The 72,089-nt window shown below is 32.5% G+C and overlaps 4 protein-coding genes and 2 pseudogenes across 5 annotated transcripts; 2 read left to right on the top strand and 4 right to left on the bottom strand.

Annotated features, from left to right (window-relative positions):
* Window positions 1–2,944: 2,944 nt before the first annotated feature.
* LOC143632674 (uncharacterized) lies at window positions 2,945–3,553 on the top strand. The gene is made up of 2 exons (XM_077101135.1): window positions 2,945–3,126; window positions 3,244–3,553. Exons 1-2 carry the CDS (start codon window positions 2,945–2,947, stop codon window positions 3,551–3,553), a joined length of 492 nt encoding a protein of 163 aa, XP_076957250.1.
* A 4,746-nt stretch (window positions 3,554–8,299) lies between these two features.
* On the bottom strand, window positions 8,300–10,499 carry LOC143632616 (UPF0481 protein At3g47200-like; annotated as a pseudogene).
* A 37,758-nt stretch (window positions 10,500–48,257) lies between these two features.
* On the bottom strand, window positions 48,258–51,725 carry LOC143632613 (uncharacterized). 2 transcript variants are annotated; one of them, XM_077101088.1, is made up of 9 exons: window positions 51,699–51,713; window positions 51,462–51,576; window positions 50,519–50,607; window positions 50,290–50,428; window positions 50,044–50,118; window positions 49,341–49,462; window positions 49,186–49,261; window positions 49,041–49,100; window positions 48,258–48,418 (listed from the first exon to the last, which is right to left on the bottom strand). In XM_077101088.1, exons 2-9 carry the CDS (start codon window positions 51,564–51,566, stop codon window positions 48,278–48,280), a joined length of 807 nt encoding a protein of 268 aa, XP_076957203.1. In that variant the 5' UTR covers window positions 51,567–51,576; window positions 51,699–51,713; the 3' UTR covers window positions 48,258–48,277. The 2 variants fall into 2 exon arrangements, with proteins under 2 accessions (XP_076957203.1, XP_076957202.1); XM_077101087.1 differs by having other exon boundaries at window positions 51,462–51,725.
* Window positions 51,726–56,751: 5,026 nt separating this feature from the next.
* Window positions 56,752–57,921, bottom strand: LOC143632612 (CBS domain-containing protein CBSX3, mitochondrial-like). The gene is made up of 5 exons (XM_077101086.1): window positions 57,645–57,921; window positions 57,491–57,572; window positions 57,331–57,404; window positions 57,177–57,237; window positions 56,752–57,082 (listed from the first exon to the last, which is right to left on the bottom strand). The coding sequence occupies exons 1-5, from the start codon at window positions 57,900–57,902 to the stop codon at window positions 56,940–56,942; spliced, it is 618 nt and encodes a 205-aa protein (XP_076957201.1). The 5' UTR covers window positions 57,903–57,921; the 3' UTR covers window positions 56,752–56,939.
* Window positions 57,922–61,459: 3,538 nt separating this feature from the next.
* Window positions 61,460–67,337, bottom strand: LOC143632673 (mitochondrial import receptor subunit TOM40-1-like). The gene is made up of 11 exons (XM_077101134.1): window positions 67,214–67,337; window positions 66,292–66,372; window positions 66,116–66,220; window positions 65,934–66,028; window positions 62,981–63,031; window positions 62,846–62,911; window positions 62,499–62,600; window positions 62,343–62,414; window positions 62,178–62,261; window positions 61,891–61,986; window positions 61,460–61,516 (listed from the first exon to the last, which is right to left on the bottom strand). Exons 1-11 carry the CDS (start codon window positions 67,335–67,337, stop codon window positions 61,460–61,462), a joined length of 933 nt encoding a protein of 310 aa, XP_076957249.1.
* A 1,804-nt stretch (window positions 67,338–69,141) lies between these two features.
* LOC143632672 (oligoribonuclease-like) lies at window positions 69,142–71,781 on the top strand (annotated as a pseudogene).
* Window positions 71,782–72,089: the final 308 nt, after the last annotated feature.

Here is a 72,089-nt window from a genome sequence, read left to right as displayed (position 1 = left end):
CTAAGGTTTTTGGTAATCGTTTAAATGTTAAAAATGAAAACCATTCAAATTTGAGAGATAATACAGGTTTTCAAAGAAACACATCTCGTTTTTACACTACTAATAACCAAACCAAATGCTATAATTCTTTTGATTCTCTAAATGTACGTCGGTTTGGTTGGCCTCACTATCAGTCTCCAAGGAGGTATCCTGTTAGGACTCGTGGAAATTTTTCTAATGCTAACTTTGGTCAGCCAAGGTGTGTGAGTTCTGTTAAGAAGGTTAATCGACCCAAGACCAAGAGGTCTTGGGTCCCCAAATTTTAATAATCTCTTTTGTTTGTGCAGGAACAGTTGAACAGGGCTTCCAATAATCTTTGGGTTGTGGACAGCGGCTGTTCCCGGCACATGACTGGTAACAAGAATTTGTTACAAGATTTAAAACCTGTTCAAGGAGCGAGAGTCAGTTTTGCCGGTGAGAGTGGAGGCAAAATAACAGGAAGGGGTACGGTAACTAACGGGAAGTTGACGTTAGAAAATGTGAACTTTGTTGAAGAACTGAAGCACAATCTGCTGAGTGTGTCGCAGATTTGTGATAAAGATTATACCGTACACTTCACGGAGAATGATGCGATTGTGTTGAAGCCTGGTTTTCAAATACCAGAGGAGTGGATAGTAATGAAGGCTCCACGTGATAGAAATACGTATATGATGGATCTAAGTTCAACTGAAATGTCAACGGAAGAATCGTGCCTTTTGACGAAAGCAAGCGAATCGGAATCTGAACTGTGGCACAGGAGAATGGGGCACATTCATCTTCGGAAGATGAACCATATTGTCAGACATGGGCTTGTGTTGGGTGTTCTCTTAAAAAGTTTCAATTTTGAAGACAAATGTCTTGCGTGCAAAAAGGGAAAGCAGCACAAGAAGTCCCATCTCACCAAGAAAGTAAATTCAATTGCCAATACACTAGAGCTGCTTCACATGGATCTCTTCGGTCCTGTGAATGTAAGAAGTCTAGGTGGTACAACTTATTGCTTGGTGATCACTGATAACTACTCACGATACTCGTGGGTATACTTCCTGAAATCAAAAGACGAAACGGCTCAAATGGTGAAGAATCTGATTACCAAAGTTGAGAACATTATGGATAAACGAGTGAAGTTCATCAGAAGTGACAATGGTTCCGAGTTTAAAAATTTTGAAATGGAGATCTTCTGTCTGTCAAGAGGGATTGAACACCAATTCAGTGCTCCGTATACTCCGCAACAGAATGGAGTGGCTGAAAGGAAGAATAGAACTTTAATTGAAGGAGCCAGAACTATGCTGGTTGATTCGAAGCTTCCGGTGGTGTTCTGGGCTGAAGCTGTTTCTACAGCTTGCTATGTACTGAATAGAGTTTTAACGGTAAAAAGACTTAATAAAACATGCTACGAGCTTATGCATGGGAGAAAGCCCAATTTGTGTGGACTTGAAGCTTTCGGGTCCCCGTGTTCAATTTTAAAGGCACATTCAAAGTTTGGTGAAGCAGCCGATGAAGGAATCTTAGTCGGCTATGAAGTTGGGACTCCCAACAGGCGTGTCTTTAATACAACGAACGGCAAGGTTGAGGTGGTATGTAACACCGACATTACGAGTTACAGATCACCAAGACCGAGCATCGGACCTCTTGGGATTTTCGACTATGATAGGCTCTTCAAGTCTTTTAACATACCTGATTTGTTTTGTACAGAAGAAGAACGTGTTGCTACGAAGATGATTCTAGATGAGGAGGAAAATTTGGTACATAGACAACTATTTGATGATTGTCAACCTTCCTCATCTAATTCTATCGGTTCCCCTGCTGTCTCTCCTGAAGAAGAGTTTATCAATCCATTTCACTCTCAGCCAGAAACAACCATTGATGAGCTCTCTTCTAATTTAGAAGATAATTTGCATGTCGGTGCTGTTCCGACCACGAGAATTCACATAGATCACCCTTTGGAGAATGTTAATTCTGAAGTACCTAATCTATAAAGTTACCCTTCACTAAGTTTTGCTACGAAGATGACATACAATGACTGTTCTAAGGCCTTTTAATCACATCTACTTTTACGCACCATAAAAAGTTACCCTTCACTAAGTTTTTCCTATTTGGTTTTCTTAGTAAGGTTTTTAACGAGGCAACATAACTGATACAGTAACATTAGTTTATCTTATAGGTCCCGAAGTACCGATTTAACATCATCCTGAAGCATGTTGTTTGTTATGTACAATATGCGATGCACGATTTTTTCCCTTTAGCTATGGTTTTGTCCCACCGGGTTTTCCTAGTAAAGTTTTTTAGCGAGACAACATCATTAAACGTATTAAATTATAAGTTAATATCCTTGAAGGACTCGAGACATTAATTTGTTCCATAAAGAAAGTACAGAGTCCCATGTTATGTTTATGCAGGATATCCATCAGACTTGCACTGAGCTCGGCTATAATTCCAATACGCTTTCACTTATAAAGGTCAATGATCCAACACTTACAAGAGGCAACATAACTAATCCAGCAGTATTAGTTAATATCGGTTCAGAAGAACCGAGCCAACATTATCCAGTAGTGTAATGTTGATAGTGTATAATATAAATGTACGAGGGGGAGAGTGTTATAAACACATACATTTATGACCCAACCCAATGTTTTATGGCTGATGTAATCAGTCCATGTGTCTCTATAAAAAGATCATACTCAAAGGTTTACCATAATAGCAGTTTATGTTGATGGTATCAACATAATAGGATCTTCTGAAGATATAGAGAAATCTGCCTAATTATTAAAGAAATAATTTGAAATGGAAGATCTTTGCTTGACAAAATTATGCCTCGGCATGCAGTTCAAGCATCTGTGCATTGGCACATTCATCCACCAGTCAAACTACATCCAGAAGATGTTAGTTCGTTTCAATATGACTAAAAGATCATCCGTTTAGCGTACCTATGGTTCATCGATCGCTGGATCCACATAAAGATCCATACCGCCCTCAGGAAGAGGGAGAAGAAGTATTTGGTCCAGAAGTACCATACTTAAGCGCAATCGGTGCCCTTATGTATCTTGTAAATAATACGCGACCTGATATTGCATTCGCGATTCACATAAAGCAAGATCTCAAACAGGTTACGTATTTACTTATGGTGGCACCGCAATTTCATGGAAGTCAACTAAGCAAACATTTACATCTTCAAATCATGCGGAACTGATAGCACTATGATGCCGGTCGATAATGCGTATGGTTAAGGTTAATGATTAATCACATACAAAAAGCATGCGGATTAGAACAAATCAAGAAAGAGCCGACGGTTATCTATGAAGACAATGCTGCTTGTATAACTCAAATTAATAAAGGCTACATCAAAGATGACAAAACAAAGCACATCTCACCAAAGTTCTTCTCAACATATGACTTGCAGAAAGAAGGGGAAATTGAAGTTCGTCAGATCAAGTCAAGTGAAAATCTAGCTGACATATTCACAAAATCTTTACCTAGAAGTAATTTCGAGAAGTTATCACAAATGATCGGACTTCGAAGATTGAAAGACGTTAGTTAAATTGAGGGGGGGCACTATACACGCTGTACTCTTTTCCTTGACTAAGTTTTGTCCCATTGGGTTTTCTTAGTAAGGTTTTTAATGAGACAGCATAACTGATCCAGCAGTATCAGTTTATTCATAGGTCCTGAAGTACCTAATTAACATCAACCTGAAGCATGTTGTTAATAGTGTATAATGAACGATAATGTATATCTGAGGGGAAGTGTTATAAAATCATATATACATTATATGTATATGGTAGTTATATTCTTATATATATATAGTTTATTTATTGAACATTAATGATATCTTCATTTAAGAATATACAAAGTCTCTTCATTTTTCTCTCTGGTTCATTATATGATTGAGTTTTTCTTAACTTTGTACTTTAATAACTGTATTTATACACGTGGTGTATAGATAAATAATTCAGGTTCGTGTTCTAATATGTGAGAGTTCCATAACAAACTAAACCATGTCGAAAAGATGGTGCCAAGATAAATAGGATATCGATACTCGAAGTTTTGTGGATGTGACAATGACTTGTTCTAATTAGGACTACCACTGCCTGCGGCCATGCATGATTTAACACTCTAATGCACGAGCCATTAATCTTGGACTAGTTTTAATTCTGATTAGTGGTCTTTAACTAATGTTGGATCAATTTTAATTCTGGTCAATGGTTTTCGGCAAGTATCAGTAATAATAATGTTTTTGTTAGACGTGTTTATTTTCATATTAAGTATTGTGATTATTACACACAAAAATGGGAAGAATGTTTCTACTGTGTTTTGATTGTTACTAAGGTCGATTAGAAGAAGAAGAAGAAGACGACATATATTATTAGAAAATTGTTCTATAGAATTAGAATGGTGATTTCTAACCTATTTAATGAATGATTAACCAGTTTAATTAATGAAAAGTACGCAATGTAACTTTTTTTTTAATTTTATTTAAATAGAGAAAATTACTGTTTGCGTCCCTGAAAAAAGACACAATAAGTCCCCGAAAAAATTTTTAAACTGGTTGAATCCCTATGGTTTCAGAAACGAACCATTTGAGTCCCTGCCGTTACTTAATTTTCAGGGTAAACTTTCATTTTACTGAAACCACAGGGACTCAAATTGTTCGTTTCTTAAACCACATGGACTCAAATTGTTTTTTCTGAAACCACGGGGACTTAACCAGTTCAAAAAAAATTTCGGAGACTCATTGTGTCTCCGCCCTAAAACCACAGAGATGCAAACAGTAATTTTCTCATTTAAATAATTAAAGTTAGTAGGCCAGGAACCATTATTATTATTATTAAATGAAATATACAACGGTGTTACAAAAAGAGATATAAAGTAGCTAAACGAGTCGTATTCATGTTTGATACTTGTGTTAACCGTGTTGTCTTTGATCTGTTTAACACGATAAGACCTGTTTCGTGCGCACAAAATTTAGAGAAGAAAACTAGTCAAATGTTTCCCAGAGATGCAAAATTAGTCAATGGCAGCTATAGTCAGATATTTTTAAAACCCTTGATTCCTGCAAACATGCCATTGTAGCGGGTCGACATTTCCGTATGCCACTTATTTTAGTTACATAATTGAGGTGTTAAATATGTTTCTTGAAATATATTCTTTGAATTCAATATCCAATCGGCTTAGGTCACGTTTGGTTTGGTTCATCGAAACTTAAGTAATTGGATGTTGAAAAAATTGTTAAAAATGAGATTCTTCCTAATTTTGTACTTTAATAATTGAATTCGTACATTTGGTATATAGATAACTATTTTTCAGATTTGTATTTTACTACATGAGAGCTTTGCAACAAACCAAACCCTGTAAAAAAAGGATCTAAGATGAATGTAATATCGATTCTCAGAGTTGTGTGTTTATAGGAATACCAGCTTGCTCTAATTGGTGGTACCACTACTCTACATGAGTTACTATAATGCACAAGGCGTTAGTCTCAGAGCAATTTTAATTTCGGTCAATGGTCTTCAACTACTATCGTTATGTAGTGGTGTTTTTGTTGTACCATATTTAATTGTGTTTATTTCAGATATAGTTTTCTATTATGTTGAGTATATAATATATAAAAATGTGAAGAATTAATATAAAATATTTCTATTATGTTGAGTATATAATGAGCACTAAGGTTCATTATCATGCGCACCAAAACTTACTAAAAAAAGTGAATTGAGGTGGAGGTGAGAGAGAAAGTATTCTTGTGGATGTGCATGTGTAGAGAGAGAATGGTGATGCAAGAAGTTATTGTGGGACTAGCTCACATAATAAAGGTGTAAGCCTTTTAGATTGAAGGATCGTGGGATCAATTTCAAACTATAGAGAAATTTTGGTGTAATCTAAGAGTTGGTAGATATTGATGTAGTATTTGCCATTCATGAAGTCTACTATAAGGAAAAATAAATCATCGTTCCTTTTTAAAAATGCTTGTTACCTGCGAACACCCCATTTTAGCGAGACCGAAATTTCCATACGCCACTTATTTTGATTACAAAATTGAGGTGTTAATTAAATATGCTTCGTTAGTTTTAATCTATTACTCAGCTCGGTTTAAAAAAGAAAACAGCTGAAAATTCAAGTTGGGTCAGTTATTGGACTCATTGGTTGGGCTAAAACCTTGTAAGATTTAGTAGAATCATATATCAAAGTTTAAAACATTAAAAACTTAAATTAAAGTGATTAAAACTAAAATTTTAAACAAAGAACCTATTAACCGGAACCTGGTTACCAGGTAGCGTTGCAGTCGTCGGTCAATCGAAAGAAAAAGGTTTAGGGCATTATCATGTCAGAGTCGGAGTTTAGTCGGAAAACACTACAAGAAAATTGCTCTGATAAGACCGCCTTTACCGACCATATGTGGCCGGCACAGGTTTTACCGACCACATGTGGTCGGTATAGGTTGGTCAGTAGAAAGCGGTCGCTATAGGTCAAATTTGTGGTCGGTATAAAAGCGGTCGGTATATGTATACATTTCCCGACCACAAGTGGTCGCAAAAAGTTTTGTCACGGTTTTTTTTCTCATTTAAAAATAAATGTAAAATAAAAATGTAATGTTCCCGCTAACTTAAATTAAAAAATAATTAAAATTAAACCAACCTATACTGACCATATGTGGTCGGTATAGGGTTACCCAAACTACATCATTCCATTTCGTAGCTAATAAAATTAAAAAAAAAAAAGAAAAATTATCAACCCTATCCCGACCACATGTGGTCAGTATAGGTGTCGTGATAACATTTTCACCCCGCTAAAGATTAAAAAAAAATTAAAAATAAAAGACATTTACTTTTTCCCGACCACATGTGGTCGGGATAAATTTTCACAAGGTGTCAAAATTCCCGCTAAATCTATCCCGACCACATGTGGTCGGTAAAGGGTTGGTCAGAAGTGAAATCTGGTCAAACCCTTTCCCGACCACATGTGGTCAATACAAGTGTTATATAGCGACCACAATTGTGGTCGGTATAGGGGCGGTCGTGTCAGAACAGTTTTCTTGTGGTGGCCGATATTAATTAGGCATCTCACGAGATGTATTTTGGCCTCTAACAAGATTGTTTGGCCAAGTGACAAAATCTAGTTGTTTAAAAATCTCGCCGAGTAATAAATTAAAAGTCACGTTTTAGGGTGGACGTGATTGGAATTGTTTGGTTAAATGGGCAGTTTTTCTACATTGACCGATCAAATGGATTTTTTTGTCATTTTAAACCTAGGCCTTAACTAGACTCTTAAGGACACTGACAGAAAAGATTAGATATTATGTATGTGCTAACACTTATCTTGTGCAGGAAAATCTTAGCTACTTCAAAGACAATATTAATTCCATGACACCATAGTAGTCACACAGTGAGGAATCTGGGCATGAAATGTATAAGCAAGCAGTCCAAATGTAAACCCAAAATTTCAAAGATATGTTTTAAATAGACAATCTATAAAACTTATTTATTCATATCCTAATACAATTACAAATGCCTGAAAAGGCAATTATTATAAGCACAAATCCAAACATAATTCAAGTACAACATTACATAAGTAGATATATGTTACATTATAAGCACCCAACCATATGAATACCGAGATGCAAATTACTGCCCACATGACACCTGAAAATATACAACAAGAACAACTTGTTACCGTAATGTTAAGTACACAACCATATAATAATAACTGGAAAAAAATATATTTAAAAACTACTACAAAGACGTCTTAGAAATTAAATATCAAGTCCATTGTAACTTTTTAAGCTTACAGTGAGGTATCATAGCCTTATGGTCCTTCAGTTTTGATCTTTCCTGCATGCACCATTTGGTTAGCATAAGGCAGTGGTTGGAACTAGGAACATGCAGAGACTTGTTTCTCCGCACCCTCACTGTATGCTTATGATCAATAACTTTATAGGTTCCAACAGTTATCACCAAGTACCCAATGTACTGACACAATCCGATATACTACAATATACGGATGTGGGTTGAGTCAGCATAAAACATCTTTTTGTTCGATTTTAATTTCCCTCTAATCGATTTCACATTCTTGACATAATTTAGTTTATGGACTTATTTAGTTAACCCAGCCCAAATTTTATCATTTAACTCAATTTATGTTTCATCAGCAACCAATCAAACTTAACACGTTTTAAATTATATTAGTTATGATTCTAATTTTTATGAATGATAATAACTCTCAAGTACATCAAGTCTAAAAGTGACAGAAGAAAAGAATAAGATAAAAACTTACAATAAAATATGTCTGTGCTTCATGCAGGATTAATGGTAAAGATGGTCTGAATCACTGTTAGAACAAACAGGATTATTCCAGCAACTAGAGCAATCATACTCCATGGGCTACTGAAGTAATTCCGCTTCATCTTGGCTATATTTTTCGGCCAGTAACCTTCATAGTACTTATGCAATATTTCCCACTGATCTGCATAAAAGAACCCATCAAGTGTAGCTTCTCTGCATATGTTGTTGATGATGTTAGCAACTTCTACATTTGAACCCATAGAATTAACAATGACTCTCGAGTCTACCAATTTGGCAACATCTTCTTGAGAATCCACAAGTGTATCCATGGCAAAGGCATATGATGAAACATAAAAATCATTTGTACCCGATAGCTCGTATGCAATGAGATTCCTTAAAATACACTCGGTAATATCATCAACTTCTAATGTCGGGATTCTGAGAGTTGGCTTCCTCCAAGACCAAAAAAAACATGCAAACCAATGTAGTTTCACTTCCATCCCCAACAGCCATGTTGGATTATTGCAAGGTTTTATGTTCACCCCTGCCAGGTCCAGATCTGAAACCGAATGTCGGATTGTCCAGGTGAATTCACAGTTTGAGGCGGAGGCGGAGGCTTGTAACATTTATGTAGAATACTAAGAATATGATGAGCATTATCAACGGAAATATTTTCGAGTTCTATAGCTACTTTAATGAAGTTGACGTTATTGAGAATTGGATGGATAAGTTTCGGAAGGGAGACATTAGGATCAAGTTTCGATACAGTGCACTGGAATATATCATCAAGAACAAAGAATGGGATCTGGTTTTCTAGCAATACCAAATCACGCGATATGTTTGTCGATAACAATGTTCCTTTTTCATATAGTTCCACACTAGAATGTTCCACACTAGAATCCCACACCTTGAGGAATTCAAGTATGAAACAAGCATCCATGGTCATCATGTCAACAATTTCAGCATCACCATAGGTCTTCGTCCAAACGTAACAAGCCTTGATTTTTTCTATTGACGCGTACACCTTCTCTACGCATAATTTCAATATTTCCTCTCGTGGGTATTCTTCCATGCGTCGCATTAGGTTAGTTAGATACCTTACTTTCTGCCCTTCAAATGCTTGCACCTTCTTATCTTCTCTATGCAAAGGTCCAATAGAGACCACTCGAGGGTCGAAAGAGCTAGGGCTCAGATCTCGTAGTGCAGCGGGTGCCATAAAATTTAATAGGGGAAGTTGGTTCGTACGGCTCTCTTCCTTTTTGACATGATAAAGAAGATGCTGGACGACACTGTCTTGAATCATGTCTTCGTCTCCCAACTTGGTTCTCGATATGATCTCTAAATTAATAACCACATGAGTGATCCACAACGGTTAACAAATGGTCATATCAACCGTTTAAATGTAAAAGTTAAACCAAAAAACACATAATCTATATGTTAAACCCTGTTAAAACCTATTTATAACTTTATTACAACTTATTTGTATTCGCTGACCCTTTTAAAATAAGTTTATCACAAATCGCCAACCGGTTTAGAATAACGGGTTGCATGGGTCATGTTTAGGTTATATGGTATTAAGTGTCTCAACAAGATAAACTTTAAGCAGAAAATGGAGCTCTCTTGTTGGTTGAAATGAGTGATTTCTATTTTGGTAAACTTTTAAGTTATAAGACCCACCATATCATTGATCATTTATTATTATTATATAATTCAAGAATAAAGAAGAAGAAATTTGGATGAACCCAAAAACATATTTCATTGATTAATCATTGAATGTTTACCTGGTTCTGTTTATCCCGATTCTACATATATATACATACGCGTTGATTGGGATGAATCGACACAACCATAATCCGATTTGTTCTATACGAACTATACACAACTCTAACCCACAACTTTGTATGTTCAGATTTGATCACATAATGATCTAACTTGAACAAATCCACAACTATAAGTTTTAACTAGCTTTTTTTTTTCTTTGAAAGACATATGCTGCAATGACAGCGGTGTCTCTTAACTAATTATAAGAAATTAAGCTGCACTTCTTTTACCATTTTAAAATCACAAATCAGCTAACAGTTTACCAGGTGCCTTGTAAATCGATGGTGAAATCCGCTCTGTATGGTTGTCTTCATCATTTTCTACACAATCAAGACGACTTTGGATTTGAATCAATTCTGCTTCTCCAAATTTCAAATCATGTCTTTCCATAGTGAATGCTCTTTTCTTCTATGATTATGAGTTAGAACAGAATATAAGTAGTATTGTTGAAAATTACTTAAAGATATTGTAGTTGTTCATTTGATTACTTGATTGAAATAGGAAAAAAAAACTACAATTGGCTGTTGGCGTATTCAGAATGATAAAATAGCACATTCAATAAATACCAATCTGAAACTCAGAATATAAGGCGAAATAGCCAATGACTTTTTGTTTGTCAGCCAAAAGAAAAAACTAAAAATCACAAATGCAAGACCTTCAATCAAATGGTTGTGTTCTAGTCTTACTTAAGACATGGTGATAAAATAAGGTGGGAAAATATTAGCTGTTCAAAAAGAAAAATAAAAAAGTACGTAGCAACTATATAAATTTAGCCTTCAAAAAAACTTAAGTTTGGTTTACCACTTAGAAGATCTCACTATCCAGCAGCAAAAGAGGGAATATCTGATCGGTGGAGTGTTTCCTTGGATATGAAAATGAGTCAATGGCTATTTACTATGTAGTATTTAAACGGTTGTTGAAGCGAGTTATTTCTGTGGGGCTGATATTTATTTTTAGAGCATTCACATCACGTGCCCCATCACTGTCGGGTCGAGGCCTGTGATTGTATTTTTGTCTTGCTTGATCTCTCTGTTTTGTTCGGAAAGACTTCCGGCGACATCCACATAACACTCACGAATACTTATAGCTTTGATATAGAAGGAAATATAGAGCACAAAGTTTGCAACGGAAACAACATGATTTTAGCATAATTGCAATAAAAGATTTATAACTTTGAATAACTAAATGTGGAGGTTTACTTGGCTTGGTCTTCTCCTTGATTATCGTCTCCAATACCCCCCCCCCCTAAAGCGAACGGGTGGCGGTATGGCCGGCCTGGATAGGAGCGCAGGGTGGTCGACAGCCCTCAGGCCGATCACCTCGCTAGGCCCAAAATTTTTGTATATTTTTATGAAAAAATTATGTATTTTTAATATTTAAATCAAAGTACTCAACTCATTTTTTTAGAATGACAACTTTCTTGTATTCAGGTTACCGCAATATTCAAATTTGGAGAGCCCCGATGTTGTATTAATTGGGTTCATGGCCGGCTGGAGGGTAGTGCTGGTCGGGGCACGCAATTTTTAGGGGGCAAAATTTTTTGTATCTATATTTTTTATATATACATTTTAAAATATAAAACTTATAAAACATGAATTTCTCTTTACCATCTTATAATTATTGGGCCCAAAATTCTTTTTTATCTATAATCCATTTAATCAAGTTTAAATTATTGGACCCAAACTAAAACTAAAAACTAAAAAAAATAAATAAATAAAAACCCGATGCAAAATAAAAAAAATAGCAGTCGATTGAAATTTCTCTTTAGTTCCTTTCTTTTTTGCGAATGCTGAACAACAACAAAGCCAGCCGGCCACCACTGTTGGTTCGCTACTAACCACCAGGCTCCTCTACGGTTGACCAAGCTAGCCACCAAAGACCAAGCTAATTTTTTTTCCAATGTTAGGAGAGTTTCACGAATCATTGGTTAATCGTTAGTTATTACAGTATTTCATTTTAATAATATATTTTTCAATGTTTATTGTTATAACATTAAGCCTCGCTTAAAAAAATTAGCTTATATATTCCGTTACTTGTTAAGGCTATGGGCCTTTTTATTTTGGCTCGGCCGAGGTAATTAAATCCTCGAAGACGGCCCTGATTGGGTTCAGCTCAATTAAGCCTATTTTTATAAACAAAAATTTTGTGCACGACCAAAATCATAACCAAGTAAACACATTTAAAAAATTAATTATTTAAACTTAAAAAAAAAAATTTTTACTTAATGCCCCAAATTTTTCCCAAAAATTTCATTTGATTCTCGAATACGGCCACTGCGGCCTTGATAATTGCTAGCTAGATATTTTTAAAAGGCTTGTTTCCTTCAAGCATTCCATTTTTGCGGGGCCGACATTTCCATATACCCCTTATTTTAATTGCAAATTTGAGGTGTTAAATATGCCACTGCATTGTCTATTTCTTAGCTCGTTTTCAGAAAAAATAAATAAAATAATAGAAGAAGAAAGAAAATTCAAGGTGGGTCGACTTGGATCAATTATTGGGTACATTGGTTGGCTAAAGTTAAAATTAAATAAAAACAATATTAAAATATACGAGTGAGTTCAACATTTCAGATCTTTTTGATGAACATGTTCGAGAAAAGTGGATCATCATTTTTGGTAAGACGATCAAACTCGTGCTTTTAAAATCTATCTATAATATATATAAACGAAGACCCTAAAATCCTACGTGTCACGATATGATCGCTCCCCCCCTTTTATGAAAGCCACCAGATTGCTTGATTTTTAAATTGAGGCCTCTCATTGATTTAACTCAAATTCATGAGTATGGGTCTTACCAAAACCAGATAGCTCTTAAACGGGTTATAACATATCATTAAATTAAAAATTAATCTTACCAATTATTTGATATGAAAATCCCATAAAATAGGGATATACTAAAATTTACTATCCAATATAAAAAGAAAAAGATATTATTTATAATTAATAAACAATTTTATATTAAAAAACATAAGCGGGTCATGGGTTACCAAATCCTGATAGCTTTTAAACGGGTTATAACATATCATTTATTTATGAAACCCTTTTATTATCAAACCCTAAGTATGTTATTAACTTTCTTACAATAAAGAAAATTAAAATCTAAAAAATAAATATTAAAAAACGAAAAATGTAAAACAACCATTCTCTCAAGCCATTAGATTACTTTATTTGTAAATGAAGGTTTCTCACGCATTTGACCCGAATTCACGGGAAAAGTTCTCACCAAACCCAGATAGCTCTTAAACTGGTTATAACATCTTATTATATTAAAAATTAATCTCATAAAATATTTGATATGAAAATCCTATAAAATAGGGATATACTAAAAATTAATATCTAATTTTATTTAAAAAAGATATTATTTATAATTAAGAAACAATTTTATAATAAAGAAAATAAACGGGTAATGGGTATCACCAAACCCAGATAGCTTTTAAACCGGATTATAACATATCATTTATTTGTGAAACTATTTTATCATCAAACCTCAAGTATATTAATTATTAACTTTCTTACAATAAATAAAATTCAAATTCAAATATACATATATAAGTATTAAAAACGAATAATGTAAAACAACCCCCCATAATACGGGGGATAAAATCTAGTAATATATATAAATGAAAACCCTAAAATCCTACGTGTTGCGATGTGGTCGCTCCCCCCTTTTATGGAAGCCATCAGATTGCTTTATTTTTAAATAGAGACAGCTCATTAATTTAATCCAAATTCATGTGTATGTGTCTTACCAAAACCAGATAGCTCTTAAACGGGTTATAACATCTTATTAAATTAAAAATTAATCTTACCAATTATTTGATAGGAAAATTCTATAAAATAGAGATATACTAAAATTTAATATCCAATTTAAAAATAAAAAGATATTATTTATAATTAATAAACAATTTTATAGTAAAAAACATAAGCGGGTCATGGGTCACCAAATACAGATAGCTTTTAAACGGGTTATAACATATCATTTTTTTATGAAACCCTTTCATCATCAAACGCTAAGTATATTATTAACTTTCTTATAATAAAGAAAATTAAAATCCAAAAACTAAATATTAAAAAACGAAAAATGTAAAAAACCATTCCCTCAATCCATCAGATTGTTTTATTTGTAAATGAAGGTTTCTCATGCATTTGACTCGAATTCACGGGTAAAGGTCTCACCAAACCCATATAGCTCTTAAACAGGATATAACATCTAATTATATTTAAAATTAATCTAATCAAATATTTGATATGAAAATCCTATAAAACAGGGGTATACTAAAAATTAATATCCTATTTTATTTAAAGATATTATTTATAATTAAGAAACAATTTTATAATAAAGAAAATAAATGGGTAATAGGTATCACCAAACCCAGATAGCTTTTAAACCGGATTATAACATATCATTTATTTGTGAAACCATTTCATCATCAAACCTCAAGTATATTAATTATTAACTTTCTTACAATAAATAAAATTAAAATCCAAATATACATATATAAATATTGAAAATGAATAATGTAAAACAACCCCCGTAATATGGGGGATAAAATCTAGTAATACATATATAAACGAAATCCCTAAAATCCTATGTGTCGCGATGTTGTCCCCCCTTTTATGGAAGCCACCAGATTGCTTGATTTTTAAATAGAGACCTCTCATTGATTTAACCCAAATTTATAGGTATGGGTCTTACTAAAACCAGATAGCTCTTAAACGGGTTATAACATCTCATTAAATTAAAAATTAATCTTACCAATTATTCGATATGAAATTCTTATAAAATAGGGATATACTAAAATTTAATATCCAATTTAAAAAGAAAAAGATATTATTTATAATTAATAAACAATTTTATAGTAAAAAACATAAGCGGGTCATGGGTCACCAAATCTAGATAGCTTTTAAACGGGTTATAACATATCATTTATTTATGAAACCCTTTTATCATCAAACCCTAAGTATATTATTAACGTTCTTACAATAAAGAAAATTAAAATTCAAAAAATAAATTTTAGAAAACGAAAAATATAAAACAACCATTCTCTCAAACCATCAAATTGCTTTATTTGTAACTGAAGGTTTCTTACGCATTTGACCGAATTCACGAGTAAAGGTCTCACCAAACCCATATAGCTCTTAAACGGGTTATAACATCTCACTATATTAAAAATTAATATCCTATTTTATTTAAAAAGATATATTATTTATAATTAAGAAACAATTTTATAATAAAGAAAATAAACAGGTAATGGGTATCATCAAACCCAAATAGCTTTCAAACCGGATTATAACATATCATTTATTTGTGAAACCATTTTATCATCAAACCTCAAGTATATTAATTATTAACTTTCTTACAACATATAAAATTAAAATCCAAATATACATATATAAATATTAAAAACGAATAATGTAAAACAACCTCCGTAATACGGGGTATAAAATCTAGTTTATCTATATATCAAGGTGTGATTCAACTTCCTGCTTTGTATAGATTTTAGGTTTGGGTGATAATAAACAGCTTCAAAAACAATATTTATGGATTTGTAAACATCAGCAACCTCAAACAAATAAGGTAATCGGAGTTATGAAGATTTTCTTAACTGACATGAAGTAAATAAAGTTGGGTTTGGATCAAATACAAATTCAATTAATGTGCTAACTGTGAGAATCAAGTAGTGTAATTATAGTGTACTGTAATTACAGCATAATGTAATTGCACAATTACACCACTTGTATATATTTAATTCACAGTTAGCAGGTTAATTTAATTTGTAAGTTAACTTTTCCCATAAAGTTGATGGAAATTTATTTAATGCTATAAGATCATTCCTAGCTCTACCATATATTCATATATATCATATAATTACACTAAAAACACTGTGTTTTATCTCTCATGTTACTTAAATAATATTTTTTATACATTTATCATCATATTTTCTCTCTCTTTCACTCACAACCTCTTTATGAAAATATTAAAAAATTATAGAGTATCTATAATGAAATTTCAAATTTAACTTTCTCATGTAACATTTTCTCTTATCTACTCACAACCACTAATAACCATATCATATAATTTGCAAATCCCCCTCACATAATTTTAGGGAACGGATTAAGAATGCTCTAAATCAAGCAGTGCAAATGTAAACCCAAAATTTCAAAGATATTATCTAATAGATATAAATAACAAGTTTGGTGCCGCTAAGCCACCAATGCCCGAGTTTACCTATCGACACCAGCCCATTAGCTCTGGTACCGTAACAAACATAGTCAAAACCAACTGAATTCGTGCCCAGTTACCGCCTCAATGCCCTGGACCAACAGCGCGTGGGCTTTATCGCCGCCAGGGTTTACCAACCAAACAAACGTCGGTCATTTTAACTAAATTATTTTTTATATGTTACTTTGACGAATATACTTTTTTGGACGTTAGGGTTTTACCAATGATAATGTAACTGAATTCGCCGTCCAAAAACCCAACACACCAAGGCTTCAACGCAAAGGCTTCACGCCATATGAAATCCTCAAAGCTTTACCAAATTAGCGACCCCAAAATCAGCATGTCCTCCTACCACATTCTGTTGGAAATCCAAAGGGAAATTATCAGGCGTGTTCTGCCTGTCAAATCTCTTATTCGGTTCAGATCCGTTTGTAAACGATGGAAGTCATTGATCGGCAGCTCTGAATTCGTCACTCAACACAACCTCCACCCGACTCACCCGCGTCACCTGTTGCTAAGGTACACGGTTTCTTCTGAGCCACAATATGTTTCAATTGTCGATGATTATTGTTTCCTTCAACACAAGTTTTTCCATATTGTACCCCCCATTGTTAAGCCAGACCTTTGTCTGCTCGATTGCTCTCACCGACTGGTGTGTTTGTGCGTCGAACCGATTGTTGTTTGGAATCCGTCTATTAGAAAATCTGTTGCTATAGTGCCCCGAACAGGAACAACTGTTGTTGGTTTCGGAGTGTGTCCTAAGACTAATGAACCTAAGATAGTTGCGATTACAGGTGATTCGAAGGCGCTGGTTTTTACATTAAGCACCAGGGCGTGGAGAAGCGTTCCAATGAATATGCCTCTATCTGGGTTATTTATTGTGAGGTTTATGAAAAGAATGTTGATTTTCGTCAATCGATTGTTACATTTGATTTGACTAGTGAGGAGTTCGGACAAGTAGCTTTTCCAGATGGTTTAGTTGACCAATGGCGGATCTAGACATAAAGCTTAGGGGTAACGTTCAAATTTTTTTTTTATCGTATTTCATACAACGTAAACAAAACAAAAATAAAAGCACGATATATGAGGTGCAAATTTCTCCTACACAGTTTTTTAAAGCTTGAAATTGAGCCATTACACCATGTTCTTTTACTTTGTCGAACGTTTCCTTTTCGCTGCACAAATTAAAGCATTGTTCAAATACTTATCACTCATTCGCTTACGCAAACCCGTATTGATAAGTTTCATTTCAGAAAAACATATTTCAACGGTTGCGGTTGCAACCTGTAAAGCCAACGCCAGCTTTAATATTAAAAGAAAACATGACGTGCTTTCCGGTTTCCACCATTACACGAGCAAGGTCACACATTCATCCAAATTTGAAAATGTATCAACTTCCTTTAAAGTGTGATAAAAGGTCATAGGATCACCCGAAATACACCATATTTTTTCATTACTAAAACCATTCAGATACATTTCTGAAAATGCCACTATCTTATATATGTCAAACTTGGAAAACGAATCTCAAGATTTGAACCAGGCATATTTTTTAACAAACTAGTTAAAACCTCACTAAATCTATTTCCAAGTCTTGAATTTGCATATCCAAAATTGCTTTAAAATTTTCAACCTCAAAATGATGATTAAGTTTGTTTCTTTTTTATGTTTCTCATTCAAGCAAAAGGGAAAAAAAAAGTTAATGGTCTCTATTTGCTTTGGGCTATAAACTTTGTTTGGGCTTTATTTGATTTGAACTTTTAAAATATGATATTCTGTTGAGCTTGTTTATGCTTGAGTCTGCTTCTTTTTAATGTTTTCTCGTTCAAACAAAAGAAAAAAAAAGATTTGTTGTTTTTATTTGTTTTGGGTTATAAATTTGTTTGGGCTTTATTTAATTTGAACTTTTAAATTGATTGGCTTTTAAACAAATAGGGGTAACGTAAAAAAATTTTCAGGGGTAGCGAAATACGAAAACCGACCAAAAGGAAAAAAATTACACCACCGACGAAAGTTGAGGGGTAACGGATGCTACCCCTGCTAATGAGGTGCATCCGCCACTGTAGTTGACGTTGGACATGTCGAGATCTCTAAGCTCAAGGAGTCTCTTTCTGTGATTGAATACTGTAACGATGATGAGGGGGTACGAATTTGTAACGTATGGGTGATGCTGAAAAATGGTGTTTCGAGATCATCTTTTACAAAACTATTATATGCCATTTTCTCATGTAATTGGATTTAGGAAGAATGGCCAGCCGGTAATGGATTTAAAAGTTAGTTCGGAAACAGAACTTCAATTTTATGACCACAACTCAGATAACATGAATGGTCTTGGGATTTATGGTTCGTACGCTAACATGGTCAACTACACAGAATCTCTGCTTCTGCTTAATCACTCTGATTCTAACATTTAGTGACAACGATAACGATGATAGTAGCCACTATAATTCTATCATTCAATCTATATTTACTGTTTTTATTATTATTATTTTTTATTTTTTTATTTTTTAATTTAGAAAGACATAACTTTTGTTACTAAATAACATTATGGCAATGCATACAAACAATCTTGAGTCTTTATATTTCCGTTGTAAGAATATGTGCTAAGATGTGAGCTTCTATATCGAAAGCATATCTTCTAAACATGGTAGAAATCCTTGTGTTGGGTTGTTCTATTTCTCGAGTTTGGACTTGTTTTTTATATAGTTATTTCATTTTAAATACACAGTCAACAGAAACATAGGTCCTAGTATAAATGCCTTAAAAAACAGTGAGCATTTCTAAAGACGATAGCTATAACCACCCATCTAATTATCCAAATATGATTCAAGTTCAAATGTTCAATTACACAAATTGATGGCAAGCTGTATATAAGCACCTATCCAAATATAAAAGCCGATCGAAATGCAAATTACTTGTCTACATGAGAGCTGAACATGTATAACAAAAACAACTCGTTAGTAGATGCACAATCATATAATTACCGTAAAAAAATACTGTATTAAGGAACTTCCGCAAATACCACTTATAAATTAAATTAGGTCCACCGTAAAGTTGGGTGAAGTATTGTAGTCTTATGATGCAGGAATTGAACATACAGAAACTTGGTTCTCGCTTAATCAATCACTTTACAGGTTTCCTACAATTATTAGTAGAGTACCTAAGGCTAATGTTGTGACACAATGTTCCAATGTACTACATGTCTATATGATTATATGGACGCGGGTAAAGTCTGGAACAAACCACTTCGTTTGTTCACTTCAAATTAATTTCTCTCAAATCTATTTAAATGTTGGCAAATTGGATTTTAGTAACCTCAACTAACTGTTGTTGGCTGAATCTCAATTTAGTTTATTGCTACTGGTGGTCCCAAATTTAAAAATATTGGCCCCCAATAGTCCCCCGTAAAAGAAAAATTTTACGGCATTAAGTTTTTTTGAATTTGAAACTGATTTTTAGGGCTTTTGATCGGAAGGAGGATACAAGTCGATTGATGTAAAACTTAGCTCGAAATGATGCTCCAAACGTCTTGATTAGTGCTTCAAATCGGGTGTTTGAACTTCAAATTAACAAAAATTAAGTAATATTTAAAAGCTAATTGATGGAATTCAAAGGAACTAACTACAATTCATGTTTCATCTGTCAATGTAAGGCTAGTCCACTTGATAGAGGCACTTGCTTTTTAAATGGAAGGTCTTAGGTTTAAACGTGGGTAACTAAAGAGCATAGTTTATAATTGGTATAAAGTATAACTAATGTTTGCCATTCAAAATATGTTTCATCTGCAACCAATTGAACACACTTTAAGCACAATTAATATGATTTTTTTAACAAGAAAACTTTTGAATCTAAAATCTCTCTAACCTTGCATTTGCAAGGATTTAAGCCTACCACCTCACTATTAGAGACAAACGCCATACAACTAGACTACAAGGTCAGTGTAATTACTTATAGTTTTGATTATTAGAATTCTATGAATGATAATAACTCTTAGGTGACAAAAATAAAGAAGAACGATAACACTTTCCATAAAAATATGCTTGTTTATTTATGTAGACTTAATAGTAAAGATGGTCAGAGCCACAGTTAGAGCAAATAGGATTGTTCCAGCAAGAAAGGCAATCATATTCCCTGAGAAATCCACCAATGAAACTTCTTTGTATATGCTGTTGATGATATTAGCTGCTTCTTCATTTGAACCCAGCTAGTTAGAGAGGACTCTCGAGTCTACCAACTTGGCAACATCTTCTTGTGTATCCACATGTGTATCCATGGAAAATGCATATGATGTGACATAACTACCATTTGGACCAGACTCCTCGTATGCAATGAGATTCCTTAAAACCAACTCAGTAGAATCATCAACAATTAACACCAGGATTTTAAGAGTGTTGGTTATTTTAGTGTTATTGGATCAACTTGACGATGGAGGAAATAAAGTTAGAGATTAAATGAGTTAGGTGACGTGGGAGTGCGGACTTGTTTAACCATAATGTTATTTGGGTTTTGTTATTCGGTTTTATACTTGGGCTTAAGTGTAACGTTAAATGGGCTTTAATTAATTCATTTGGGCTCATAGGGAATTATTATATATAATAGGTTACCATATAGTGAAATTTGATTTGAGCCGTCCGATAAGAACCAAGATTAAATATTGTCCGTTTGATAAGGATTAAAAAGCAGTTCTTTCTTTTCCTCACATGCTAACCTTGGTCTGTTGGATGGTTACCGACAGTTTCCTATCCTCCCACGTTGGCCTGATGGTTACTGGAGAACTGCTCCAGATTTTAAGGTTTGAAGAGTTAAATTATATATAATATGTTACCAAAGAGTGGGAATTAATCTAAAGCCATCCGAATTCAGTTCACCAAGATTCAATCTCACCCAGCCATCCAAGTTCTATACCCTCTCCATCATACGTTCAGGAGGGTACGAGAACGATGTGTAGTTACTGGACTTGATATTTGATTCTCAATTGCATGATTTCTTATTACATTCGCCATTTCTTTGATATGGAAGTTTGACTTCTCTCCTCCATAGTTCTTAATTATTGCAATTCTTAATGTTGGGCAGATTCAGGTTTCATGTGATTCTCAATTGAAGAAGTTACGGGTAGACTTAAATGAAGGTTTCTGGCAAAATCAAATCAAAGTATCATTCAAATTTCAGAGTATTATTGATATTTAGGTTCAATTTTATTTATGGCATCTAGGGCTTTATGATCTCAATTCAATTGTTCATTCTCATTCCTCAATTCATTACTAAATGACGTCAATTGTCACACCCCAACCTAAGGCGGAAATGCTGGGGCGCGATCCGATTGCTCACAGCTCGAAGATACTATTATATATAAAAGTTGACAATATCTAATTAATTATTTTATGACAAGATTACACACAATATTCAAATATAACGAACAATTTAAATACATGAATGGAAAATCAAATAATGATTGTCTTATTTATATCCTAAGGTCTTGTTTAATGTCCAACTTCAATTTTCAATAACAAGCAAATGATCACCAAATTTTGACACAACAATAATATATATAATAGATAAATGATAAGTGTTAAATGCGCAAACAAATCTACGTGGTAATAATCAATCAAACCTTAACAAACCATAATCAAGTTGTATTGGTATGCCAATGAATCGTTGCCAAGCAAATCGGGCACTGATTACAATGACTAAAATTGTCGGTTTACCTTCGCCAAGCGAATCAGGCTCCGGTTACTAAGACGGTCGTATGATCATACTAACGAGAACCTTATACAAGGAGATATGTTGGACCTCTCCGAATGTTTTCACGTAAACAATTAAACATGTAACAATTAGCAAATAGCATTCAATTGATATTCACACAATGATTATGTTTACGAGTTTGTGTATATATATAGTATAGAAAATATCAGTAAGTACACATATGTCCCCAAATCGTTTGAAAACAGTGTATATAAAGAGGAATGATCAAACTCACCTTAGATTAATGACAAGCGATCAATAAATGCGATTAACGAGCTATGAATAAGCGAGTCGTCCACTACATGTCAAACGATATATATATAATTCAGAATATGAGATTTTAGGATATGATAATATAAATAAAAACGAACTCATTGCCGCTGGAATCAATCCAAACGGACGTTTAGAACTCAAGTTATGTTTGTTTTAAGATTTAAGCGAGCTGGTACTGACCAGAATCCGAACAGCGAGTCGGAAATCGGGTTTTGATCAGTAGCCTTAAAATTTCGTTACGAGAATAAAAGTCTTCTGGACCGAACATTGAATCCGACCAGAAGTATGATAAAATGGATAGTCAAAGTTATTGACTATTTTGCCCTTAAACGGATTTGACTCTAATTGACCCGTCAATACCCCTCAATCTCAGAAATTGATTGAGGGTTATCGACAAGTGAGTATTAATGAACGTTTGATCAGTTAACAACTTACCCGGAATATGCTTAGATTAACAGGAAATTAAGGCCAGAGATGATAGAACCGGTAAAGTAAAACTGCAGCTAACGAATCTTCACTTATACGAGCAATAACGAGAAAGAAACGTCGGTTATAGGGTATGTGACGGCTGGAAATACTTGAGTTCAGTAAACTCTAGGGTTTTTAGTTATGAGGTGTTTATATAGGGGTTAAATCAATTTGTTGGACAAGAAACGGATCGATTTTGGTAACCGAATCATACAATTAAGGATGAAATCGGGTCTTGAATCCATCGATATATTGATATAATTACAGAGTATGAACCTAGACATCATTCCCTAGTAGATACAATAACTTGTTGCTCAATTTTCGTGATTTAGGGTCGATTAGGGAAAGATTTAGCATTAAACGAAGATCGAACTCAAAAATAGCTTATCTGACGGAGCTTCGAGCCACACGAAGGATTCACCCCTCATCCTTCGTGCCGTACGAAGGGGGAATTTCCACCAGATTTCCATTTTTGGTACTTTTAGTCCCTGTAGTTTCAAAAATGCATTTTTAAGCTATTTTAATCGATTTTAAGAGTTTCTAAGGGCTATTTGGCACTAATGAAAGTTAAGGAATTATAAAATAACATAAAAATAATTATTTCACTAATAGTTGCATAATTTTATTAATAAGAAAGATCAGAATAATGTTCGTAACCCGATAAACAAATACAAATATGAGTACGGAAAACCCGAAATGTTACATCAATGTCATACAACTGTTTATCTTCGGGTTCAATTACAGTATGATTGACGTCGCTTTCATAGTATGATTGATCTTTAAATGCGAACAATGTTGGAGCTCGGTTACCATTAGGCTTTAGTATCTGATTGTGATTTTCTTTTAAGTTGTTTTAAGAATAATATTGTGCAAGTTATCCCCAATCTGATATAGCTCAAATTACACAGTGATTGTTGGTAAAAGATTTTCATCATAAAGAACAATTTTAATGTGCAGTTGACTGTTGATAGGTGTATTATGACTTTTGAGTTAGTCAAGTGTTTAATTAATTTCAAAACAATGACAAGTATCAATTACCTAAGTATGACATAAAATTATAAAAATATAATGATCCAATGCAGGACCATGAGCACCAACCATATTCAGCAGTGGCTGTGTAAGGATGTAAAATTAGTATAAACAAAAACTGTAATTTACCAAAATCTCATACTTGAGTTCAGCTATTTTTATTCAGCAGTGGCTGTGTAAGGATGTAAATTAGTATAAACAAAAACTGTAATTTACCAAAATCTCATACTTGCATATGGGATTGTTTGTGTGTGTGTGTTCACACAAAGAATTTATTGTAAAATCCGTTTCTATTCCTTTTTGCAGGTGAACTTGACAACAACAAAAAAAGGATGACAGCTTGCTTATTAAGGTAAATTTGAGGATAATGAGCTAGATTTTATTTGTTCAATTAGTGATTTTTTGCAATGTTTTTTTTTTTGTTTTGTTTTTAATCTTCATATATAATGATTGCTGATTTGTTGACTGTTTTTTTTTTCAATTTAGAGGTGGTCCAATTTTAGTTGGTTGCTGAGTACATGTGATAAATCCCGAAGTTGGGTTTTATATCAGTCAACGTGCACAAGGCTACTTTATAACCTCTTCTAAAGCAAGCCAAATGTTTGAAGAGGTAAATTTCATGCTTTAAATTGGTTGTTACCATATGAGAATATTTGGATAATTACATAAATATTTATGTACTTACTCCTGAACCAGTTAACATATAAATAATGTGCTAAGTTTCAATATATGTTAACTTTGAAGGTAAAAACTTTGTTTACCTTAATAACTATGAACATATATAAAAAATTGACCAATGGGAGAGAAAACTCACCTAGACATTTTATTAAAAGATGAAGGGCAATTCCTTTTTTACAGTTTTAAAAAGTAGTTTATATTTGACTTTTAAAAGGTCAACTCTGTTAATTACAAACTCACCATTTTTGGTAAATGGCAAGAGGTTTAGGAGAACAATGCTACAATTGATTAAGAGTCTCATGTGCATGTTAGTTGTTAAAAATAAAATAATATATTTAATTGCCTTGAATATGATCACAAACATCCACACTATGTTAAGTTTTATAATTATTTTCTTTTTGAAAGGCTTTAAGTTTTTTAAATGACTAGATTTCTTACATTTCATAGCATTACAGATTCATATATGGTTGAAAATACTTAAATAACATCATATTTACCAACCGAAAAAGTTAATATCAAAAGTTGACTTTTTAAGGTGCATGGATGAATCTAAGAGACCTCTTAGATCATCAAGCAGTGAGCATCTACTTGGATTTAGTTCAAGACCAGCAGTGCAATTCGATCATCGTCTGTCCGGTAGGACTATTTCTTCACATATGTGTTTATGTTTTTCCACCTTTATATACACATTGGGAGTTGTAAATTTGTATGGATGACAAAATTGATTATTAGATATGTTTCTAGGTTAGCAAGATCATGAGCTGTATGATAACATTGGGTTCTTTGCTTATGATTTCCAATAGCTTGTACATTATTTATCAATATGTGTAAGTTTGTATTATCTAAAGTTTATAATATTTTTATTAAATTTAGGAATTTTTCTATTTTGTATCGTCCAATATTGTTTTTCTTTACTTACTTTTAATTACGTCAAGAACTAAAGAAGTATAAGTGTAAATATTAAATTTAGGAATTTATGTATTTTGTATCGTCCAAATTTGTTTTCCTTTACTTACTTTTAATTACATCAGGCACTAGAGAAGTATAAGTGTAATTACCATGCATTTTTTTGCTATTGTTTCTCTTTATATCGAGATCACATGATCATACAACACCGCCTTTTGGTTGTTTTACTATTGAAATCTTTTATCTGACACAGTCCTCATCATGTTTATACTTGAAAGACAATCAATTTTGTCATATTATTATGTAAAATTGCCCACGGGAATAAAACTAGTTGGATTTGGATTATATTAGTCCATGTTTTCATTCCCTGGAGATTAAGAACTCTATCGACTTAGACAAAATAGAAGAAGACGGTTACTTCTTCTCTTGTTCTTCATCATCACATAGAATCATCAAAAATCTAATTATATCTAAGAAAAATCTATGTCTTATCCGATAAATCATTGCGCTTAACCCGCAAATGGACATTGTGAACATGCTTGGGATTGAGTTTGAAAAATGCTTATTGGCTTATTGGTGTTTTCAAAAAGCCAATAAATTAAAACGTGTTTGGCAATCACAAAAAACTTTCTTATTTTAGATTTTTGAAAGTGTTGAAAAACATTTTTCCAAAAGTCCCAAATCCTGATTTTTTAAAATGGCTTTTTGAAAAAGCCAATAAAGTAATAAGCATTTTTCAAATTCAATCCCAAACATGCCCTATATTTGCTATTCTGCGTAAAAGATATATAATAAAATATAAAGATATAATTAGGGTATGAATGCAATATGAATATTAATAGTGTAAAACAAATTTGTTCGTGGTTGTATTTTGGTTCATAAGCATCAAATCGGGATTGGTTATTCGGCCTCCGATTTGTTTTGGGGTTGTGCAAATAATTGAACGAAGCCCCGGCCCATACCATATTATGGGAATATTATTTGCAATTAAGCATTCATGGATACGTGGTGGTTTTTGACCACTGATTATTATATTTATTATAATTTTGTTTGTTCATCTTTGGAACGAAATTGGAGTGTGAGGATTTTAATATGAGTCATATATATTGATATACTAGTTTTTTTTCTCCGTATTACGAGGTTGTTTTTTATTATTCATTTTTAATATTTATATTCTTTTGGATTTTAATTTTATTGATTGTAAAGAAGTTAGAATATACTTAAGGTTTGATAATAAAAGAGTTTCACAAATAAATGAGATGTTATAACTTGGTTTAAAAGTTATCTAGGTTTGGTGAGACCCATAACCCGCTTATTTTTTTACTAAAAAATTGTTTCTTAATTATAAATAATATCTTTAAAAAATGGATTTTAATTTTTAGGATAACCCTATTTTATAGGATTTTCTTATCTAATATTTGGTGAGATTATTTTTTAATTTAATGAAATGTTATAACACGTTTAAGGGATATCTGGGTTTGGTGAGACCCATTGTAACATCCAACTTTTGTTAAGTAATACATAATAGAAAGTTTTGTTAATAGTGTGTGTCGATTAAATTAGTCATGTGTTAAGTGTTTGGGAGTAGGATTTGGGAATGGGTGGTGGGGCCCGTGAAACCCCCCTCTATATAAGCCCAACCACTTCTTCTTTACCTTTCTTTTTCTCATCCAAACACGTACACTCAAGAAACACACACATACTCTCTCTCTAGCACTCGGATTTAAAATCCAAGCCAAAGAAGGATGGAATCTCGTGTTTAACATCGTCAAGCAACAAGAATCACGTCCAGATCCTTGAGTTGTCAAGATCTGAACTCGAACCCACAAACAAAAGGTGGGTTTTAGTTTAAAAATGATTAAGTTTTATGGTTAGAACCGGCATGCAAACAGATATAATAATAGACCTGGTTGTAAAATGTAAGAAAAATATAAACCTGGTAAGTTATAACCTCTCGGGTGCACTTTGTGATAAAAAAGGTGGTGTTTAGACTTTGAGAGATGGGTTCAGGATCAGGTGCATGGGGTCAGAATGTGTCAAAAGTTGGGAAAGAGTAAATTAGGTCCTGAGGAAGAGCCACGAAGTAAAATGGCTTTAAAATGGTAAAAAAAACGAAGAAAGGAAGGCATTTCGCTTCGCTCAGCCTTGAGAAGCGAAACAGGCATTTCGCTTCGCTCAGCCTTGCGAAGCGAAACGCTTTCATGCGAAGCGAAGCAGTTTCATGCGAAGCGAAACAGTTTCATGCGAAGCGAAATTCTTCCATGCGAAATTTTATAAAATTCAACCCCAGCCAGGGGCGCTGCCCCTTGGACCCTACTAGGGGCTGCCGCCCCTAGACCCCGCTACCAGGGGCGCTGCCCCCGGACCCCCGTTAGTTGAGGGTGTCATTGACTTAGATATAAGAAGTAGTAGTAATGGATATTTGACACTCGTAATGCGTTATACAGTTAGCCGTGAACAGCTAAAGAAGGGCATATCTATTAACGGCGAGAGGAACTGACTTCAGGTGAGTTTCTAGCCCCTTTATCCGTTATGTTTTCGGGGTTGTGTACATACTCCTTTGTGATAGTTGTTAATACACTTAACTTAAATGGTAAGTGTATGATATGTGTATGTTATTTGTACGACTAAGTATTGAATGTTATTATGGAATGTTTATACGAATGAATATGTACATATACGTATATCCATGACCAGAAGATATGTAAAGTATGCATGAATGAAAATGAATGTATGAACGAGTGACGAGACATGTATGGTTATTTGAGACAAAGGAACCAGACCCTAAAAATATCTGAGACATAAGGGACCAGACCCTGATAATATCTGAGACAGAAGGGACCAGACCCTAATAATATCTGTGATGGTAGAGATAGAATAGCCTATGGTAAATTACAAGGCTTTATGAAAGAAAGTAGGTAAGCGTGTGTGCATGTATATAAAGTTTGTATGAAAGAAGTAAGAGTAAATAAGGTATGAATACGTATCTTCGGATGCGTATGAGTAAGGATATGAATGTATTATATGTTAAATGATTAACTAGAACTCACTCAGCGTAGCTGACTTTTAGTATGCACGCAGACAAATAGGTTGAGGCAGCTAGCTTAAGGAGGGACACAGGGCATGGACTGAAGAGACTGGCATCCATGATGAAGTGTTATGACTGTTTTAATTAATTACTTATGAAAAGACAATTGTACGTTAAGACAAGAATGAATGTTTTGTAATGTGATGTTTGAAGTTTTTAATTATTCCGCGAAGTTTTAATTTACTCTGATTTTAGAACTGTGTTTATGAGTAAATCCAACACCAAAGTAGGGTTATCGGGGACGGGGCCTTACACCCATACCCATGAATTCGGGTTAAATGTATGAGAAACCTCTATTTACAAATAAAACAATCTGGTAGCTTGAGAGAATGTAAGGAACAACCAAATAGCTTTTAAAGGTTACGTTTATTTATATTTAAGATATTAGTTTGAAAGTCAACTATTTCAAATACATTGAAAGACATACATATATATTATTTGCAAATACATTGGAAGAAGAAGATGATGATTTTGAAGAAAAGAAAAATCTCGTCTTCTTAGAATAAATTTCTCTTAAATACGTCAGACGAAATTAAAAAGACATATTTTCTAAGAATTTGAAAATTTGTATAGCCCAGGTAGGAAACATAATAAAACTGTTTGGGGAGACTGTCTTTTGAGAAGAAAAGTTAAAAAAGAAATATGGTCTGCTCCCTCAATATTTTCAAAATTTTGGCATTGTCCATCAACATTATTCCCATATTTGGTCTGTTCCCTTCATATTTTTAAGAGTTTGGCATACTCCCTCATAATAAAGATCTTCTTTCAATGTGTCTTCTCAGTCCAAATTCGTTAAGAATAATTAAGACGTTTAGGCTATTTTGGAGATTCTCTCTCTAAAATAGGCTATTTTGGGAATTTTCTTTAAAAAGTATGTTTCAAATGTGACTAGAACCCACAACTGTATGATTAGGAATTATACTCCTTTGTCACTTGATCAAGTTAGTTGTTATATTATTGAGTTTAAGCATTAAATATACATATTGTTTTTCATAAAAATACATATAATTTTTTTAAAAAATAAATTTTAGGCATAGCGGAGTGTTAGGCCGGGGCCCGTCGACCACTCAGCCCCACCTAGGGTCGGCCCTACCTTTTTGGAGATGAAAAATTAGCAAATTTTTAAAAGGGTGGGTGAAGCGAGTTGCATGTGAACAACCCATATTTGCAGGGTCAGCACTGCCATATGCCAACTTATGTTTACTACATAATTAATCTACTTTGAGCATTCCCAGCAGGTCGTCCATCTCTTTCTCTATAATTACACTAAAAATCACTACATTTCTCTTTCCTGTTCAATTAAATAATACTTTTTTATACTTTTATTATACAGTATTCTCTCTCCTATACTCATAACCAATTCAACAAATATTAAAAAATAAATGTGAGCAAACAAAGTCTCCCAAGATTTACAAAAAATCACCTATAATTTACACTCACAACCACTCATAACTCACTCTATAATTTGCAAAACCCTCTCAGATTTTAGAGGAGCTGCTAGAAATGCTCTTATAATTTTATGATAAGTCTACCTAAAGGTTTTTTCTATTTGATGTCTCACATTCGAATCCCATTCATTTGAAATATTCATGGGTTTAAGCAAGTATCACTCGGTGGACTCCCTAACAATAAGGGTTTAGCTGGTGTTCTTAGAGCATGTTTGGGATTGAGTTTGATAAATGCTTATTGGTTTATTGGTGTTTTCAAAAAATTAATAGTTTAAAATGTGTTTAGCAATCACAAAAGTCTTTCCTATTTTAGTATTTTGAAAGAATTAAAAAACAGTTTTTCAAAAGCCCCAAATCCTGATTTTTCAAAATAGCTTTTTGAAAAGCCAATAAGCTAATAAGCATTTTTCAAACTCAATCCCAAACACCCCCTTAGTTAAAAAAATAAAAATAAAAATAAAATAAGCTTTACCAAAATACCTAACTCAAACCTCACCCACTACTCATTCCAAAACTCATAACACCACCACCACCACCACCACCACCACCACCACCACCACCACCAACACCAACACCAACAACAATAATCATTATTATCATTTTTATTTTGAAAAGCCGGCTTGAACTAAAAACTTTTTTAGATAACTCATACCATCACTGTTTTTTCGACACTATTAGTGCTTTTAATAATTGTGGAGTAGTGAGGTACATCAGTGGCGTCCAGTTTAACCGACACCATTGGTTTTTGAGTTTCGTATGGAATGTATAACACGGGAATTTGAATATGAAAAACAAAATATCGTTGCCATTTTCTATAAAACTTAAACTAAAAAAATAACATTATTGTTAACTTTCTTTAAATTAAACCATTAATTCAATAGTCTTACTTCCAATATATAGAATCCCAGTAATAATTAATTTTAAACCAGCCAAAATCTATTACCAATTAAAAAAAAGTCTAACTGCATTATTTCCTTAATAACCAATTTCCCCCATTTGTTATTTTGTTTTAACCTAATATCGACTGGAGTAGGTTAGCCCTCTCATACAAGATTGACACACAAACTCAACAATAGTAAGTTTTAAATAAATAGTTTGTGTAAATAATCTAATTGGTTAAATAGTGTTAATTAGATTAAAAGTCTAGTCTATAAATTGGATGTGGCTTAATGGTAGAGCACTTACTTTACTAGTGAGAGGTAGTGATTCAAACCTCACTATCATCAATTTATATGGGAGATATGAGGGATGACCCTGGTTTGCCAGGGTTCGAGTCCTGATCTCACCCGGCTTTACCGGCTCCTTGCTGTCGTGCCGTTTGGCGGACGTGGGAGTCGGGTTTTATACGGGGAATCCCTCAATAGGTGGACCGCTAGAGGCTCTGTCCATCCGGACTCGTGGCCAGCTCGGGCTACCTTTAGCCATTGGGGGCCGCATACGAGTTACCCGGCGTTACTTAGTTGGTCGTTCTATAAAAAGAAGATTCAAAGTCTAGTCCGTTGAAAAACATGTTTGATTGTTTCTGTTTAGTTTGCAACTTTGCATATGGACATCTTGGTGGAGATCCAAAGTTCGGTATGGATGGTTTGTGCATTTAGTTATTTCCACTGCATTAAATCGTTGTTTTCATTAAATATTTTTTTCATATGCTCCTCTTCGTTTAATTTCCAATGAAGAAATAAATTATTCACATCAAGTTGATGTATCAACCAATTTCTTCTGGAACAATTGCTAAAAGAGTTCGAACAGTGACTAGTTTGGCCACTGAAGCAACAATATCAAGACAGTCCACGCCATCCATTTGAATGAAGTCTTTTGTCACAAGCCGAGCTTTGTACCTCTCCACTTTTCCATTGGGTTTATATTATACCTTGTAAACCAATTTTGAGTCAATAGCACGTTTTCCGTTGGGTAGGTCTTCGAGTGTCCTTATGCTGTTTTCTTCAAGGTGTAACGTCCGACTTTTAGAAATAATAGATAAAGAAATATTTAAATAAAGTTTGATATTTAATCGTCGTATAATAATAAATAATAAATTAAAATGAGACATGGTAGGCTTAATGGATATGGACTTAACAATAAAATATGGACTTAGTGGATTAATGGGCCTAAGGTCCATGAGGTGAGGGTATAAGTACCCTTAAACCTTTCCTAAAACCCTAGATCTCATAATTCCATACCTTTCCATTTTTACCAACACACACTCTCCATACCTTGAAACCCGAGAAACGAGATCCAAGTCGTTTTAGTGATTTTCGCATCCAAACAACAGGAAGAATCAAGATCTAGTTCGTGTCAAGACCAAACTCTAAACCGGATTTCGCTAGAGGTACGTTTGTAGTGTAAAGGTGGGTCATTTGATGTTGGTTCTCCATGAAAAATTGGTAGAAACATAGATTGGGGCCTAAGGGTTAATAAAAATATAAACTTGATGTTAAAAGATGAACTTTAGGAGTCGAATTCGTTTGACTCATTCGTTAAGTTCGACTCGCTTATATTGTAGATCTAACAAGATTTGGCTCTCTACAAACCATGAATAAAAGATTGGGATTTAAATCTAACCAAGTTAGATTTCAAGTTATTAAAAGTAAAAGAAACGTGAGTTAATAATAATAATAATAATAATATGATAAAGTGACCATGTAATAATAATAATAATGATAACAGCGTGAAACAGGTAACCTTGGAATAGTAATATTATAATAATAATAATTCATTTAAAGATGGTAATAATAAGCCACAGTGGCGTAGGAAATGAAACCAGGACATAAATATACATATGTGTGTATATATATATATATAGTGAATGAGACAATAAACACAAGGTCATGTTGGTGGAGTAGTTTGAGACACAACATTGGGAGTAAGAGGTCAAGGGGTCGAATCTCGGTTCGCGCGAAATCTTTTTATGCAAAGTGGGCATGTCATGCGAAGCGAAGCGGGCGTGTTGTGCGAAGCGAAATGGGCCTGGCATGCGATGCGAAGTGGGCTGCAAAGCGAAGTGGGCCGCGATGCGAATGGACTTTACTAATATAATTCTGTTGGGCTTGTTCTAGCCAAGCCCAAGTGCTAAATAGGCATATTCTCTAGCTAATCCATGATGAACCATCAAAATAAACCAAACCAGCCAACTTCGTCACCTTCGTATGACCCGTTATATTTTAAGATAAATAATCAATTAAAGAAAAGGAATTTTAAGATAAATAATCAATTAAAGAAAATGAATATATTTGTATATATATATGTATACTTAAAAGAAAGGTACACACATATATATACACACACACTCACAATAATATGTTAAAGGAAAGGAGCATCCCTAATGAAGAAGAGAAATATATATATATGTATAATAATAGGAGGATATGAACGCAAAATAAAGACCGTCGTTAAATAAAGTTATTTCGTTAAATTTGTTAGCCCCAAACAAACAAGCCTAGCTTATCAAGTACGCTAGATTAATAAATACAAATCTAATTAATTATGTTAGTACGTGGTTAATTAATGAATATATATGTTAAACAGTTAGCCGCGCACAACTCAGGAAGGGAATTACTATAAATGGTGAACGTAACAAGATCCATGTGAGTTCTAGCCCCTTTTATATGTTATGTTTTCGGGGCTGTGTGCATACTACGATGTGTTTAGATTTATATACTTAACTTAAATGGTAAGTGTATATTAGATATATGTTTGGGTGTGAATGTGAATGTTATGGATTGATTAATTAGTATGCACGTAATGTTATATTAGTTATGATTGAAGGAATTAGAAGGAAATGAAATGAAGTTAGAATGGTATGGTATGTTAGAGGGCACCGGGCCCTAATAATAACCGAGGTATGTAGGGCACTGGACTCTTATAATATCCAAGGTAAGTAGGGACGGGAGTCTGAGGAGATCCAAGGTATGAAGGACACCGGATCCTTATAAATTCCGAGGTATGTAGGGCACTTGACCCTTATAATATCCAAGGTAAGTGAGGACCAGATCTTTATAGCATCCAAGGTATGTTGTCAGTAAGAAGTATGAATGTATGAATGTATGTACGTATGTATTATTGAATGATAGACGAACAGGTAAGTATTAATACGCATCTTCGGACGCGTATTGGTAAGCAAGTGAATGTATTGTATGTTAATTAACTAGAACTCGCTCAACGTAGCTGATTTTTAGTATGCACGCAGGCAAGTAAAATAAGGCAAGTTGCTTGATGAGGACACGTGGCAAATAAGAGGAAGACTGGCATCGCTATGAAGAAGACACCGTGTCATTTATATTTTATGATTAAGACTTATGTTATGTTATTTTTAAGACAAGATGTTTATGATATGTATGAATGAATGACTTTTAAATTCCGAGAAATGTTTTAATTAACTCTGATTTTACGAATATGTGAATGAGTAAATCCAACCAGTGAGAAAGTAGGGCACCCGGGTCGGGAGCCTTACACAAGGGCACATTTTTCTTTCTTCATAGCGTCTTTTCATCTTTCATCCTTAACTACTTGATTGAAATCTTTTGGCTCATCGATGGAGTCGATCGCGGCTAAAAATTGTAAGGTGGTCGGAGCCAGCGTCGGTGACGAAAATTGTGATCAGGGATGACGGGAACATTAAATTAACTTTCACTAATGGACAAAATGGTCCTCCAACTTTATTATTATAAAAAATCAAATAGATTTCAAAATCACCCCTTTGATTTTCAATTTTTATTATTATTATTATTTTACAGCTAGGTTAAATGGTTAAATAACTTGAATAGATCGTATTGTCAAAATAGGTCCTAATTAATACAGATGCCTTAATAGATAGAGAACATTTCAAAATACATAACTATAAGCACAGATCCTAACATAATTCAAATACAACATTACACAAATAAATGACATGCTATAAGCACCCATCCACATATGACATATGAAAATCAAGATGCAAATTACCTGTCCACCCGTGAGACCTTTGAACACGTAAAACATAAGCAAATCGTTAGTGTAATACTAAGTAAACAACCATATAATTACCTACCTAAAATATAATTTACAAATTCTACAAATACAAATTGGAACTTAAATACAAGATCTATAGTAAGGTTACTCTAGTTGAAGCATGAGTTTTTTCTCAAAAGAGTGTTGTGAGAAATAATATTTACCAAAATAATATTCCTTTAAAAGTATTTACCAATATAGTGTTTTTAGCTTTTCTCCCTCCTATTATAATTGGATAACCTATAACTTTAATAAAACAAAGTAGGTTTAATATTTATGTGAACTACTTTTTTTATTCAATACATGTGTATTTTTTTTTCTTAATAAGATAAAACATTTTTTTTAATTTACAGTTATCAAAATATTGAGAGATTCTTTCGTATTATTATTATTATTATTATTATTAACGTTTGAAGACCACACAAAGATTAGGTACAATTACCATGAGATCGAAATAATATGATTTACAAAAATTCCAATATGAAATTTGATCAAACTGGGCATCGAATAGCGTACTGAAATTGATTGGTTCGGTATTTTTGTGTCGTATTAACTTTTTAACTTCTGATATTATGATGATCTCACCTTTTTATATAATCTCCATCGCGATTATAGTAAATATTAAATTCTACTATTGTACCTAATTGTTTTTATGCACTTTCGTTTCTTTATATAATCTCCATTGCGATTATAGTAAATATTAAATACTTTACTTTGTATAATAAGATAAAAAAAGGTATAATATTTTCAGATAATGGCAATATTTAAGTTTTAGTTTGAGAAGGTTGCACATGAAATTTGTTGTTTGAATCACCATATTTCAATTCAACATAGAGAGAAAAATAAATTTGCCAATAACAATCTTATTCGGATTAAGAGCCGAACCAAGGCTCAAGCTTATGCTTGAAAAACGAGCCGGCTTAACCCAGCTCGTTTATTTTAACAAGTTAAAAAGTCAAGCTCAAACTCGACTTGTTAAACGCTTAAGCCAGCTCGTTGAGCTAGCTTGTTAATTTTTTTTACAATAATTATATATAAAAGACAAAAAGCAAATTAAAAAAAATTAGCATATGCATAATATAAAATAAAATTTCTTAACTAGAGAATTATAACTTTATTTGTATTATATTTCTTCTTTTTTAAATTGTTATACACATCGAAAAGCGTATTTCATGTATTACGTTTGTTATTTTATATGTTTTTTATATGTTATTACTATAATATAAAAAACATGTTTATCTAACAGAAGAAAATAAAACAGAATTATTTAATAAAAAACAAAATCTCACTTTTAAAAATATTCCAATAATTTATTTAGTTAAAGTTATAGGCTATCTAATGATAGTATAAAAGAGAATTCTAAAAACACTAAATTGGTAAATACTTTTGTAGGAACACTATAGTGGTAAATATTTTTCTCCACCACACTCTATTTTTGGGTAAAAAAACTCATTGAACCATCGTAGCCTTTTCGTGCTTCAGTTGTGATCTGTTTTTTTTTTGGCACCATTTGGTTAGCATAAGGCAGGCGTAGGAACCTGCATAAATTTGGTTCACTTATGAGTTATGATCAATCACTTTACAGGTTCTGACAATGATTGTGTGACACAATCCAATATAGTACAGCAGGTTTGTGGGTTTAGTCGGGAACAAGTTCAAAATAAAACATTTCATCTGCTCGATTTTAGTTTCCCGGCCTCAAATTGATTTAACCTATTGTTGACATAATTTCCCGGCCCCAAATCCAAAAATACGTGTGTCGACAGCAATACTCCTTTCGTATATAGATCTACATCAGAAACCCGCACCTTTGATAGGAACTCAAGTATGAAACAAGCATCCATAATCATCATGTCGACAATTTCAGCATCATCATAGATCTTCGTCCAAACATAACACGCCTTGATTTTTTCAATTGAAGCATGCACCTTCTCTACACACAGTTTTAATATTTCCTCTGGTGGGGATTTTGTACGTCCAATTAAGTTAACTAAATACCTTGCTTTCTGCCCTTCAAATGCTTGCACATTCTCATCTTCTCTGTGCAGAGGGCCGATAGAGACCACCTGAGGGTTGAAAGAACGTGGGCTCATATTTCGTAGTGTACGAGGTGCCATGTAAATTGATGGGGGAAGTTGGTATATATAGTTCTCTTCTTTTTTGACATGATAAAGAAGACGTTGGATGACATTATCCTTAATCATGTCTACGTCTCCCACCTTGGGGCTCATCGTGATCTCTACATAAGTAACAACACAAGCAATCCACCAACGGATTAATAAACAGATCGTATACTAGTTGTACAAATACTAAAGTTAACCACTTAGATGTTAACTTCAAAAATAAAAGCGTACCATCTTAGGCGCTTTAAACTTTCTTACAATATGCTATTTATATAACTTTTGTTATAGCATGTCTTAATAACGCATGTTTAAACTTTTGTTACAACCTATTTATATAACTGCCAGCCCGTTTAAAATGTTTACAAATTTCCAACCGGTTTAAATTGATGGATTGAATGGTCGTGTTTAGTGATGTGTGGGTTAAAACTTAAAAGTGGTGTTTTAATACTACTTGACTAGGTTAGTGGTTCGTGTATTACATGGACGGAAATTAATAAATTCGTCCAGCACAGGTAAACATATATGATTGTTTATTTGAATAAATATATAATGATGAATTTATGTGTAAAGATGATTTTGCATAAATGAATAGAAAGTTAAGAGAATTGCAGGTTCACTATTTAACAATTTAACGTATTTGCTAGTAAATTTATTATTAGGTGTATAAGATTAGAATATCCCATAATCGTTAAACGTAAAAATTTGTATGAGCAATTAAAATATAATATTGAAAAACATTAAGTTACAAAATACAGTAAAATCATGTAATATAATGCAAGTTATGGGTCGGGTAATATATGAAATTGCATTTTACAAAAATATATGAAAGCATGTTTGATAATATTTTGTGAAGAAGCTTGAAAATTGAGAAATAGCTTATCAATGTCGATTGCCTTATATAGTGAAATGGCTTTTGACTTTCTATTTTAGCTATTTATAACATAACTAGGTTAACTACCCGCGCAACACACGAGTTAGAATAAAAAAATTATTTAAATAATAACACAGTGTTAAATACAAAAAATATGTTTCAAATATATAAAGATATATTATATGGTAAAATAAATTACACATTACACAATATGAAAATAAAAAGTTACAAAATTCACAAATCTTTGAATATATCTTTGTACACAATATTTATAGTTTTATTTGTAGCTTTATTTATATTTTAAAACTTAGTAGTTTCATATTATTTCTGTTTAAACTCTAGATAATGCAACACATAACTGGCCATGAGTTAAAATAAATTATCTCAAAAACAAACCAACCATTTATAATGATTGACCTTAGCTTTTAATAATCTTCAATGCAAAACAAAAATAAAATGAAAATTTCGTACTCTGAAATTAATCATTTTATCTAAAGGTATGGACTTTTTTTTAAGAATAAAAGTGTGAGTTTCAATATTACTTTCGGATATGATTTCGGCAACATATAGTTGAGTTTAATTGCATAGACCAATATTCTAGTTAATATTTTAAGCAACATCACTTCAACATCGACTTTTCGGACTAATCTATAACTTGACAACCTTAGATTCTGAGGCCATTTAAAACATCAGGAAACTAATATTTCTAGTAGCGTATTATTTTATGTTTGATAGATACCATATAGAGAATGGTAATATTTTTTATCTCCCAGAAATATGGATTGCAAATGGTTGCTAATTTCTTGAACGACCTCATTTTTCGCTGCAAATATAACTCGCTCACTATAGAAATCTATATTTTTGAAATCTTCAATAATTGAAGAATATACAAAGTCAATTTATCATATGATTAATACTGTGCTAATGTCTAACATTTGTATTCCAAAGATAAGTTGTCTTATCCACCTAAAAAACCAAAACATGCAGTCTAGTGCTTATATTTTTTGTGGATTTTTAAGATGATGAACTTAACTTAACTGATTCGTTGATTAAATAGTGAATTAAAAAATAAGTTGTAAATTTCTACTTTTTTAAACCAACATGTGGACCGAAACTCATTCTAATCATAAACTGTTTTGACCTGAAACATGTTTGATATTTTATCGGTTAAAAAAACACGCTCGTTTAAGTTAGCATAAACACTTAGAATACATCAATAGTAAATTTTTTTTTCAGGGTTTGAAAGAAAAAGACTTGTAACTTAGTAAATAATCATATTATTTAATAAGTTAAAGTTTAATGAAATTTAATTTTAAATTAATTTTCCCTCTCCATCCAATAATATCAGTTCTTATAAAAGCTTAATCTGTACTACATAATAAATAAAGCTTAATCTATACCAAAATCAAGGTTTTAAATATATTATATTAATTAAGAAAAAGAAATGTCAAATCTAACTAATATATTAAAGCAAAACCAATTTTTCCACTTGTCCTTCTCCTAGGATGTCCACCTAATGTTCCATGTCATCCACTTTCCATGCTTATAATTTCCACATAATTAATCAATTAATTTTAATCCTAATGCTAATTAACATTAAAACCAATATATAACACAAGCATTGGTCAAACTTAACATTTAAAGTTTTGAATTCATAACTTAACATTTTTTTAACCAGCCTAAATATAAAAAATTTCAATGTTTAGATTACAACGATACAGAAGGCAAGCGGGCAACAAGCTGCGCCGTTATCCCCTTTTGAATTGCAAAACCCAATCTTTTAAAAACTGCATTTGTTAATCTTCGAGTCATAACATTACTATGCATGACCCGCTGAAAACGGGTAAGTAACTCCACAGCTTCAGACGCAAGGAAACCAAAAGTGTTAAAAGCAAAAGGAATAAATACATGTTGGTTGTCAAGACACGCCTTAACATTTACTTTGACTTTGTTACATCTAACTAATATATTAAAGGAAAACCAATTTATCCATTTGTCCTTCTCCTAGGGTGTCCACCTAATGTTCCATGTCATCCACTTTCCATGCTTATAATTTCCACATAATTAATCAATTAATTTTAATCCTAATGCTATTCTTCTTATTATACTATTAAAGCAAAACAAGATATCCACATGGCCTTCAAATAGAATGTCCACATAAGCTTACAAGGTTTCCATCTCTAGAATTGCCACATAATTCACTAATTAATATTTTCTAGAATCCTAACCTCACTAATTAATGTTTTCTAGAATCATAACCAACTATTTCCTTTCAAATGATTTAGAAACCGATTTTGACTACAATTAATTATTTATAACTAATTTTTGCTACTTTTTTTAGTATGACTGCTACTTTAGCAATTCAATTATTTGTATATTTATACAGTTTCTCATTCACACCATTTATACATATTTTTCATACATTTTGTGGTTTTGCAGAAAACAATGTAAAGAATTCTTATGATGGCTATATATATATATATATATGACGTTTGAAATTTTTTCCACCCGTGTGTAACACGGGCCACTATCCTAGTGTATTTAATATGAGAGAGAGGAGAGAAAATTTTTGTAAGGATCAATTTGGTGATGACATGTACGTGACACTTAATAAGTTTTATTTATTATATAGTATAGATTTAGTAAATTGTGAGTAATTAAAAATGGAGATTGCATCCGTGTTATTAGCTTACTGATTATTGATGGGATGACAAACAAAAAAATACATATTAAAACATATAAATAATTTAATTCTAATTTAAATTACTTAATTAAATAATTGTTAAAATTGGTAAGATTGACATTCTATGTAGACATGCTAGAATGATGTCATAAGTCCACATAGTTATGTTTTAATAGTATAGTAAGATTTCATATATTTTAGTTTATTGTTTTAAACGTTATGACTTTGTGAGAATGTTTAACTGTAGCTGCATGATTGGAGCAATTAAAAGATTTTTATAATAAAGATTAGGCAAGTTCCAAGGCGTTAGAAAAAACATGGGAAGTTCAAGCTATTCACAGGATTGAAATCGAAAGAAAACGAAGAAAAAAGGGTCCAGGCATAGCCTACGCCCAGCTAGGCGTATATGAGGGCGTAGATGTTTGGCTAGTTAGAATCTCAGTGCATGAACAGCCAGACCCAGCGTAGCTTACGCTGGCATGCGAAATGATAATTTTATATTTTGGAGGTATAAAAGCATAATGCTAACCTACTTCGGAAAGGCTTCATTCCCAACCGGACTAATTCCGGAGCTTTTCCACCATCTCCAACGCTCTCCGATCAAGATTCTTCCGCGGTAATTTCATCAAGCATGTGGTTTATTAATTTCATCATGTTTCTTGGCTAAAACACTTTGTAATCGCCTTCGGGTGCAAGATTCGTGTAAGATACTTTTGATTTCGGTTTTGTTCGTTGTTTAGGATTAAGTTTTAACGCAATCTTTTGGTTTCATTAAACTTAACTAGTGATTTCAATAGCTAAACAGTCTGATTGTTATCTGTTCTTCGTGTTAATATCATCTCGTTTGTGATTAGTACTTCATGACCAGATATTAACTTGGCTTATTATAATTAGATTGGTGATTTTGTAATAGAACCTGTTAAGTTCCGTTTATTTGTCATTACTTAATATTGAATCACGTATAGAATCCCGTTAATAGTCCCAACGAACTAGACTAGGTTATTAGTAATTACTAAATCTGAAGCCCGGGGTGATTACTTTTTCTCATTATTGTTTATGATCAAAGAATTTGCTTTCTACATTGTTTTTACAATTAAATTTCTTTCAAACTATTTGACATCGTTTGTTCGTCTTAGTTTAATTAATTAGTAAGCAATGTACTTTGCTAGTGTTTTTCACTGATTTCTTGTGAAGGCAACCTTACTTACCCGTACTAGTTGCAGCTAATTAAGACCGGTAATTTACTTATTTATTATTAGGGCATTACATCTACGTGCATTATTTATGTTATATGGTTTTAATTGTTTCTGACTTAAAACTGATAAGAATAATGTGTAGAATCATCTTTTTTAAAATGCCAACCCACCAACAGATTGCCACCCTTAGGGTCTGTTTGGGATGGGGTAATGGAATAGATGGAGGAATGGAATGGGCATAGTAATAGAATGAACAAAGGAATGAAATGAATCATTATCATTCCATTGTCGTATTTGGTTACTACGTAAAATGAAATAATTCATCAATTTATTATTATAATTAATAATATTAGTATTTTTAGTAGTAGTAGTAGTCGTCAAATTTAAAATAATAATATTGATAATGTAGTAATAGTTCTAATATAATAACAATTATATTATAATATACAAAACAATGATAAGATTGTAATAACTATAATTATAAATTAATAATAATCATAATATTATTATAATATAATAGTAATAATAATAATTGCTGACTCTTTTGACTTTTCCAATTCTTGAAGGAATTGAAAAAAAAAACCTCATATACCCAAAAAGAATTAAGGTAGTGTTTGGTATGCAGTAATGATAGGGGGAATGGAATGAAAAAAGTGGTGTTTGGTTGCTCAATATAATGAAACCATCCATTACACATGGAATCTCATTCCATCAAAACCATTCATTCTCAACCCCCTTCATTTTTTTCATTTCATTCCTCTTTCACCCTACTTTCTCAACACCACCACCACCTAAGAACAACAACAACCACCACTATCGTCGCCACCACTAACACTTGACCGCCACCGTCGCCATCACCACCGCCTCCGCCACCACCAGCGTAACCACCGCTGCCACCTGACCATCACCGACACCCTACTATCTCCATCACTACCAATGCTACCACCGCTTGACACCGCCACCCCCACCACTACCGTCGCCACTGCCAGCACCATTTTCGTCGCTAGAGCTAACACCACCACTGTCGTCATTGCGGTTTTTTTTTCTTGGTGAAAATTTATTTTGAGATAGGAGTGTTTTTATTATTTTTTATTTCATTCATACATTTTTTTTAATAATAAACAAAATAAAGTAATAATTCATTTCATTCCCATAGGTTAACCAAACAAGACAAAGGAATGATAATGATCTATTTCATTTCCCTGTCCATTCCATTCCATTCCTTCTCTTATTTCATTCCCTCTTTATTCCATTACCTCCAACCAAGCATACCCTAAATCCTAAAAATGGAAGAAGTTTCATTCCATATGGAATGATCTGTTCCATTAATTCACGACAACCAAACATGTTTTTTTTTCATTCCTTTGGAATGACCCTTTACATTCCACATTCTATTTTTTCATACCAAACAGTACCTTAATATGTTTCACTAATATCACAAAATGATGAAAAAGGGTTTTTTTTTTTATAAAAAATCTTTTCATTTTTCTGGTAAAATAATATGACAACTATATCCAAACTAGTGTTTTACATGACGCGGGGCAGTCGGTAAAACCAAGACGGTGCTAAACTCAAACGTTGAGTTGATGTGAATTCGGTTGGTTTCGGTTAAGTGCGTTATTGTACTAGAACTAAAACCAAAATATTCACTGCTTATTTGGTCGATAAACTCGGGCGGTGGTAAAATCCAAACGTTGTCGGTCTTGGGCATCGAGGTAGTAACTCGACACGAATTCGGTTGGTTTCAATTACGTTCATTACGTACAAGAGGTAAAGATATATAAAAACTGTGGTGGACCACTGGGTTGGCGTCGGTCAGTAAACTCGGGCATTGGTAAAATCAGACTGTTTTCGGTCTCGGACTTTGAGGTTGTAAGTCCACGCGAACTCGGTCGGTTTCTTCATGTTTGTTACCATACCGGAATTAAAACAAACAAAAAAACATGATCTTAGCGTTCGGTCGGTTTCAATCTCATTCGTTAATGTACAGAAATTAAAACAAACAAAAAAGCACAAAATTGACGTTGGGTTGGCTTTGGTTATGTTTGTTACGCTACCGTAACTAAAAAAACAAAAAAAAACACAAATGCCAAGGATTATTACGGTGACGCCAAGTGGCCTAATCGAAACTTAAGGACACCAAAGTCCTCATTTGTATATAGTAAAATAATAATTTAACAAATCCATAACTACAAGTTTTAACTAATATTACTAAAATAAGCGATAGATTTTATACCATTTTGAAAATAAAATTGGATTTAAATAGTCTCAACTATTACCTATTGGAAAATAAGAGTCCTAACTAACAAGTTGGCTACTAACGGTCTCATCTTTTAATATATTTTCTCCCAACGACCCGTGACTAACAGAATCTAACGCCGTCAGGCATTGGTAACCGGAAAAACGTTTTGTGCCGAAACTCTCTTTTTTGCCAGAAAACTCTATATTTTCGTCTCTAACCTCTTTGTAACCTTAGATCAAACCTTTAGGAACCTTTTTCTAGTAAAAATTCCAATTATTAAGGTCGTCGGAACCCTAAAACCACCATTGGAGTCAACAAAAGTAGAAGAAGAGGGTCGCACACTCGCACCAGCTCTATGATGGGGATGGATGACAGTTCCAGGCAAATCCGGTTAGCACCCAACCACTTAGACGGCGAATTAGGGCTCCGACAACGAGGACGAACAACTATTCTTAGGTTTAATCATTTGAAATCAGGCTAATCCTAAACACGCTGAAGGTTTTCGGCGACAGTCCTGGTGGATGTTAGCGGTGATGGTGGTGGTGGTTGGTTGGTGGTGAGTAAGTTTGTGGTGGTGATGGTGTTCACATGGTGGTTGTCGGCAGTGGTCGTGATCAACAAGTGGTGATGGTAGTGTTCAGGTTGAGTTTTCAAGTGAAAAAGGTTGAGTTTTCCGGCCAAAAACATTTTTCCGGCAACCGACGACTAACGGAGTTAAGCTATTGTTAGTCAATACTTGTTGGGAATAAATGCTTAAAAATATGGGACCATAAGCAACCAACTCATTAATTGTGAATGTTATTTGCCAATGCTCCATGGTTGAATTATTTGCATCCAATTTTCCTGTTAAAAATCACAAAATCAGTTAACAATTTACCAGGTGCTATGTAAACAGATGATGAAATCTGCTGTGTATGGTTGTCTTCATTTTCTCCCAACTCCAAATTGCCTCTTTCCATTGTGAGTGTTCTTTCTTCTGTCATTATGAATTATCAAGATTATTAAAATGATAAATTATGTTAATACAAGTAGTATGAGAAATATATACGGGCCATTGATTATGTCTAAATAATAAGTGGCAAAATCGTAATTAGTAATAACATACTTAAATTGTTTTTAATAACAAGTAGTTTGAGAATTTTTGTGCTGCATGAGTATTTGTTAATTTGTGTATATTATTTTTAAGAAAAATAGATTTAAATAATCTTTACTGTTGTTTAGGTATTCTTTCTTTTTTTTTTATAGTTTTTTAGGGGTATATTTTGGTGTTTAGTATGTCTTGTTTGTTTCGTTGGTTTTGTCTTGTGGTTTTTTCCTAGTTTCCCTGCTAGCTTTTTTATAAACTCTGTCGTTCAAAAAAAAAATAATTAATAATTATTGGCAAATAGCAGTCCCAACTAACCAAATGTTCAGTAACAATCTCATCTTTTAGCCTATTTTCATAAACTAATACTAACAGAATCCTAACTCCGTTAATATGTTGATAATGGAGCATGCCAACGTGTCAAAAACATGCTTATATGGCAGATACGCTACAACCATCTTCTCCCCCCCCGGTTCTCTCCACCACACGCCACCATGCTAGCCACCACCGCCACCATCATCACCACCTGTCGCTGCCAACCGCCCCCCCCCCCCCCTTTCTTAAACACAGAGATTTTCACCATTTATTAATCAAACAATCTGATGGTTTCATAAAGTATGAGGGCAGGGCAGGCTCCACAATTTTGAAGGTCTAAATCAAAATGAGATTTTGTGACTTTTTCATGACAAATGTTAGTAAAAAAAAATAACAAAACACTTGTTACAAGTTTTGAAATCGCCCCTGGCATTTAGCAACATCCATGCTTACCAGCAAACCAGTATGTAACTTTGAGTTTACTTTGCCCACATTAATATATCTATGTATAACATTATTCTTTTCTTTTTTTAATTTGAAGGCTTTAATTAAATGTGGGTCTAAAGCCATTGCCTTATTTCGTTGGTCCACGAGCCGACCCTGTATGAGAGAGCGACTAGAGAGCAATACCTAAAATTTTTTTGATATGAAATTATTAGAGAGAGCGAAAGAGAGATATCAAAGTGTAAGGTTCATGCAAGAAGGAGATGCTATAGAAAGAAATGCAAGAAATGATTCTAATCAATTACATAACTTTCTTTTATTTTCTGAGTTAATAATCAAAGCGTATATTAGTCATATTCCATTTCTTTTCTTTTTCGGAAACTATTAATCATTATTAGAAGAAAGTTACAAATCAATATTATCTCAATATTAATACGTTCAGCATATACCATTTTTGAATTTATCTAAATCTCCAAACATTTTCACTTCAATACATAGTTCCTAATACCACATACAATGCATGTATTAACCTACACAAAATAAAATTCCCATATCTGCATTCGTAATATCACCTACACATTACATATATATACTACACAGAACTAAAATATAAACTATTTTTAATTTCACATTTAACTACATATAACAAATGACAAATCATGTTAATAACCTACACTTATAATACAATAAGAATAAGTAGTCTTCCTGAGACTAGAACTCATAGAGAATCAAATAGATTTATGGATGGAATCAGGTATGCGGTATGATATGAATATACCGTATCAATTTGTTATGCATGGATGATGAGATTTCATTGATATAAAGCTCATTCCAATAGACTTATTGAAGGATCACATTGGCATGCACCTGGTAGGAATTGAACCTAAGAATTCGCCAACTATGAGTTGGGTGCTTTAGCATTCACTATTCAGCCATGGATGTTTAATGGATCACAGTGAATGACCATATTTCAATTCAAATAGACTCTTTCAACTAAAGCAATGAGAGCTTAAATAGAATTCTTTTAGTTCTAATAAAAATGGAATTTAATAACATGACATAAATTCAAGTGCTGGATTTAGAATTAAGAGAGATCGCAATACCACCATTGCGCATGAATATAGTATTTTACAAATTTGAAGTAATACGAATGAAAATCTTGATATTTGATTAACAATACTTTTGATTAAAAATATCAATTAAAAAAATAGCATATAAGCTTTTTTTTATTAATTCGTAACTTTGAATTAGTGACTAATAATAACAAACAAATGATATTCAATAACTCATGTCAAATTTCAAAAAGCCTATACACAAAAGACCAAACTACCATTTTTTTTTATTAAAGTGTTGGTACATTAATATCTTTCTAATTACGAATTTCTCATTATAATTTTAATCCATTGATTACGCCAAATAAATGGCTTAGATCGATTTCTCGCATTTCTCTCTCGGTTCTTAATATAATTTCATTTCTCACATAATCATATATATTATTCATTTGATTACTTGATAGAAAGCAGGGGAAAAAAGAAAAACTACAACAGCAATTAGCTTTTTCAGAAGGATACATATGACATTCAAAAATCAGAAAGTAGGAGTTAAAGAGTTTTTGTTGAGCCAAAAAAAAAAAAACTAGAAATCCCAAATGCATGGAATTAGAAGTAGCAATTGCATCATGACTTTAACAAAAGCTAGAACTGAAGTTACTTACCGAATCTCAAAATCCAGTAGCAAGAGGGAATGGTGGATCTGAACAGCTGGATGTTCCTTGGAGACACAATCACAATCGCTATTTAACCCTTTTTTTAAACGGTCAGCGAGGCGGGTTTTGTGGGGCCGACATATTCATATGCCAACTTACTCTATTTTTTATTACAAAACTTAAGAATTAAATATGTGTCATTATTTTTATTCTTTCATCTTGAATCTAACAGTTTGATATGTTATGGAAATAGGCACTGGTATTCGTTATGAAATGTTCATCTTTATATGGTATTGGTATCGAAACAGTATGGCGTGTTGTTATATTAAGGGTCAAATTACTTAATTTATTTTATGTAATAAATTTGATTTTTATTTTTTTAAATACTCTTCTTTTTAATTACAAGGAGCTTCCGTTAGATACAGTTTAGAGAGCATGCATTTAATTTTACAAATGCGGGGAGAATATGTTCAAACTTCAATACAAGCAAACCTCAGAGAGCATCCAAGTAATTGACTCAACAAAAATCTTTTTTATAAATTCTAACCTCCAAAACCAATGAAAATTGCATCTTATTACCAATTTACGAGTAATTACATAGAACATATGAAACATAGTAGTTTAACCTTGATTACAAAATACAAATCAACAATAGGTTTCCATAATTAGCTCTGTTTTCTTAACTTGGTGAGAGTTTTTATCATTCCTTTGGCAATCTTCCAAAACCAAAACAAATTCATCATTGCTAACATCGGCGGGATTGTCAACAAGGTGTAATATCCCAATGGATAAAACACTAACTTCACCTAAAAATATGTGCCAAAATGGACGGGTCAGATAGGTGTATAAACGAGCTAAACCTCTCGTAATCCGCTCACTTATAAGCTCGAATCAAGTTGAGCTTAAACGAGCTCGAGCCTAAAATTAAGCTTATTTAATAATCGAGTCAGAGCCCGAGCTTCACTTATCAAGCTCAAACTGGCTCACGAGCCTATTCTTTATATAATTTTAATATATATGTATATAATATCTTAATATCATATATAAAAATATGATAAAAATGATAACATATATTATGTTATATGTACAATTTTTAACTATAAATGAATATAAAATTAAACTAGAAATGTATATAAATTAACTGATAAATAACATATAAGCCGGGCCCAAGCTTGAAAAATGGCTCACGAGCCGAGCTTGAGCTCAAGTAAGTTAAATAAGCCGAGCTCGAGCCTAATCAAGCTATGGGCTCGGCTTGACTCGACTCGACTCATTTACACCCTAGGGTCAAATAAGTTGGATGACGAGTATGGTCAAAATTCAGAAGGTTACATGCATCAAAATTACTTTTTGAACAAATTAAGACCCATTTGACCAAGTCAACTCATTCATAAATAAATAGGCCAAATCGTCAGAAAGAATATTTACCTGATCAGAATGTGTAAGCATGTGGTAGAAAAAGAAGATGAACAAGATGACCCTTGCCACCTGCACGAACTCAAATCGTCAGCATTCAACACCTAAAACACAAATTTACCCTTTATAAAGAGATTTAGGGTATGATAGACATTACCAACCACCCTATAAACATTGCAACACCATTCAACAAGTAAAGTGTGGAGTTCTTCTTCCCGGCTAAATCTAGATACCTACATTATTATACATATATAATAATCGGTTTTTGGAACTATAAAAAAACTATTGAATTATTAGTATGTCGATCATTACCATCTTAAATTCACAAAGGGTGTTGTGATCTCTGTGAAAAGAACAATAAGGATGTAAAACTGAACTTGACCGCTTAAAAGGGATTGAATAATTGCAAACAAAGAGAGCCCGTGGTGCAATACCTGTAAAGGCCCAAAAGTTTAATATTATCAAGAAACTAATTAAACAAAGATAATGTGTCGACAATCGGTTCAATTTCAAATGATCATAACATTATTAATTTTGTATGTATAGGTCACACGAGCCCAACTTGTCAAAAACCGTGGTATGTCTGAGCAGACAACAGGCCAGGCCCAACCCGTGTCATTTGACCAAAAAAATTGTTTAAAATGACTAAATTACCCATGATTTGTATATGCTTAGACTGCTTGACCGAAGCCAAAGTATGCAACGGGGCGAGCCTGGCACTTGTCATTTGACCAAAAAATAGTCTAACATGACTAAATTACCCCTGACTTTTATATGTTTTACACCGTTTGACCCAAGTACGAGTTGAGCCTGACCAGAGTCATTTGATCAAATAATGGTCTAAAATGACTAAATTACCCTTGAACTAATAGCATCTAGTTTGTTTGACCCAAGTCATAGTATATAACAGGCCGAACCTGCCCCGTGTCATTTGATCAACAAAATGATATAAAACGACTAAATTACCCCTGATTTATATGTTTACTTTGTTTGACCCAAGTCAAAGTATACTTACATATTCAAGACCTCCTAACGTTGGATAAGTCCATATTATCATCGCCAAGTCTGAAAAGAAATAACCAATTGACATCTGCAACAGTATAAAAACAAAAACATCATAAACACAACACCACTTTTCACCGTGTGATCAAACGTTAGTTTTACATGAATGGGGCCCGCAACCATATCTATATTGTCTCACACTAATACAAAAAATATAACCCAAATATGTATTTGAGGGATGATAATAAAAAATACGTACCCCAAGTAGGGTATCGGATGCTGCAGATGATCGGTTAATAATCAACTCTTCTTTTGAATCTTCGTCAAAAAGATTTGTAAAGACCAAAAAGTACATAGAACCAATGGCTGCAAAAAGTGCGTGGAAAGTAGAAAAGCCCCTAAAAAGATAAATCAATATGAAGTTAGAAAAAATATATATAAGGAAAAAAATAGTAGGTATCAAGATTCAAGATAAAATGAATACAAACCTGTTTTTCCATTCGAGTTTCTGCTTGTTTTCAAGTTTGGTAAAACCTTTGAAGATAAAGGGGCTAATTATGCCTGTAAGTTCATAAGCCTTCAAGACAAGATCATAAAGCACATTAATATTCAGTGTCAAAAATTATGGTTTTGATAATTGCAATTTTGACTTTAAGTTGCAAACTTGCAATATTTGGTTTAAAAGTGGTAATTTTGATGATCATGATATAACTGTTTTAAGTTTGGTAGATTAATTCTGTATATCATTATCTTACCGGTTAAAGGCTTGGTTTTTGAAACCAAACTTAAGGGTCAAATAATTATTGGTGCAAACGAGCCGAGCCGCTCGCAAGCTATTCGAGATCGGATCAAAAATCTTAAAACAAGGAAAGCCTTATCAAGCATGAGCCGAGCCCAAGCCTCAAATAAAGCTGGTTCAGCTATCGAGCCCGAGCTCAAGCCTTGTATGAGAGGATTGTTTAGGCTCGTCGAGCAAAAACGAGGCTCGTGTATTTTAAGTTTTAATTCTTTTGGACTTCTATATATTAACTTCACACCATACAACCTAACTCGAGCCCACCTTTGGCTCGTTTAAGGTACTACACAAGCTCCAGCCAAGCTTAAGCTCGTTTAAGGTTTTCTTTCACAATATTTAAAAACAACTATAAATGCATATAAATTAGTTAATAAGCAACAAACGAGCCAAGCCCGAGCTTAAAAACAACTCACGAGCCAAGCAGAAACTTCACAAAAAAGAACTCAACTCGAGCTCAGGCTCGGCTCAGCTCATTTACACTCAATGAATCAATTCTGAATAACCAAACTTGATATTATCTAAAAACAAATTCAACTACCAAACTACCAAAGGTAAATAAAAATTACTTCTATACCCTTTAAACCTCAATCAATATCATACACCCAAACACCCCTTAAAAGGAGGCAAATACTTACAATTTTGCACATAACAATACCCCCGAAAACCGAAACCAACCACCGGGTTTGATTGCTTGAAGTTGCATGATCAGCAATAATACTATAACCCGGATTACCATCCATGTGCTTTCAACTTCAAAATCCAAAAAGCACAAACCTTTATTAGAATTAACAAAAACCCACATCAAGATCCACATAATAACATAAACCCAGATTGAAAGTTGCAAAATTGGTGAAGAAAACGCATGAACTCACTAGGGTTTTGTGAATAATTGATCTGTAGAAGATAAAGATTTGAATGAGATTTTTGAAGTATTAAAGTTTTGACTCAGAGGTGAAGTAAGTGTGTGTGTGTAATCAAAGATTTTGCATATCATATGTTTGGGTTTAAAAGTGGACCTACCAGTGTGTCTCACAACCGTAACTGTATTTCATTTATTCAGGTCTTTAAATTTTGTTAATATTGCAAAATTACAAAAAAGAATGATGTATATAAAAATAACTAGCCTTTTTGAACCCGTGTATTACACGGGTTTTGTCAAATAATAAAGATAAATAAGTTATGTTATTTCAGTTGTGATTTTCAAAATACTTGTGAATTAATTTAATGTAGACTTAATGTAAAAAACAAACAGGGTTAACGAAAAGTACTAAAATAGCATGATTTTGAAAATACCCGGTGTTGATTTGCAAGAAATTTAAAAAAAGATACTAAAGTTGTGTAGTTTGTCAAACATTAGGTATGAAATTAACACTTGATTCAATAATAAATATAATCCACACTATGTTATAACCCATTTGACAAAATGGTTTTGACCCATGAATAGCTATAATGAATGAAATAAAAGATTAGAAATTAGGTGAAATGTGAGCTGGACACCTAAGCTTTAACATTTTCTTTTATTAATATAGTAAGATTAAATTAAATTAGTAGCACATAACTTTTGACTTTTAGATTTTTAGATTATATTTAATGTTTATTCTTTTTTGAGATTGTTTTTGCTAGTGAATCAGTAAAACAATCTGTTTAATTATTTATTTGATTATAAAATTGAAAATAGTCTTATAAGGCTGTATGTTATGGGCTCTGACGTCGCATGCTAGTGATGAGGTGGTTGCTATGGCGGATTCTTGCGAGGGAGGATTGGATTTGTGTGGAGGTATCTATGTCGCGGTGAAAGCAGCAAGATGAGAAGGGTTAGAGCGGTGAAAGCAACAGGGACGGAGTGTGAAGGCATACTAACGTGGAGTCAGCGGTGAGCATCGGGATCCATTTGCAATAAGTGGGGGTAAAGGGTGAGCAGATAGCATCAATGTTAGTCGGTTTAACCAATTAAATTATTTTATATATTGTAAATGAGTCAAAAAGTTTTATTGGTATTTAAGAAAAAAATTACTTTAAGAGTATATGAAGTTTTGTAGAAATCGTTGTTTAATAGGATTAATCGGATTGGAATATATACGTAATTTTTCAAATATACATATATATACCAAATTTTATATCTAAAATGTTCAATTTTGATTGACTCTGACTAAATAAAAGTTAATCAATGACTAGTCGCTAGGATGAGGATTAATCGACGCCCAGACGGTAAAAGACGGTATTTTTACGATCATTAGTATATGTTGAGAATTAGAACTTTATATGAAATTGCTTTGAATTGATTTAGTGAATGATGTATGATTCATGAAGCTTCTACAATTATTTGAAAGAAAAAGTGTGTGGGCCAATCAAGCTTTTACAAGTTTTTTAATGCTTTCTTGAACTAAGTTGTATGATGAAACGCATTAAATTACGCACTCGTTTGATTAAACTTTAAAGAGTACTTGGAATCTTGGATTGGTTGCAAATTTAGAAATTTTATTAAGTTGTATGTCTAGAAAATTAAATCAAGTAAAACGTTTCCAAGTAATCAAAAAGACACGTAAAGAAACTTGTGTAGGGAAGACGAAGAAGAAAGCGCATATAGATAGCGTGGAAAGCAATGATAGAAATAACATGTTGTACCATGTACATAATATGTTGCATTATTGATGAACAGTACAAACCAGTAAGAGGAGTTAATTTTCGCAATTAATAGATGGTTAATGTAAAGGATCAGAGAATTAGTACTTAACTAATAAAATAAATATGTTGGAAGAGAAAAGTTAATGAAATGATTTTAAAAAAATATTATTAATTTTTAGAAGTTAGTCATTAGTAGAAAAATTAAAAATCAAATGATTAACTTTAAAAAAACATTATTAATTTTTTAGAAGTTCGCAATTAATTTTCGCAATTGAGTTGGAAAAAATGTGTTGTCACATGACTAGTCACTTCAACATGACTAGAGAACCCGAACACAACACGTTCATCTAAACATGTCAGTTTATTGAATACTACCACGAAAAATAAGCAATTATTGTCAACGTTGTAAGGGTTATTAAAAATCCTTTTATTTAGATTTTAGATATGAAAATTGTCATTATTTAAAGTTAATCATTTGATTTTTAATTTTTCTACTAATGACTAACTTCTAAAAATTAATAATATTTTTTTAAAATCATTTCATTAACTTTTCTCTTCAAGCATATTTATTTTATTAGTTAAGTACTAATTCTCTGATCCTTTAGATTAACTTTCTTCTAATATCGAGCTATATGTATAAACCTGAGTTTGTAACTAAGAGTGAGCGATAAACAAACAAATGCAATTAATCAAACCACACCGTTTATAAAAAAATTTCATTTGAGTTGGAATATTTTATTGTTTAAATTGTTACAAAAAGGTTCCATGCTAACATATTAGATACTAAACATCCTTGACGATAGTTGTTGTGTCCAATCTTGACCCAAACTACACCTAAAAAAATTATGTAGGTTCACATCACTCACTATTAAGAGTGTTTTAACTTAAAGTGGTAACACATGTTATTTTGTTTTTAGTTGGGCGTGTTCGGCACAACATGTTCAACATACTCGCGAACACGAACACAAGAGTCATTTTTGTAAGCACTAACACAAGCATTGCTTAATAAGCGAGTCACATGATGCAACACACTTAACACGATTAAATGCGATTAGATAAATAACATGACACAACATGTTAAACACGTTTAAATATGAGCAATTTCAATAAAACAAATGACCCAATACACTTAACCACAACTAACAAAACACGATAAAGAATTATCAAGACATATTAACATAATAAAATGAAGTTACAATTCATATTTAATCATTTTTTAGTATTATAAGGTGATGTTGTTGTGATAAAGGAGTCTGAATGTGTATTGTTGATATGTTACCTATTTAAAACGATAAACGAATCCCGAACGTGTTTTATTAAACACTAACCCGTTAAAGTTTTTCTTTTCTTTTTTGAAAATTTTAATTTTAATTGGGATTTAGTTTTCCACTTTTCCCCTTCAAATACTTCGAGAGACGACAAGAGATTATTCTAGATCAATGCACGTTTTACAATTAAAATATTAAATAAAAAACGACTTTTTTTTGTCATAGAATTAAGACAGAATTACAAATTTTGTCCTTTAAAATAAGACGAATTACGGTTCGTGTCATTTTCTAAGTTTCCTTGCAGGCGGTGTACTTTAAACTTTTTTTTCCTACAAGTTATGTCCTTTACGCTAACTGGGTTAGAAAAACTCTGTTAAATCCCATCACGTGAGAAGCATGTGAGGGCATTTTTGTCTTTTCACCTGTACCTGCAACTTCTTCTTCTTCTTCAAAATAGAAAAATACCAAAAAACTCGCTGGCCGGACTCGAACCCGCGACCTCAGGCCGGACCAGAGTGTAACACACACACACAAGCCAACTGCGCTGGTGTGTCAGTTGGTTTAACATCGTAAACGTTTTAATAAATACATAAACATATCTAAACCCAATTTGATTATAAACCCTAACCATGCAATTGATTAATTCGTTCTATGTTCGTTTAATTAATGTTAGGGCTTTTGTAAAGCTCACTGTGACGAATTCAAACATACAATTCATCACCTCAGTCGTCGATGAAACATGGGTTAAATTGATTCAACTTCTTCTTCTTCAGAGAAATCGTATTTGTACCCGTAAACGAGCCGGGCCAACTGGAACTGGTTCAGTTCTATCCGGTTAAAACCCGGACACGGCCCGGCCAAAATCCGATAAAAACCCCACAAAACCGGTTGAAAACTAGACCATAACCAGAAACGGATCATACTTAAATTGACTTATTTGACTTTTTTTTACCAATCCCGAAACACGAAAAACCCCGTTGACCACCTCTAGATGATATTGGACCAGTGGTGCAGGCACCTGGTGTTATTAGGCTCAGGTGGAATACAAAAGCCCAAAAATAGAAATTCTAACAATCGAATGATTAGCTTTTGATTTTGCAATTCAATGAAAATAGCCGTTGAGGTGATGAATTGACGAGATCAATTTAACCCATGTTTCATCGACGATTAATTAAACGAACATAGAACGAATTAATCAATTGCATGGTTAGGGTTTATAATCAAATTGGGTTTAGATATGTTTATGTATATATTAAAACGTTTACGATGTTAAACCAACTGACACACCAGCGCAGTTGGCTGGTGTGTGTGTGTTACACTCTGGTCCGGCCTGAGGTCGCGGGTTCGAGTCCGGCCAGCGAGTTTTTTGGTATTTTTCTATTTTGAAGAATAAGAAGTTGCAGGTACAGGTGAAAAGACAAAAATGCCCTCACATGCTTCTCACGTGATGGGATTTAACAGAGTTTTTCTAACCCAGTTAGCGTAAAGGACATAACTTGTAGGAAAAAAAAGTTTAAAGTACACCGCCTGCAAGGAAACTTAGAAAATGACACGAACCGTAATTCGTCTTATTTTAAAGGACAAAATTTGTAATTCTGTCTAGAATTAAATGAACAGTCAGAACATCTTATACAAAAATACAATCAATTTAAGTCAAATTATTCTAGAAAGTTCATTGAATTAAGTTCTTATTTTGATTTTTCAAAACTAATACGGAGTATACTTATAATTTGTCATCTTTCTAATCTTCTTTCATATACACTCACATTGTACATTTATTTGTTTCTGAAAGTTATATACAAAAACTATTATACAAACAAGCATGCCACTTACAGGAGTATCGTTCAAGGTTGAGACTTCTTCAAAGACTCAACATTCAACCACCCGAAGAACGAACGGCACTTACACCATCGTTCAAGGTTGATGCAGGCCACTCGGTGTTCATGGATCAACCTAACCTAACCCGGCCCAGCCAGATCTGACACGCACTTATATTACCACCACACAAAATCCTTACCATCGACGTGAAACATACACATACAAAGCTTCAAGCTTTTCATTATCAAGTCGTCCAAGCAACACAACATAGAAAAACATGCGCTAAAACATAGTGTATAAACATATTTACAAATTCGTAAAACGACCAAGTTATCGGGCATCAACTTATTATTATTATCATCATCATTATTATTATCGTCATCATCACCATCATCAACAGTTCTAATAGCCTCCTTGTATAAAGGCATTCAACCGTTCAAGCTCTTCCCTGTGCTCACTTACAACCGCACGAACCACGTCTCCAATCGAAACCATACCCAACATACCCTTTTCACCAATCACCGGAATGTGTCTGATACGATTATCTATCAACATTAAACATAAAAAAAGGTTTATAAATTAAAGGCTGTTGACCTAGTCAAACCATGCAATTACTACGCAGTATATGACTATATATACCTGTCATTAACTGCATTGCTTTCAAGACTTTAGTGTCTGGAGTGACTGTGATAAGCTTGTTCTGTAACCATAAAAAATAAAACGATTCAGAACCCGACCCGTTAAAAAGCAAAATAAAACAAGTTAAACACAACCCACAAATTACATTTCATACCTCTTCGGTCATGATATCTCCAACCTTAGTTGACTTGGATGATCTTCCCTGAACGATGATTTTCCTGAGATAATCTGAAGAAATATATCGCGTTTTAACATATTTTAACCAAAATAATGTAATTTTATGTATTCATAATTTTATAAACTCAATTAATCACCTCTTTCTGTGATAATTCCAGCAACCGACTTTTCCTCCCCGGGTTTGACCACCACCAATGCTCCAACATTGTGTTGTGTCATCTGCAATGTATAATATACTCATTTTGTATTCATACTAAAACCCACAATTCACACACACACATATATACTTACTGATTTGACAGCATCATACACGGAATCCTCGGTGGTGCACCAGAGCCACGAGCCGTCTGCACTTTTTCCTTTGGATTTCAAAATATCTGAAATAATAGTTTTCTCAAAACCATGTTCTTCCATACGAGCAGCAGAAGTTGACTCGTGTCTTGGTCTAACAAGAGCTTGTGCAACCGGGTTGACGAAACGAACGTGTTGGAGAACCGCATTCTTCACAATGCTTCCATGTGATATGAAAGATCCAATTGCCCTTTGCATTTTGAACTACTGTAAATGACTAGAACCAGAGAAAATGTTATGAAATTTTCAATCTTACTTAAAAATAAAAGAAAGTATTATAAATGTAATGCTTATTGTCATATGTATATAACCTACTACACATATGTAGGTAAACAGCACAAAATTTATAAAACACATGAACAAATCAGTTTGACGGTTTTTCATATACATGTGTATCTAATGCATATAAAATTTTAAAAATTATGAACAAATCAGTGGTATTAAATTTTAACATATGAACCACTGATAATAAATTTAAACAATTTACTTTTGTTTTACTTTAGTGTAAAAGAATTTAACCCGCCACATGAGCAAAATAACAGTCCACATGGTGGTTGATTTGCCAAAATTGGGCTATAGGTCAACTTTCAAGTCAAATGGTACCAAAGCATGTTAAATTGAATTGTTAGTAATATTCAACCATCAAAGATTGATATTATTTTAACTAATAACCAACTCAAAAACATGAGCAATTAAGGTTCCATCAAATAAAAACCCTAATTCAAGCAGATAAAGATCTAAGACCAAAATTAGAAACTTAAAAGACAATCAAATCATAAGACTAAAGTCAGATCGTAGCCCTGATTGATTATGTGAAACAGAGGATGATTATTATTATTATTATTACTAAATCAGTTGTAGCGAAATAAATAGCGTAGACTTACAGAGAGAAGATATGAAGCTGAATAATAGAAGCTGTGGATTACACACACAGTGGACAAAAATAGTGCAGTGTTTAATATTTAGTATTGAAGAAAATGACATTGCAACGTTTTGATGGGACCGCAAGAGGCCCGTGCCTATCACCTTATCCTGTTTATTATTATTACTATTTTAGTGGAAATTTACATATCTCGTTCAACGCTTCAGTTTAAAATCATAAAATCCTTTAATTTTTTCGTCTTTTGATCATGTTTTTTTTTTCTTTTTTACTTTTAAGCCGTCGGTTGGCTTAATAGTTTTAAACCATATTTTATGTTTTGGTTTATAGTTTATATTAAAAACTAACCGTAAAAAACTAATCGTATGAGCTGGATAGTATGATTTAAGATATATTTTAGTTTTTAAATATTTTGGATTATATGTTATGGGGAGGGTTGATTAGGAACTTAAATTATGGGGAGGGTTAATAACTAATAAGGAACTTAAAAAAAGTGAAGAATTGGAGAACCATATATTTTACATATAAAAAATAATATACAGTTCGATTTCACATGTAAAAATTAGTTTTAGCATAAATTTTTTTGGAGCTTTTGCTTATAAATAGACGTAGAAAATTCCAATAAAAAAACTTAATTTTCTAAAAAAAATATATTTTTTAACCTTTTTTAGCTGATTTTTTTTTAAATTATGAAAATGACTTCTACATGTTTTATATGTAAAAGCTCAAAAAAGATTACGTAAAAATGTGTTTTTAAATATAAAAATAATTTTTTTTATTTTTTTACATGAAAAAAATATGATTCTTCAGTTTTCTACTTTTTTTTCCCCTAGCCTGCCACTATATGTTATTATGTGGATTAATCTAGTTATTTATATTTTATAATAAGCTTAACTAACATTCAACCTCTTAAATAATCATTGATGGGTCACATACTCACAGTTGACTTTAAATTAGCTTGTTATTATTATTATTATGCTTAATCAAAAGTCTAAACATAAAGGCCAAAAGATTGGTGATGTTTAAACCGTGAAACCAAACAGAAATTAATAGTTTGGTTTGGTTTGGTTAGATTTGGTTTTAAATTTCAACAGTTCAGTTTTGGTTTACCGTAATAAAAAAACTATTACCGATCGATCATCACACATGACTAAAAGCATGTGATTCACCTTTAAGTTTACCTAAAATTATGACCAAGTTATTATCAATTGTAATTATTAGTCTATGCGTGCTAGAGTATTTAGTTTACACATGTAATATAGCGTATAGACCAATTAAATCAGGACATATCACGCTTAAATTGTTCTCTATAAGAGTAAATTGTATGCTCTGAGAGCATACTAGAGTACGGTGTGTGGTAAAGAGTATGTAATATTTGCCTACACGTAACGACTATTTTTGTCCAACAAGGAAAAATATTAGTCTCTAATTCACCCACCAAACAAATGTACATTTCATCATTATGATGTAGAAAAATGTCACATTAACTATTGGCAAAGGTTAATGTACAGGAGTATTCCCAGCCTATTTTCTATATATATTCATATAATTACAAAAAACACTGCATTTTCTCATGTCTGTTCCATTAAATAATACTTTTTATGCATTTATCATTATCTTTTCTCTCTCATTCACTCACAACCACTTTCAGAAAATATTAGAAAATTATACGGTGTAAAATGTAAATAGTAAAACCTCAAATTTAACTTTTACATATAACATTTTCTCTCTCCCCTGCTCACAACCACTCGTAACCATACCATATAATTTACAAAACTCTCTCACAAAGATATAGGAAATACGTTGAGAATGCTCTAAGAAACAATTAATCTGGTCAGCATTCATGATTGTAATTTACTAGGTTAAGTTGTCTATCTTCACTTGCCTTTAACTACCTAGATCAGAGGCGGACTTAGCATATTATGAGGGGTAGCACGCTACCCCTCAACTTTTCCGGCGAAGTGGAAATTTTTATGTTTTATGCATTACGTTACCCCTGAAAATTATATTACGCTACCCCTCAAAAGTTTTGAAAAGCCCAAAACTTTACCTTTTAAAGTTTTAAAAGCGTAAGATGATTAAAAGCCTACCATTTAATTAAAACTTAAAAGCCTAACTTAAATAATCGGGTGAAGGTAGGCATGAAACGGGTTACCGTGCGCCGGTACGAAACGCGCAACCAGGCGCCCGCATGCGCTAAATAGGTGACCGGGCGTGGAGACGCGTGTACTGCTAAACTAGGCCCGGGATGCGTGAAACGCATAACAAGGTGGTTGTATGAGCGAAACGCGTTACCGGGCGCCGGTACACTCGAAATGCATTACCAAACCCCCCGAAACTGGTAGCTGGGCGCCAGTACACACGAAACAGGTAATTTAACGCCAGTGCATGTAGCGCGTAACCAGGCTGGGGAAGTGCGAAACGCGTTACCGGGCCCCATACGCGCAAAACGCGAAACCGGCTTCCAATACGCACAAAACGGGTAAAAAGATTTCCGGTAATGTACGATCAAAAAATTTTTTGCGCTACCCCTAGAATTATGTTCTAGATCCGTCACCGACCTAGATCATCCTTTATTTGGTTTTGATTGCATAACCGGTGACTGGTTGAAATTGATTGTGCAATAAAGAGAAAGGAGTGGATATGCGTTGAAGAAACACAGGAAAAGAGGTTTCTGACATTTAACCGTTATTTTCATATAATCCAAACTGCAAAAACTAACATATGTAAATGTTGTTGTAAACTGTAGATGCAACTAGAGCTGTCACCAAAAATAATGTCTGCTAGAAAAAAGGTACAAAAATCTCGGACATTTGTTTGTACGATGATAAGTTAATCCGTCTGGCACGATGATGTTTTTCATATGCATGTGCATCTATTCTCCAGCTGTCAATCCAAAACCAAACTTGTAGTCTTTCTTCTTGTGGTCTAACTGTGTATACATAGTTTGGCAAAAAAAAAGATAAAAAATGTGTCATAAGTCGACCAATTTCAATGCCTTTTTACTAGATGTGTATTTTAATACATAAAGCTCATAAATCATTTTATTCACGTTTACTCGAGCCATAAGTTACCTAATGTGTAGTTTCAATACAATAAAATCCTAAATCAATTGATTAAAAAATAGATTATTATCGATTATATCTGTAATCATTTTTGACACTCACTATTTATTTTGAAAAAAACAAAAACGGGACAATCCCACAAAGTTAACCGTATTGACTGGTTCCAAACACATTAACCCGCTTCAACTTCTTGTTTAAATTTCATTTATGTATTGAGCTATTGAGCAGTATATGTATTTACCTCTGCAGATAGAATAAATTTGAGACCCACATTCAACTTTTCTTCAAGAAAAGCATATATGCAGCCATTTGAATCAATCTTCCCTCTAAGCCGACACTGTCAACATAAAAACGAGATCATTTTAAAGTTAACAAACGTGTCAAACTGGTCAAAGATACAAATCATCTGGTCTTAAGGCCTTGTAGAAATGAGTTTTGTAATTGCTCAAAAATCAGTACAAAAACTATTGAATGAGGAAACACTGTGAAAACAATGAACATAAAAAAAACAAGGCTTTGTTAAAGTACCTGGTGAAGTCTATAATCATAACCAAAGCTGGCAGTGATATCTTTTAACGTGTGACTATAAATTAAATCAGATGCCAAGGAAAGCTGTCACAAGAAAATCAACATATATGTGTTAATCTATGTAACATATTAGAACTAATAATATTAAGAAGAATATTAAATTGCATACCTTTTTGACACTTTCTGTACATAGCTAAGAGCCACATTTCCTGTATTAGCAACTTGTCCTACAGCAACCTGCATAGAAAAAAAATAGAATACTAGAATTTAAAAAAATAAGAACTTGCCAAATTTCCAGGCAAGTTAGGTTGATGAAATTACCATTTTATCCATGTTGTATCGAGCAGCGTAACCAACACCAGACTTACGATGCTCACCATCATATGATACTTCCCCGCCTAAAGACAGGTGAGGTGTCATGCTCTGCAAATGAAATATTACAAATTAAAATCGTTTTCAAACTAATGCTAAATCCTTAATTCGACGCGTGTGCAGAAAAAGTTATAGAATAAAATTAGTAAGCAACCTTTTATTCTTGACTGGTAAGCCAAATTAGTAATACATAATGAATTTAATTAGAGAAGAACCAAATATGACTGTACACATGCTAATAAAATATTTGCATGATCAAATATATGCATTAATATAAGATATGAAAAAACTTATACCTGAAAATAACTAGCTCCAAGCAAGGCTCCATTTCCGAATTTAAGTTGACTCCTATAGTCACTACCCTGCATAAGAAACAAGTTATTAAATAAAACAACCAAATAGTATTCTACATCACAAGGAAAACAAGTTACCTTGTAATCGAAGTTGAACAATCCATGCGACATGCCAGGCTCACTCGTTAGCTGAGTCGAGAAAAAAATCTTACTAATATATTAAAGCAACATAAATTGTCCACGTAGCGTCATTCTAGGGTGTCCACCTAGATGCCAACTAGATGCCATGTCACCACCTTCCAATTACTAAATGTCAACTCACTTAATTCCTCTTATTTAAACCCTATTGTTAAGAAGCCCTAATCCACATTCAACTCTTTCATATATCTCTCTCCAACTTACCGTCAATCAATTTCTCTCACGGATATATTAGCTATTATCAAATTATAAAGATCATCTCCCGTTTCTCAGGTGTCATAACATTTCTCACTATTCTGAGATTTTCATATTTTGATTTTTTTTTGTTTTCATTGTCTGTTTCTTCATAATTTAGGTTTTGTTCATTAAATCTCATTTCCTTAATCGATTTGTTATTTATATAGTATTTATGGTTTATACAATAATTTTTTATTCATTCAATCCCGTTTCTCTAATCATTTTTTTATTTTTATCATCTTCATCTATATTTTGTTTATACATTGTTAATTAATTTTTTGTGTTTTGTCATAGAGGTTGTTTGAAACTGTTTGAATTTGATGAATTCTTTCTACATAATAATTCAGGATCCTAAACTCCAAATTCTGGTAAGTATTATAATGAATTATAATATTTTAGGTAGGTTTTACATATTTTATATTATAATAACTTTTGCACGAAATTCTGAATGAATTTGCGGAAAGTAATAGTGACAAGTTTAAAGATGCCTCAAACACTTCGAATTCAACATCATAAAGTGGTCGTTTTTTAATGTTTTGTTAACAAAATGTGATAAAAATGTATGTTTTGCAAATTGATTGGTTGAGCTACTGGCTGAATTGCGTGTTCGTCGAAAACAATCGACTATATTTATTTTAAGTGAATGTGATAACAAATGGTCAGTTAGAACTTCATCCAACAGAGCTACCACAAATGATTTTCTTGATGCCCTTGTGTTATACAATCATCAGAAAATGAACTACAAATTGGTATATGTCAGTAATTATTTTTTTCTTTTTCTAATTCTAATAATAATTATTCATTACAACTAGCTGGTGCTAAATTTAAGCATAGCTATGCATATAATAGCATAACTATGATTTAATATTATTTAACACAAAAAAATCATAACAAATTGAAGTTAAAAATGTCGCATTAAATGTTTTCCAATCTCAAAATACTTTCGAGATTTTAATAAAATTTCAGATGAATTACAATTAATGTCTACATAATGTGATATGAATTTGAATTTAATATTATATTAAATCTTTTAATTATGTCAAAATTCATGCTTCAAATAAAACTCTGATATATTTTACTGGTCCTTAAAATACTTTCATTAAAATACTTTCCATATTTTTATTAAAATTTCATTAAAATACCATTTCATCATTAGATAATAGTTATCTGAATTTGAATTCAAGATTATATTAAAATCTTTTCAGTATGTCAAAATTGTCACTATAAATTAAAACCGATCGACTTCCATAATTTATGCATAAATAGAACCACACTATATTTAACTGGTCCTTAATTTAAGCATAATTATGCATATAATATCATAATTATGATTTAATATTATTTAACACGAAAAATCGATTCAAATTAAAGTTAAAAATCTCGCATTAAAAGTTTTCCAATCTCAAAATACTTTCCATATTTTTAATAAAATTTCAGTCAAATAACAATTAATGATTACATAATGTGATTTGAATTTGAATTCAACATTGTATTAAATTCTTTGAATTTTGTCAAAATTAACATTTTTATTTTTAATTATTTCAAAAATTAAACATATTTTAATTAAAATTGATTTTCACAAATTATCACTATAAAAAACTATTATTATGATGATAACATATTACGTACACATTTTTAGAATTCCAGATACTTTCTATTTCATTGTAAATATTTAAATTTGAAATCAAGATTATATTAAAATGTTATAATTATGACAAAACATTAAGTTTTTCTTAATTTATGCATATAACATTGAACATATAAAAAAGTTGCATTTATTCTCATTTCTATTTTTACAAGCGTTAACAAAAATAACGTCGTAAGTTACTACTATATAGCATACACTGAGATTGCATTATTCACCTACATTGAGCCTGCATTCTTTATTATTTAGAAAGAATGATAAATTACCATCTTATCTATTAATATATTTATTACAAAGTTTGGTGAAAATGTTGGTTTATCGTATATAGCTCGGTCAATACTTTTATAAACATTTACAAGCGCATATTAATATTTCATTGTCAGTTATTTGGAGAGAATTCAATTATATTTAATTTTAGAATTATTTAATTATAGTAAATTTATTTTTTTATAATTTAGTTCCAAAGATAATTCAACATGATTTCAACAATATAAACATCAATAATTCTTTCATTTTCACACCAGTTTTCTGGATGTCGTGGTGTTATGTTTAGTTATAGGAGTTAAAGATGATTTTTTTTAAATTACAACGATGATGAAGTTTTTATTAATATGTCTTTTTGAATATTGCAATATTTTTTTGGGCATATAACACATGACTTCATTAGATGATGAAGCTTTTAGTAATATGTCTCTTAGGTTTTATGGTTTAAGTTAGAAAGATGTTTTAAGTTGTCATTTTACACTGTTTACCTTTGTATGTTTTTTTTTCAATTAAAACAACATTGTATACGTCATAATTAATCTTATAATTAATGTAACATGATAAGTTATTAAAAATAACAAATTTACAATTCATTAAAATATATAGCATATGCATTTATATGACATTTTTTTATATTTTCCATCTGTATATAACACGGGTAAATAACCTAGTATTACGTTTATTCAACCAAACAATAAATAGGAAAATACATTTATGTAAATAACAACAATCAATCTACCATTCTACCTGAGCATTGGCCCTCATGGTAAGATTCTCTGACAAGTCACATCTAACTCCACCGTTGACTCGCCCATTCGTCATTACCTTCCAAAAAGTATCAACTATCGCGCATCAAACAACATTATCAACGTCAGATCAACGGTTGAGATTGAGTATTTGACGAGATGGGATGGTAAATAAGTAATGACTCACCCTTGGATCTATAAAGTTAGCACCAAAATCATAGTGTGCAGTAGGGACTTTTATTGTTTCAGCAGATTGGAAAGGAATCTCAGTGGGTCCCATAAGAATGCCGTAAAGCTATGACACAAACCAAAATGTTCAAGTGAACAGAGTGAATAAATGTTAATGTGGAATTAGTACCTGTGACTTACTGAGAATCTCTGATTGAGTCCCTTGATGAAGTCGAATCGCATCCCCTCGAAATGTTCGGCTTTTAAGGACACTAAAGAACAAGAAATTGCATTCAATCTAAGACACTGCTAACATATAAAAACAACTTTACTTATGTTTTTAATTTGCAGGTGATTTAATGTCCTAATTCACTAGAGGTGTGTATGAATCGGTTGTGGGTCAAACCAAACAAAAAAACGAAAATTCAGTTTCTGAACTTTTGAAAACCGATCAGTTTTTACAATGGGTTCAGTTTGATTTGAGTTTTTTCATTTAGGCTTGAAAATTTGGGCCGAGAAAAATGGGCCTAAATATTTTTTTTTGTTAATTAATGATTGATTAATTATTATATATTTGGGTCTCAAACTTTTGGGGTACACCATCTATTAATTTTATATGAACTGAATGCAATTATTAAAGACAAATCTATTAATTTTTATGAATTACTTTACATTCAAAAATAAAAATCTTTATTTAATAATTCAATAACAAAAATCAGTTTTTCTGCTTTTACGGGTTGGGTTCGGAAATAAAACTCAATTCAGATTTTTATATTTCTAAACACGAAATTCGGTTTTAGAAAAAACATAAAACCAAACTATTGATTTTCGGTTGGGTTCGATTATTTCGGTTATGGGTGGGATTATTCTTGATAGGAAACAAAGCATTTGAGCTTTAAATCAAGGCAGTCAAGCAATCACATACTATAAGATACTAAAATATATTTAACTAAAAACTCGCAAATAATTTTACTCTTTAAATCTAAAACAAAAAATTTAAAAACATAATAAACTCTTGATCCTCATAATATGATACACAAAACATATAATGAGTCAAGTATAACACAACTAACTAACAACACCAAATTTAGTAATATAATTCAAGAAACTAACTGATGGCTTCACGGTGGATCTCTTCGTAAGGAACAGGGCATGGAAGCTTCATGTAATCGGTTTTCTTCGGTTTAATAACTTCCGGCACGGGCGAGTGAGCTGGAGCATCGACGGGAGTCGTCATTGTAGCAATATTAGTTTTGGCGGGTTCCAACTATTTAATTTCTTGTTCAATAATTCTTAGAAAACCCTTTTAAGGCGATTTTTTTTTAAGAAAATAGTATTTTCTTAAAAATATTTTTGCCTCATATTCTTGCCTTTTCTTTTATTGTGTGTATGAGAAGTCATAATTTTTTTTTAATTATACATTAAGAAAAAGAACAATTAATATGTTTTCCTTTTTGTTTTGTAAGAGTTTGTATTAATTGCTTACCACAATACCACTATTTGTTACTTTTATTATATGGCATGACCAAGTGACTAAGTAAGTCACTTGGATGGCATCATGTAAAGGTGAATAATCGAAAGTGTAGATAGACGACAAGCAGTTGAGCAACCCCCCCCCCCCCCAGCTAATCTAAAAGCCTTCTTGCTAAAATATTTATCATGTGTTTATGTTGCCTGCTTCCTATAGTTTTGTGGTCTCCTGGCAAAATACACGCTCGACCCCTAAAAATAAGCTTCTAAAATAATCTTATTATTCTTGAAAGGAATATATGAAAGTATATATGGGTCTGTTAATTTTCGTGTGGGCCATTACAACATCTTACGATTTTAGGGGTTGTTTGGGATTGCTGATTTTCACCAACTTATAACTTATAAATTTTTTGGAATGGAATGAGATGTTTGGAATTGATTTTGTTGTGAAAAAAAAAGTTAAATTACACACTTATAACTTATTAACTTATTGAAAAATTATAAGAAGTTTTCATAAGCAATTTCAAACACCCTCTTAATATATGTATCATTGTATCCTATAGATGTTTACATGTGGCCTGTGGGGTCATCTAATTATATGAAATGTAGTATTTTCCCACCTATTAGTCCAAATCATGCATTGGGGAGCTAATATCATGAAATCTTAAATTAAAAATTAATGGATGAATATGAAAATTTACATCTCGAACTTTTAGTGACTATTGTATGTATATCGTGATGAAGTGATATCATACGAATTAGTTGAATCATTAATTCAATAACTACAGTTAATCATTATACTAATTGTTTTTTAATTAGACCACGTGCAGTGAACTGTTCAACGATAATAACCGTTCAAGTAAATACCAAGTAGCAGCCCTGGGGTGTTAAAACGACTGACAGTTTGGTGAGAAAGGGCAACAGAGAGGAAGGCACTAGCACAGTAGCACTGAGGGGGAGAAAGAGGGTAGCGTGAGTGGGGACGTGACGACACATGGCATTGGATGTAAATGTCATCTTCTAGATAAAGGCATGCTATTATGTGTATCATTGTACTACCGAAACCAACTACTAATCATGCAAACTCTCCGCAACAACTACCATTTGGAAGACAACCAAATGTGTCCGCACCTAAAAATCATTCATTAACTTATGAGAGCTAGACCTCAAATCGTTTCAAACTTTATTTCTAATGCTCGAGTTTGCCCATAAGGAGCTTACTTTCGTTCTTTTATTATTTGTTTATAACCTTAAACACGTTTATAAATAATTTTACATGTCTAATTATAATTTCTACATATAATTATAATATAAATACATTACTAAGTTGTTTTTCTTTTCATAACACACACAATAACAATCACTATTTAAATGCGCATCTAACAAGAACATTGATCTAACGGTTTTCCAATGTTTTTTTCTCCGGCTCGAGCCTTATCATAGTGGTTTTTCGAACGGTGGCTTTCCTCTGAAATTAATGACGAGCCGGTGAGCGGTTGGTTAATTATAAGTTAAAAAAACACACCATAGACCTTAGCAATAAATATAAAATTAATTTATGCCCTAAAACTATTAATTAAATTTGACTATTGAGAGTGGTTCCAATTCATTGATTGGAGCTGCAAATCGGTCATCTTCAACCTCCGATTGCTGTATGAAGGTAACCAATTTCATTATCATGCAACCAAATTAACTGCAAATGCTTCCAATTTCTTGCTTTACAATCAACTAAAACCCTAGAAAAACATATTGCGGATCAAACCCAGATCTTTCAATCTCATAATCATTGTTCTTATTGTATAAATTATTAGTCTTTCATATATTTTTTAAGTATTTGTCATGTTTGAATATGGCCATTAGGGTTTAGTAACTAATTGTGTTCTGGGTTAAATTTTTTATAGAAGTGATTAATTAATAGTTATAGTAAAGTTTTATTAATCTTAATAGTTTAGGGGTGTGCATGGTTCGGTTTTTGAAATTTTGAAAACTGTTTGGTTTCGGTTTTTACCGTTTTGTCACTTGAGTTTGAAAATTTTGGGCCGAAAAACAAAATTTGGCCCAAAATAATGAATATGGGCATAAATTATTTGGTTAGATGTTTATTAAATTATTGTAAAAAATGAAAATAAAAATGAATTTATAAATTCGGTTCGGTTTGGGTTATTCGGTTTTTATTACATGCAAAACGAAAACCAAATAGCAAGTTCGGTTTTTACAAAAACATAAAACTAAACCGTCGGTTTTTGTTTCGGTTCTGTTTTTTTGGGTTTTATGCACACCCCTACTTTCTATTCACTCTTTGTGCCTTCAGTTGTTATTATATTGGTCCTGTTTTCATTATGCTTATCAACCTCCATATTGGAGCTAACTAAGTTTATTAATTATTGTGCAATAATCTGTCTCAAATGGATAATTTTTCTAGAAATTTAGAAAGAAGAAAGCTCGAAAGTAAGAGCAATTAGTTTGTCAAATATGATTAACAATGCTATATTAATAGTAATTTAATTCATTAAATAAAATGATTTAGGTGGATTTTGCACTATGATTATACTTGAGCCGACTTTCAATCGTATGAAAATGTTATTATAGTTATTAGTTTTACTAATTCGTTCACGAAATTTAAACCTCTATGGTACACTTTTTCAGTTTGTACTTCAAAACAGCATGATAACACACAAGGAACATGTGTCATGTTACATTTATGTTCTTATTCATGGTTTTACAAACTGTATTTATCTGGTTAAAGAATAGTGTATAGTTTTATAGATTTTCCTTATTATGATTATTTTACCAGAAACTCACTCAGTTTGCTATCACAGGATCTTAATGGTTAAAAAACCAAAAACAGCATCAAATAAAACTATGGACCACCTCTCAAATGCATTTTCATTGCTAGAAATGGATGTTGAAGATGATAAAATAGAGACAACCAGTTCTGCTAACAATAAAGAGAAAGCCAATGGTATAATTATAACTGATTAAAACTTTTTACTGAATTTAATACTGTTGCAATATACAAAGACGTAGTTACTTATCTGCACAGTTTGTTTTGTGATGCAGGTGACTCTAAGAAAGAAATCGATACCAATAAAACTGTGTTAGAAGGAGATTACAGGTTGCCTCTTGTGTGGATCGACTTGGAAATGACCGGTATTTAATTTTGACTTCTTTAAAAACAAATTAAGTTAACCAAACGGGTAGTTGACCATTGACCATTTGTATGTGCAGGATTGAATATTGAAGTAGATAGAATATTGGAGATTGCTTGTATAATTACAGATGGAAAGTTGAATAACTCTGTAGAGGTAAGTTAATACACGGTTAATATCATTATAATTTTGTTGCTTTTGTGTATAGTTAATTTCATAGGATTTGAATATAGTATAATATAATATTGGATCAGGGTCCTGACTTGGTTATACATCAACCAAAAAAGTGTCTTGATGAAATGGGAGAATGGTGTCAGCATCATCATGCAGCAAGTGGTAAGTAGCGTCGCGCTTGTTTATTTTGAAATAATATAATATTTTAATTTTGAGTAAAAACCATTTTGGATTAACGAGTTGTATCCTTGTATTAATTGTAGGTTTGACAGAAAAGGTGATCCAAAGTACCATTAGTGAAAAAGAAGCTGAACAGAAGGTACTTCAAAACCTCATTTTGGTTACTTTTATGAGTTTATCCTTCAATGAAGTTATTGTTTTTTTCTGATTCTTCTCTAATCAAAAGCTGATATTTTGTGTAGGTTATTGAATTTGTAAGAACACGTGGGCACATACACTCCTATGCTTGCAGGAAATTCGGTTTATGTTGATTTTATGTTCTTGAAGGTAAAAGAATAGGTGTCTATAGAAATGATTAGTCTATTAAATATGTATACCAAATTATATTATTATAATAATAATGTAATTTTTTGAATCACTTTTGGTGACTTTCGACCCGCTTAACTCTTTTTGGCCCATTTTAAGCTGTTTTTACACGTTTGACCTTATGACGTGATTTGACTTAATATTTAAGTAAATAGGCCAAAATTGCCACTTTTACTAGATGTGTAATTGTTTTGTAAGTTATTTTATTCAAGTTAAATAAAGTTAATGATATCTTTTGTTTTGTTTTGCAGAAATACATGCCTGATTTGGCTAGTCTATTCTCGCATGTGATTGTTGATGTCAGCAGCATTAACGCATTATGCGCCCGTTGGTTCCCAAAAGGTGTGTGAGCTTCTCATTATTTGTTTGTAACTAGTTAGTTTCTTGTATTTTCATGGGCTTATTACAGTTGATAACTATTTTAAGACAACACTTTAGTAAATTAGTTAGTGTTACACTTACGCTATTTGCTCAGTCAATATTAACAAGTGGATGCATTTGTTCATCTCTTGGAGAACACATAACATAGGTGATAGGTTTTAGTATATATCATTAGTGTAAGGAAAAAAACAAGCTTTTTATTATCATTTATTGCTATATAATTAGCATTTTACCTCGCATTATTTTGTTTATATTACAAGCTTTTATAT

The sequence above is a fragment of the Bidens hawaiensis genome, unplaced genomic scaffold (assembly GCF_021521415.1).
Source record: "Bidens hawaiensis isolate Kalapana, Puna unplaced genomic scaffold, B.hawaiensis_p1.1 tig00006520_1, whole genome shotgun sequence".
In the NCBI taxonomy this organism is placed as follows: domain Eukaryota; kingdom Viridiplantae; phylum Streptophyta; class Magnoliopsida; order Asterales; family Asteraceae; genus Bidens; species Bidens hawaiensis.
Note: the sequence above shows the minus strand (reverse complement) of the source record. Positions and strands in the feature narration are given on the sequence as shown.

Bases quoted from the DNA above. Each gene is read 5' to 3' on its own strand.
- LOC143632673 (XM_077101134.1), bottom strand. From the start codon at position 67,337: ATGACGACTCCCGTCGATGCTCCAGCTCACTCGCCCGTGCCGGAAGTT. The intron at 62,912-62,980 runs GTAACTTGTTTT...TTTCTTATGCAG, and splicing joins TGTTCAACTTCGATTACAAG to GGTAGTGACTATAGGAGTCA. The intron at 62,415-62,498 runs GTAATTTCATCA...TTTTCTATGCAG, and splicing joins GATACAACATGGATAAAATG to GTTGCTGTAGGACAAGTTGC.
- LOC143632612 (XM_077101086.1), bottom strand. From the start codon at position 57,902: ATGCAAAGGGCAATTGGATCTTTCATATCACATGGAAGCATTGTGAAG. The intron at 57,405-57,490 runs GTGATTAATTGA...ATATTTCTTCAG, and splicing joins TGGAATTATCACAGAAAGAG to ATTATCTCAGGAAAATCATC. The intron at 57,083-57,176 runs GTATATATAGTC...TAATGTTGATAG, and splicing joins AGCAATGCAGTTAATGACAG to ATAATCGTATCAGACACATT.
- LOC143632674 (XM_077101135.1), top strand. From the start codon at position 2,945: ATGGTTCATCGATCGCTGGATCCACATAAAGATCCATACCGCCCTCAG. The intron at 3,127-3,243 runs GTATTTACTTAT...CGTATGGTTAAG, and splicing joins CAAGATCTCAAACAGGTTAC to GTTAATGATTAATCACATAC.
- LOC143632613 (XM_077101087.1), bottom strand. From the start codon at position 51,566: ATGGATGGTAATCCGGGTTATAGTATTATTGCTGATCATGCAACTTCA. The intron at 50,608-51,461 runs GTAAGTATTTGC...CTTGTCTTGAAG, and splicing joins GTATTGTTATGTGCAAAATT to GCTTATGAACTTACAGGCAT. The intron at 49,463-50,043 runs GTAAGTATACTT...GGGCCTTTACAG, and splicing joins CGTTAGGAGGTCTTGAATAT to GTATTGCACCACGGGCTCTC.